Source organism: Triticum urartu, chromosome 2, assembly GCF_003073215.2.
Source record: "Triticum urartu cultivar G1812 chromosome 2, Tu2.1, whole genome shotgun sequence".
NCBI lineage: Eukaryota > Viridiplantae > Streptophyta > Magnoliopsida > Poales > Poaceae > Triticum > Triticum urartu.
The window spans coordinates 739,648,869-739,720,957 of record NC_053023.1 but is presented as its reverse complement, the minus strand read 5'-3'; the positions used below and the strand labels follow the sequence as shown (position 1 = coordinate 739,720,957).

At 46.5% G+C, this 72,089-nt stretch overlaps 4 protein-coding genes and 1 pseudogene across 4 annotated transcripts; all 5 read right to left on the bottom strand.

Annotated features, from left to right (window-relative positions):
• Positions 1-33,866: 33,866 nt before the first annotated feature.
• Positions 33,867-34,754, bottom strand: LOC125540369 (glutathione S-transferase 3-like). Its single transcript, XM_048703983.1, has 2 exons — positions 34,371-34,754; positions 33,867-34,271 (listed from the first exon to the last, which is right to left on the bottom strand). Exons 1-2 carry the CDS (start codon positions 34,701-34,703, stop codon positions 33,936-33,938), a joined length of 669 nt encoding a protein of 222 aa, XP_048559940.1. The 5' UTR covers positions 34,704-34,754; the 3' UTR covers positions 33,867-33,935.
• Positions 34,755-39,050: 4,296 nt separating this feature from the next.
• Positions 39,051-40,125, bottom strand: LOC125540371 (probable glutathione S-transferase). Its single transcript, XM_048703984.1, has 2 exons — positions 39,760-40,125; positions 39,051-39,502 (listed from the first exon to the last, which is right to left on the bottom strand). The coding sequence occupies exons 1-2, from the start codon at positions 40,069-40,071 to the stop codon at positions 39,167-39,169; spliced, it is 648 nt and encodes a 215-aa protein (XP_048559941.1). The 5' UTR covers positions 40,072-40,125; the 3' UTR covers positions 39,051-39,166.
• A 4,940-nt stretch (positions 40,126-45,065) lies between these two features.
• Positions 45,066-47,651, bottom strand: LOC125540367 (glutathione S-transferase U19-like). The gene is made up of 3 exons (XM_048703981.1): positions 47,195-47,651; positions 45,733-46,109; positions 45,066-45,498 (listed from the first exon to the last, which is right to left on the bottom strand). Exons 1-3 carry the CDS (start codon positions 47,622-47,624, stop codon positions 45,160-45,162), a joined length of 1,146 nt encoding a protein of 381 aa, XP_048559938.1. The 5' UTR covers positions 47,625-47,651; the 3' UTR covers positions 45,066-45,159.
• A 3,501-nt stretch (positions 47,652-51,152) lies between these two features.
• LOC125540368 (glutathione S-transferase U19-like) lies at positions 51,153-52,169 on the bottom strand. Its single transcript, XM_048703982.1, has 2 exons — positions 51,757-52,169; positions 51,153-51,674 (listed from the first exon to the last, which is right to left on the bottom strand). The coding sequence occupies exons 1-2, from the start codon at positions 52,105-52,107 to the stop codon at positions 51,351-51,353; spliced, it is 675 nt and encodes a 224-aa protein (XP_048559939.1). The 5' UTR covers positions 52,108-52,169; the 3' UTR covers positions 51,153-51,350.
• Positions 52,170-71,516: 19,347 nt separating this feature from the next.
• Positions 71,517-71,653, bottom strand: LOC125541896 (annotated as a pseudogene).
• Between the last annotated feature and the right edge of the window lie 436 nt (positions 71,654-72,089).

Genomic DNA, 72,089 nt, shown 5'->3' with positions numbered 1-72,089 from the left:
TGTCATAAAAGACAGGATATCTTCTTAACTCCCTAAGGGTAATTGGTACAAACCTCACCGGAGGCGTGCTTACATCCACAAAAACTCTAACTCTCAGGGCACTTGCTGGATTGATCTTTCCTTCATTAACAATCACAGTGCAAGGCGGTTCACCAACCTTGGCCGCGATCTTCTCCGCTAGTTCCTTCTTGGCTGTCAAACCATCCGGCAGCCCCTTGATTCTAGCCCACAGAGGGACTTTGTTCAACTTGTACTCTAAGACATCAATGAAACCATCATACTCTTGGATGATGACAGGAGCATAACAAAAAATCCACGGTCCCCCATCCATGATCCGTTTCCAGTCTCTGAGGCAGTGACACTGGAACAAAAATAAATTTGGGCCCTTCACATTGAAAGTTACTCCTTGTGCAGCCGCCCACGCATTCCTCGTCTGCTTCAACAAAGCTGCGTGGCTGAAGGGCTTCGTGGTGTACACGCGGAACAACCCTAGCCAACGCACGCCCCTTATCAGATCATCAACTTCACCGGACAGATCTAGATCATATTCCTCCTCTCCATGCAATTTCATCCCTGCAAATCTGTCTTCCAGGTCCGGCGCCGGTCCATAATAGTCCCACTCCTCCTCTTCATCCACTTCCACCTCTGCTTCCCTACTTCCACTCCCCGATCCTCCCTCCATGATCCTAGGTTCTTCTCCCTCCAAACTTCCCTCCCCCACCCGCTGTTTCGCCGCCAGATCAGGGTCTACCCTCACCTCTTCCTTCTCGCTCCCTTCTCCACCCAACGCTTTTGTTTGAGTTAAATTTGCCATGCAAGCGGTTCCCAGAGGCGCCGCCGCTGTGGTGACTCCCCGCCGCCGAAGAAACCCCGCCGGCGTGGAGGATTTACGTGGACTCCGACGTCGCCGCCGGAGGATAGGTGGAACCCTAGATCGCCTCTAGCGGAAATATCCGCAACTATGACCCTACGCAGCATATGGCTCGAGGCCTTGAGCGGACCAGGCCCAAGAAGACTAAAACGACACTGAGGCAACATTGGGCCTAAAACTGAAAAATTTCACACCATGCATACACGTATATGGGGCCCCTTGATGTTGGGGGCACTGTGCGAGCGCACAGCTCGCACATGCCCATCAACGACCATGATCGTCCCCTTGAACGAGGCGGGCTCATGAAGGCGATCCTGCCAGGCAGGTCCACCCTCTTGAGCCACCTGCTCGTGGGGATGAGATCCCCGGCGCCCTCAGCTCTGACCAACGCCTTGTCTGGTAAGCTGACAAGTATTAGAGGTGCTTGCAAAATGAACAACCACTGGTCAGTGGCATTAGCTCTTTTGCAAATGCCACTGATCAGTTGCACCAGCACTACAACAAATGACACTCATCAGAGACATTTGCTCAAGAGCAAATGCCACTGATCAGTGCACAAACTCTTTGCCAAATGCCACTTATCAGTGGCACTTGCTCTTGGAAACATCTAAAAATAGCACCCATGTGCACCAATGCACATTTGGCAGCATCCTAAAATGGTTCTATTACATGCACGTATAACAATGTAGAGCATGCAACACAAACCCTAGCTTGAACATGTATGTAGCAACATGAACAGCAACATGAACATGATCTTAGCTTGAACACGAACATGCCATTTGCATAAACACAGATCCTAGCAAGACCCTAGCATGAACACATATCCTAGCAAAGCACACTAGCATTGGGGATTCTAGCATGAACACAGATCCTAGAAAAACACTAGCAGAAGAACATTATCCTATAACACACACTGTAGCAAACAAGAACAGATCGGTCGGATACGATTCGATTGTGATCGCATCGAATCGGATCTACTCGAATCCTATCTAATCTTATCGAATCAACTAAGTACAAGCACATGCCTAAGAAAAAAACCTAATCTACATCTACGAGCAAGCATTGGGGAATCTTTGACTCATCGGAGTTTCCGCAGTCGTAGCGAACCGATGTCGGGGTGAAAACCTCGGCGGGAAGGAGAGAGGTGGCGGAGCAGAGGAGGAGCCGGCCCTAGCGACGGCTGGCGGCATCGGCCCTGTGCTCATGGCCACGTGGAGGTCGAGGAGGACGGCGCGCCGTCAGAAGAAAACCCTTGGACGGGGGTCAAGAAAACCGCCCTGCCCAATGGGGTCCCAAGAAGTGGCGGCTCCGTGGACGGCGCTGACGCCGAGCCCACGACCATGAGGTCCGAAAACGGTGGTGGAGCTGGAACGGCCGACACCGCATTGGCCGGCCCTCGTGGTGGCTGGGAGCAGATGGGGGACGACGCTCACAGCGCCGACGTCAGGTCCATGCCTGAGTTCTGGAGCCCGGCCACCCAACGCTCTTGGATGCGGGCGATGCGCTGGTTGACGGGGGTCAGAGAACGGCGAGGCGGTGGGCGAGGCGGAGCCATCGGAGGAGAGGAGAAGGAGGGGTGGTGAGGCAGAGAGGCGTGCTAGCGGTGGGAACAGTGCTGGGCGGAGACAGGAGAGTGGAGGGAAATTATGAGATGTCCCCTCCGTCTCCCGCGCTGCCCGAGACGTGCAACCTCCTCGCACGCGTGGCCTCACCGAGCCATGCTCGCGAGAAATTGTCGATTTGGCAGTTTCTGTCGGGCCAGGCTCAGGCCTGCTTTAAAGTTCGTGCGGGTCACGAATCGCATGCAGCCTAGCCAATCAAACAGACCACGCACATTTCGCGCGGGTCTGTTTGGCCTGCATGCGAGCAACTAAACACGCCCTAACTACTTGCTAGTATGCAAGGAAATGATTCAAATGGCACAACGGCTCCATGTCTCCGGGGTCCGGGCGGCCATCGTGCGTGCAAGATGCAACGCATCGTCTTCGCGCGTCCAAACATATTGGATTGCAGTGACCACCACTAATTATAGTAAACGTGCATGTCGTCTTGCGATGGAGACGGATGTATGCATGCATGGATGGATGTACATTGCCAGTAGCACAAGAACATAGTACGTACGTACATGGGAAATAAACTTTGGTTTCTGGTTGTATATGTATCCTGTATGTGAATTGTTTTTTATATTTTAATAAAAAGTCAAAATAGATAAGAACTATTTTGACAAAAAACTTGACTTACTTTTGCACTAGTATATAAATTTTCATGAAAAACAATCAAAGTTGACTTCAAAAAAGACAAAATTTATTTGCTACTATTATAGGTCACTATTCACACTGTTTTGGCTAAAAAATTGTTCTTTTTAAGAGAACTCAAAGGGAGATTTTCTTTTTGTGGATTTTTTCTCACGAGTACAATAAAAATCTACCTCCGTACGTACTCCATGGAGTACACTAATTTTGTTTTCATATAGGGTGTAGATGTTCCCGTAGACCAAAAATCTACCTCCGTACGTACTCCATGTAATTTGATGATGCTACATGTATAAGGCTTTGGGTGCACCTACGTCTACGTACGAGCCATAATGCTTGCTTGGAACATACTCCAGTAATTTGACGATGCTATATGTATAATGTATAGTTTGGTCTGTGATCGTCTTGAACTTTGTCGAGTTAAGTTTACATAAGATAATAAAATAACTCCGTAAAAATCTGGCGATGAATGGATTGAGATATACCTGCGTGCGTCCATCCATCCATCACGTCTTGGATATTCATAGCCGTCCCCGTCCGGCATTATCATTGGTCAGACGAGATGGAAGCGATCGGTTGATGCAATCATGCATGCAAACTGACGTAAAGCTAAGCGCCTAAGCCTCCTCTCTTCCTGAGCCGGCCGACCGGAATATTCTCCCATCATCATCATCATCATCATCATTATCAAGGTTAATTAGTCTCTTGCTCTCAGGTAAATCACATGGCTGAATCGGAGAATCAAGCATGTGCGCTACCAGTCAATGATGCATGTTTGACTGGTCCATGTGCGTGCCCGATCGTTACCTAGTTGTGAGTTAACGTGGTTCCCAGATCACACAGACCAATTAACAAGTGGTGTATGCTCCGGCTTAGGGGCACAAATCACATAGTTAGGTTAGCACAAAACAAACATACTCCTGGACTATGTTTACACGTACTACGCGTGGATCAGTTAGCCAATCGCGATAGTTGCAAACCATCGACGCAATGTCGTTCCAGGTCCCAAGGCGCAAGAGACAATAGTGGAGTAGTAGTTTTATTTGCTTGGACGGGAAAACAAAGTGATGAAGTGCCAGACTTGGCTTTGGCTACAACAAGGCTAACTTGATCAAAACACGAGAGAGCAAGAGAGGGAGAGACTGACATTGCATACGTATCATCTAGTAGGTGAAAACCTAGAATCTGACATTTGATGATTGGATGCAGTAACGAAGGCACTTGAGCGTCATTTCTTTCATGAAGGCCTTGCGCTTTGAAGAACAGGGCCGGCCCTGGGGCCCCCACCCATCTACGAAGTAGCCCAAAGATCAGGTCAACACGCCCAGCTAGTGTTGATGTGGGACACACATGCAGATTTGAAGAGAGCCGTGCATGATGCTTGGAATGTTGACAACCACAGTCCAATAGTGACAGAGGTTCGAAGGCAGCTAGCCGATCTTGCACTGAACCTTGGCAGCTGGAGCAAATCAACTTTTGGTAGTGTCCAGGGCGAGATCAAGAAACTAAAGAGAGAATTGGAAAATCTTCGTAATGACCCTCTCCGCGTGGGGCGATCAGAGGCCGAGATCAAGATTAATGACAAATTAATTGAGCTCTATCTCAGAGAAGAGCTAATGTGGCGTCAGCGCTCGAGGGTGGAGTGGCTTTCGTCAGGAGATAAGAACACTCGTTTCTTTCATATTAGAGCATCGATGCGCAGGAAGAAAAACTTAATAAAAGCTTTGCAACGCCCTGATGGTCAACTAACTGAGAACTTGAAAGAGATGTAAGAACTAGCACTGGACTATTATAAAACCCTTTACACTTCAGAAGGGGTGCAGGGGGTAGCGGACGTGCTCGATCATGTACCGGTCAAGGTAACCGATGACATGAATGCAGTGCTCATGGCGCCTTATAAAGATGGAGAGGTGAAGAGTGCACTTTTCCAGATGTTCCCGACGAAGGCCCCGGGGCCAGATGGGTTCCCAGCTCACTTTTTCCAACGACACTGGGATATATGTGGTGAATCAGTGACCAAGGCAGTACTGGGGATTGTTAGAGGAGAAGAAAGTGCAACATGCATTAATGATACTATCTTGGTACTGATCCCAAAGGTTACAAACCCTACTCTCTTGTCTCAGTTTCGACCTATAAGTTTATGTAACGTTTTTTACAAGATAGCATCGAAGGTTATTGCAAACCGGCTGAAGTTGATCCTACCGGATATTATCTCTGAAGAGCAGTCGGCCTTTGTCTCGGGGAGACTTATAACAGACAATATAATTTCAGCATACGAGTGTCTTCACTTTATGAAGAAGAGTCGGTCAAAGAACAACAGTTATGCAGCCCTAAAGCTTGATATGATGAAAGCTTACGATAGGGTAGAGTGGAGTTATCTTCAGGCCATTATGGAGAAGCTGGGTTTTGCATCACCCTGGATTACAATTGTCATGCACTTGGTGAGCTCGGTTTCCTTCTCAGTTCTTTTTAATGGTAACAAACTTGAGGAATTTAAACCTTCACGAGGTATTCGGCAAGGAGATCCAATCTCCCCATACCTGTTTCTGATTGCAGCGGAGGGCTTTTCGTGCCTCTTGAAATCTCAAAATCAGTCATCCCAACTTAGCGGCATTAAGGTGACTCCATCGGCTCCATCGGTGAACCACTTGTTATTCGCGGATGATAGCCTGCTGTTCTTCAGGGCAAGTGTTAATGGGGCAGAGGAAGTATCAAACCTACTGGAGACTTATTGTTCTGCATCAGGATAGAGGATAAACAGGGATAAATCGTCCATATTTTTTAGCAAAGGGTGTCCACAGATTTTGCGAGATGCGGTGAAAGGCCACTTACATGTTCCAAATGAGTCTTTAAATGAGAAGTATCTTGGTATGCCAACTGATGTTGGACACTCAAAGAAAGGGACTTTCAAATACCTGAGCGATCGTATTTGGGAGAAAGTAAAAGGATGGATGGGCAAATTATTATCAGCAGGGGGAAAGAAGTTTTGATCAAAGCTGTGGCCCAAGCCATCCCAGTTTATAGTATGGCATGTTTTAAACTGCCGAGAGGCTTGTGTGAGCATTTGAATTCGATCATTCGGAAATTTTGGTGGGGATGTAAAGAGGGGAAGAGGAAGCCAGCATGGGTATCCTGGGAGGTTATGACAAAACCAAAGTATTTGGGAGGAATGGACTTTAAGGACCTCGAAGTTTTTAATCTCGCTTTGCTGGCCAGACAATCATGGAGGATTCTGCAAGCACCGAACTCACTAAGTGCTAGATTACTAAAGGCGGTGTACTTCCCAGATGGAACGATTATGGATGCTGAACTGGGTACTCGACCCTCGCAGATATGGAGAGCTATTCTAGAAGGGATGGACATAATGAGACAAGGAGTGATTCGGAGAACAGGAAATGGCCAAAGCACAAATATATGGACTGATAATTGGATTCCGAAAACTGCTTACCTGAGGCCAATTCTGTCCCTAGTAAACAACCCGCCAGAAATGGTTTCTGATTTAATGATTCCGGCCATGGCGACTTGGAATGCTGATCTAGTCCGGAGCATTTTCTTACCATCTGATGCTGAGGAGATTTTAAAGATACCAGTGTGCACAAGAAATATTGAGGATTTTTGGGCATGGCATCCAGACAAGAGAGGAATTTTCACTGTCAGCTCAGCTTACAGACTTATGATCAAGACCAAGTTTCAACGGGAAAGTCAGCTGGATGGACGAGGAGGATCGTCAGATACTAGCAGAGAAGAGAGTGCCTGGTCCTCCCTTTGGAAAATGAAGGTGCCATCAAAGGTAAAAATATTTCCGTGCAGGCTTGCGAAGCACTCGCTGCCAACCACTGATGTACTGAAAAGGAGAAACATGTCAGTGTGGCAAATGCATGCCCACTGTGTGGTACAGAGGACTCGTGGAGGCATGCTCTTATTGGATGCACAATGGCTCGCTGCACATGGGCTCTCTCAGATGAGGATTTGGTGGAAATAATGACAGACAATCGACAACCATCTGCAAAAAACTGGATCTTTGATTTGCATGAGGAGCTGAGTCATGGTCAGTTCACAAAGATGATTGTCACCATGTGGGCGATATGGTACGCGAGAAGGAAGGCAGTGCACGAATCAATCTTCCAAAGCCCACAACAAACAAACGCCTTTGTTCTTTCTTACTTGCATGATCTGTCTGCGTGCGAGCCAGCAGCATCTGCAAGACAAGGCGAGAGTGAGCATGGAAATAGGGTGCAGCGATGGCTACCTCCTCCGGTGAACAAGGCTAAGATAAACGCTGACGGAGCAGTCAGCCAAGATGGTCAGCGAGGAGCAGCAACGGTGATTTGCCGCGATCAACAGGGAAAGTACCTGGGTGCCTCAGCCCTGATTGTTCAGGCGAACGATCCAGTTCTACTGGAAACTTATGTGGCGAGGGAGGCTCTTGCGCTTGCTGCTGATCTCAACCTAGAGCATCTACATATTGCATCCAATTGTCAGGTTGTGATCAGCGAGATTCAGCAAAGAAGAGGAGGGAAGAATGCGGCAATCATCAGAGAAATTACAAATATGGTGACTGAATTCCAGTCATGTACCTTCATTTATGAAAGTAGGACTTATAATTTTGAGGCTCACAGTATAGCCAAGTTTGCTTGTAATCTAGCATTAGGACGTCATTTATGGTTGGGTTCCCCCCCGACCAAGTTCTTGTACCTTTAAACGCTGCTGTTAATCAATAAAGGTTACGAGAATTCTCAAAAAAAAAAGCTAGCGTTCAAACAGAATTACTGGGTGTTCAAAAAAAACAGAATTACTGCATGTACGTAAGGTAGCTATGCACGCAAATCGCTCTGCTCAAACGGAATTAGCGCATGACGTAGATAGTCCAGGATTCTAGGGGAATGGAGATAGTTCTTTCCTTCTGGTCGTCTTTTTTAACACAAGATCTTTACAATCCCCAATTCCCTATTTTGCTATTCCAAGTTCCAACAGGCCTATCACTCCGATCTCGTGAATTCATGAATCACGAGCGAGGCCGATGTAGATGAATCCCTCTCCGGCATGTCGCCGCTGAACACACACACGCTCGGGTGGCTAGACTATAACTTCGAGCGCCCACCATGAGAGGCTCCCCTCGCCTAGCGCCGGATCACCGACCGACTGACGCCAATCCAAGGTATACCATATTACAATTATGAAATTCAACAACTTTGAGCTGTACAAAATTGCCTTCGTCCTAAAAAATTCAACCGCATCTATTACAAATAATTTAAGTAGATCAATTTTTTTCAAGCAAAGGGGCCACACGAGCCCCATTTTCATTAAGAAAATGGGGTTTGGGATTAATTCGATCAACGAGATTGGCTTTTAGTTTATAGTAGCAGGGTATATATTCTAAACCCAAATGATGCTTAGATTTGATTGAAATATTCCTATACGAATCATTGCAGGCCTTCTTCTACATTTTATCTTCATTTGAGTTTAGTACTCTTATGGATTGTATTATGTGATCGCATGCACATTCGCTCACATCATTGCAAATTCAAGATCTTTGGATTCCTATGAAATTAATAAAGTTATGATATGTACCATATATTTTCTAATTTTGTCTTTGTGCCTTTTAGGATACATCCTTCCAAAAAAAGACTATATTTTTGAAAATCAATCATGAGTTAAACACGAAGAGGTGATCGTATAGTTACATGCGTGCAAATCATGCACCTCCTACTAGTATTAAGGGCCCCTAAATTTTAGTTCCGCCCCGGCCCCCAAAATCTTGGGACCGGGCCTGTTGAAGAATATCGTTGTCTTTGTGGTGTTAAGAGATGGTTGATGGGGATATGATTGTTATAGTAGTTTGTCGATCGCTTCATGGGCCTTTTTCTTTTATACTTGCTTGGGCACATATTTGGTCTTGTACGACTTTGCTATTTGTCGATGTTTTTGTGTGCATGTGTTGGAGTTGGCTGCATGCTAGATAGGCAGAGGTCGGGGTGTGTGCTCTTTGTGTTTGTATTCTCTTAATGCTTCATTCCGGGTTAATAAAATTTACCATTTGTCTAAGAAAATGTATCATCTGATACACTATGCACTTCCAATGTTAAAGCCCTCCCATTTAATTTAACTGAAGTATTCAATTTTGGATTTGGTTCATGATTTTAATTGGGTCAATGGTTTCTTAAGGAGATCCCTCAGTTAAGGTATTTAATTTTGGATTTAATTCATGATTTTAACTGGTCAATGATTTCTCAAATTAACCGGCATCAACCAGTCTAGAAAACACATCAGTCCCGCGCATCCACTCATCACCTAGAAAAAGAGGTGCCATTATGTGACACTGTAGTACCAATATAATACATGCGCCCACTAGTACAAGAAAATTTACACATAAATACGAGTTTATTGGCATACACAGAATCACACTGCCAAGAAAGCTCATCAAAGCACCATATTAAAAAAAGGAAAAACGTACACCAACTTCCTCACGCACCAACCCAAATAACAAAGAAAAATCATAATATCCAAACAAAACGAACAACGTGGCGAAGCGTGCCTGACCCTTCTAGTGCATGCCAATCGAAAAGAAAAAATAAAGATATTAAACTTTGCAATTTCGGCCTAGCGTATCCAAGCCCAAACCCCAACTAAATTGAGGGTCATCAATTGTAGTCCTGAAATCCTGAAAGTGATTTTCGGTAGATTTTAACAAAGGTTCATCACGCATTTGAAAAATGTTCATGCAGTGTAAAAGAATTGATGATTAAACATACACTATAGTATACATACTTCACATTGTTGTTTTTATAGCATTCTGCACCTATTGATAAGTTTGGTTATGAATAACAATAGCAAAACACTAAGCAGTGGAGCAACCTAAGTGTCCTTTTTAGGTTTGGCTACATCCAAGTGTTCTTTCTACTTTGGGTAGATTGATTTGAATGCATGAACCATGTCATATGAATACGTTGAAGTGACATTCTATCTTAAAATGACTTAAATGTTGATACACATTGGCACATCAAATAGCCTTTAAAATATTTGTTTCAGTAAGATTTTCATGGGCATGACATTTCTTTTTCTGCAAACAAGTTTAAGCTACAAAAATATTAGCATACATTTTGGTTGGATGGCACAACATGTCAAGTCTAACCTGGACCTTTTGACAAACCTATAGACGGACGGAACTACGCCGATGTCCCTCCTCAAGTCAAGCGAAGGCTTTTGCGTAGGGTGAGAATGCTCCAGAGAAGCAAGGAAAAGGACGAGATGTCAAATCTTCGCGACCTGGGCCCAACGCATAACTGGCCCAAAGCCCAACCAAATCAGGGGCCTACTATTGATTACTAGTCGAAGGCACATGCTTTGCACGTGTGCATTCTTAATTAAAAATTTGCATAGAAGAAGAAAAATTTAAATACAAATGAAGCACTTTTTATATGGAGTTTTAACTTCACAACCTCTTGCCGAGTTACAATGTTCATGAACAAATTTGATTTTATTTTCAAAACATGTAAAGAGTAATTTTGGTTAAACAATGACTTGACAAACTTGTTGCTAATACTCTCAAAACGTTAAATCACATCATGGGATCAAAAATATATATTTTTTCAAAAAAACAATCATCTCCATGCATTCTACATCACTTGGACGTAGATGGAATACAATGCATTCTACACCATGCATATTCAATATTTTTGCGAAAAAATGGGTATGTATCAGTCCATACATACATATACATGTAAATGAATGGTAGCATCATAAAATTCATGCAACAACGCGATAACAGCCATTCCGCTTGACCTTTTTTTTTACCTTTCGTTATTTGCAGAAAAATGGGTTTGTATCAGTCAATATATACATATACATGTAAATTATCATCATAAAATTGATGCAAAAACGTGAGAACAGCCATTCCGCTCGACCTTCTGTTTTTTTACTGTTTTTTTTAGAAACACATTTTAATTTTATTTTTCCTCAAAAAAAACCTTTTGATTTTTTTAGGGGAAAAAACCTTTTGATTTTATTTGAGAGGTATCTGCTCGACCTTTTTTTTTTTGAGAAATACCGCTAGTTACGTACTGCCTTACCACCTAGGCTAAAATATGGTTTGGGCTGACAATTGGCTATACGCACACGGGCCTTGAAGCTTGCCACTGGGCCAACTGTATGGAGCCCCACACATCAGATCAGCTCCCTCGCATTGGCTGTCGAGCGAGTTCCTTGAAAAAAAGACAATCGAGCGGAGCGCCACCGCGCTACCGCCCCTTCTCCCGTGTCTCTGCCTCCCACACCCCGAGGCATCCGGCAGGTGCAGTGCACGACCCGGCCATCCCGCAGTTTTAGGCACAGTGCACGACCCAGCCATCCCGCTGCTGGACTGCCATGCCGCCGGCGCTGTGCACGACCTGGCCATCCCGCAGTTGCGCTCGCCTAGCCAGTCGTTATCAGGAAGCACGGCGGCGCCAAAATCCGGCAGCCACGGCCGCACACGCTGGGAGGTGGCACACTCCACACCTCCACGGCTCCGACGCGCTGGCGCAGGAGATACATGTGAAGCCTGGAGCCTACCGTGGGTTGTGGAGTCCTCTAGAAGGGCGACTCGTTTTCAGGTTTGACGGGAACAACTTGGGTGGCGAATCCAAGTGACAGGAGCCGTTCGATTTAATAGAGTTGACGGCTACAAATGAATCTACTCTGGAAGTTACGGGTAAAAGAAGAGAAAAGAAGGTAGATTCAAATATTCAAAAAAATGTGTACTACAGTAGTAGAGAATTGTGCAAAGAACATGCTGACGTGAAAACATCATACTACAAAGAAGGTTCAACATGTAAACAGAAACTCAAACATGGAGGCTCACAGTCAGGGGCGTAGCCAGGAGCCGGGCTGCCCAGGCCATGGCCCTGGTCGTGGAGAAGAAATCCTTTGTTAACTTTAGCTACAGTAAAGGGCTGTAGCTACAGTAAGTGCTGTAGCACCAAGGGTGGCCCGGGGCTTGGCTAGATCCTGCCTACGGCACTGCTCACAGTACTACGATACATTCTCTAACCCTCTCTGTGGGGCGCCACATGTGGCTTGTAAATCCAGCAAATGGCACTGGAATTCCCATACAAATAGCTTATGAATAAAGGGCAGATGATTACCCCGAAAATGTAGCTCGTGGCAAACCTAGCCTATGAAATCAAAAGCATCACATGAGTCCGATTTTGGTTTCTGAGTTTGGATTGGGTGTTGTTTACCACAACACAACCAATTTACAACTACTTATATGGAATAGAATAATGTTGTCCAAATATAAGACATACAACTAAGGCGACAATATGTACAAATGTTCCCGAACAGTAAGAAAGGAGATTTATTAGTGTGATCCAGAAAAATTGCATCTGGCAAATGAAAATTAGATTCGAGCGAACAAATCCAATAACAACAAAAATTGCGAATCAATAACAATATAGCCAAATTAGACGGAGTAGCAAAGAAAGGGGAAATGATTTATTATATAAGAGAGAGAGAGAGAGAGAGAGAGAGAGAGAGAGAGAGCACCAACTGTTGTCTTCTGATTATCAACAGAAGAGGATTCTGACAGCGGATCCGGAAGTGGTACAACTTGTACCAACTCTCTTAAAACAGACTTTTGCTCCGCTTTATGTATAAAGCAACAATCGAAGAAATACAAGGCCAGGCGATACAAGATGGCGAAGCAGCCCTATTACAAAGCCAATCCTGAGATATTCTTTTTTTCTGTGAGAAACTTTCGATCTATTCATCTTTAATCATGGTAGTACAACGGACATTAGAAATAATAAAAGTTACATCCAGACACCTAGCGATGACTACAAGCACTGAAGCAAGCCGAAGGCGCGCCACTGTCATCGCCCCTCTCTCGTCGGAGTCGGGCACAACTCATTTTTGTAGACAGTCAAAAAGTCGTCATGCTAAGGCCGCATAGGACCAACACACCAGACCAACAACCGCCATTGATGAAGAAAAACTTAGATCAGAAGGATCCAACCTTAAGACACATGAACAAAGACGAATAAAGATCAGATCTGAGCAGATCCAGCAAAGACAACCACCTACCGAATCTCGTGAGATCCGCCGGAGACACACCTCCACTCGCTCTCCGACGATGCTAACCGCACCACCGGGACATGGGCTAGGCAGGGAGAACCTTATTCCATCTTAAAGAAGTCACTGCCATCTCGTCTACCTAAGCAGGACACAAACTCTAACAAAACTTGAAAAAGCACCTAAAACGGAGCCCTCCCGCCGGCATACCGACAAAAGGCTTTTGCCCCGCTTTATATATAAAGCAAACCGCCAGAGCATGACAACGAAACAAGGTTCACCCCACGCACACACACAGACACACAGATAAAGTAGTACACGACACAAGTACGGGGGTACTGCTGAGGGCACAGCTCAACAAGCCCTACAAGACACACACATCCAAACCCGACACAGGGTGGGGCAGCCACAGCAGGCTAATCAGGCTCAGGAGGAGGCGGCGGAATCGGTGATGACAGTCGAAGCGCCATCAAGCGGAGGTCGGCGATGATGGTGTTGATGGCATCCCGGTCGGAAGGGTGGCTAAGAGGCCGCCAGAGCTGCAGGAAACCACACATTTTAAAGACAGCGTCCGTTGCACGTTGAAGGGGAACACGCTGGATCACAAGCTTATTGCGGACCGTCCAGAGCGTCCACACGAGCACTCCAACGGAGAGCCACCTAATGTGGCGGGCCGAAAGAAAGATGGACTGAATTTCCGCGAAGAGGTCGGGGGCGTTGGTGTGGCACCAATGACCGCCAACGACTTCGCGAAAACAACTCCAAAGGAATTGAGCTGTGACACACGCAAAGAATATGTGGTTTGAGTCCTCCACCATACCGCAGAGGGGACACATCCCATCCCCAGGGCCATTATGTTTGAGCACCTCCATCCTAGAAGGTACCCGACCCCTAATCCATTGCAATAAGAATATCCTGATCTTGAGCGGCAGCTTGATGGCCCAGACAATGGTGAAAGCCGGCGGGGCCGTCGACGAGGCGATGGACCGGTACAGGGACCTAGTGGAGAAACGCCCCGAGGGCTCCAGGCGCCACCATATGCGATCCGAGACCCTGTCGACGTCAGGGGCGTGGAGAGCGATGCACTCGAGCATCTCATCCCAGGAAGCCACATCTAGGGGGCCGAAGTGGTGTCGGAACGCGAGGCGCCCTAGATCCGAAAGGGCGACCTTGACAGAGATCCTAGGCTCCAACGCGGTGGAGAATAAGTCCGGGAATCGGGCGCAAATGGGACGTCATCCGCCCACCTATCGTACCAGAACAACATAGCAGAACCGGAACCGGTCGAGATGGACGAGCCAATATGGAGGATCGGAAGCAGCTGAATGATAGACTGCCAGAACTGGGACCCTCCGGAGCGCTGGCAAAAGGCGAGCGGCTGACCCCGAAGGTATTTGTTTCTAATGATGTCAAGCCAAAGACCGCCATCACCATTGGCAATCCTCCAGAGCCATCTGGTCAGCAAGGCGATGTTCATGCATTTGGACGGCATGATCCCCAGACAGCCTTGGTCGCGAGGCTTGCAGATGTCGGGCCAGCTGACCATATGGTACTTCTGCTTGTCACCCTCGCCCGCCCAGTAGAATCTAGACTGGTACTTGGCAATCTCGTGGTGTAGGGTCTCATGGAGACTATAAAAGCTCATCAGGAACAAGAGGAGGCTGGACAGCAAGGAGTTGAGGAGCACGGTCCTGGCTACCTTGGACAACCATCTGCCCTGCCACGGCTCGATCCGGTGTTGGAGTTTAGTCACTGTAGGCCGCAACTCCGCGACGGAGAGTCGTGAATCACTAATGGGAACCCCCAGGTAAGTCGTGGGGAAGGATCCTAGCTAGCAGTTGAGGCGGTCCGCAATGAGCTGGGACTCCTTAGGAGAATATCCAAGGATCATAACTTCACTCTTGTCGAAGTTGATTTTAAGCCTAGACATCTGTTGGAAGCATAGAAGGAGGAACTTAAGATTGGCAATGTCACCCTCAGAGCCCTCTACCATGATGATGGTGTCATCAGTGTATTGCAGGAGGGAGACCCCTCCCCCTCCCACCAAATGGGGGACAATCCCACGAATATGGCCGACCGCCTTAGCCTTATCGAGGATGGCGGAAAGGGCGTCAACCACCATGTTGAACAGGAACGGGGAGAAGGGGTCGCCCTGTCTAACCCCACAGAAAGTGGGGAAGTAGGGGCCGATCTCCCCGTTGATGTTAACTGCGGTCCGACCAGACAAGACCATCTGCATAACCCGGGTGACCCACCGGTCATCAAAGCCTTTGCGGAGGAGCACTTCCTGCAAGAAGGCCCTGGCGGTGTCATAAGCCTTGTGGAAGTTGATCTTCAAGAAGACCGCATGATGTCGCTGTTGGGGAACGTAGTAATTTCAAAAAAATTCCTACGCACACGCAAGATCATGGTGATGCATAGCAACGAGAGGGGAGAGTGTGATCTACGTACCCTTGTAGACCGACAGCGGAAGCGTTAGTACAACGCGGTTAATGTACTCGTACGTCTTCACGGCCCAACCGATCAAGCACCGAAACTACGGCACCTCCGAGTTTTAGCACACGTTCAGCTCAATTACGATCCCCGGACTCCGATCCAGCAAAGTGTCGGGGAAGAGTTCCGTCAGCACGACGGCGTGATGACGATCTTGATGTACTACCGTCGCAGGGCTTCGCCTAAGCACCGCTACAATATTATCGATGATTATGGTGGAAGGGGGTACCGCACATGGCTAAGAATATGATCACGTGGATCAACTTGTGTCTTTGGGATGCCCCTTGCCTCAGTATATAAAGGATGGAGGAGGAGGAGGCCGGCCAAGGCTTGGTGCGGCCAGGATGTGGAGTCCTACTAGGATTCCAAGTCCTAGTAGGAGTCCACCAAGAGGGGAGGAAGGGAGAAGGAAGTGGAGGACAAGGAAAGGTGGCCGGCCCCCTTTTCCCTAGTCCAATTCGGACTAGAGGGGAGGGAGGGCGCAGCAGCCCCTTGGCCCTTTCTCCTCTTTCCACTAAAGCCCATCAAGGCCCATTGCTTCTCCCGTAACTACCCGGTACTCCGAAAAATACCCGAATCACTTGGAACCTTTCCGATGTCCGAATATAGTCGTCCAATATATCGATCTTTACGTCTAGACCATTTCGAGACTCCTCATCATGTCCCCGATATCATCCGGGACTCCGAACTCCTTTGGTACATCAAAACTCATAAACTCATAATATAACTGTCATCGAAACCTTAAGCGTGCGGACCCTACGGGTTCGAGAACAATGTAGACATGACCGAGACATGTCTCTGGTCAATAACCAATAGCGGGACCTGGATGCCCATATTGGCTCCTACATATTCTATGAAGATCTTTATCGGTCAGACCGCATAACAACATACGTTGTTCCCTTTGTCATCGGTATGTTACTTGCCCGAGATTCGATCGTCGGTATCCAATACCTAGTTCAATCTCGTTACCGGCAAGTCTCTTTACTCGTTCTGTAATACATCATCACGCAACTAACTCATTAGTTGCATTGCTTGCAAGGCTTAAGTGATGTGCATTACCGAGAGGGCCCAGAGATACCTAAACGACAATCGGAGTGACAAATCCTAATCTCGAAATACGCCAACCCAACATTCACCTTTGGAGACACCTGTAGAGCTCCTTTATAATCACCCAGTTATGTTGTGACGTTTGGTAGCACACAAAGTGTTCCTCCGGTAAATGGGAGTTGCATAATCTCATAGTCATAGGAACATGTATAAGTCATGAAGAAAGCAATAGCAACATACTAAATGATCGAGTGCTAAGCTAACGGAATGGGTCAAGTCAACCACATCATTCTCCTAATGATGTGATCCCGTTAATCAAATAACAACTCTTTGTCTATGGTTAGGAAACATAACCATCTTTGATTAACGAGCTAGTCAAGTAGAGGCATACTAGTGACACTCTGTTTGTCTATGTACTCACACATGTATTATGTTTCCGGTTAATACAATTCTAGCATGAATAATAAACATTTATCATGATATAAGGAAATAAATAATAACTTTATTATTGCCTCTAGGGCATATTTCCTTTAGTCTCCCACTTGCACTAGAGTCAATAATCTAGATCACATCACCATGTGATTAACATCGATAGTTCATATCATCATGTGATTAACACCCATAGTTCACATCGCCATGTGACCAACACCCAAAGGGTTTACTAGATTCAGTAATCTAGTTCATATCGCTATGTGATTAACAACCAAAGAGTATTAAGGTGTGATCATGTTTTGCTTGTGAGAGAATCTTAGTCAACGGGTCTGCCACATTCAGATCCACATGTATTTTGCAAATTTCTATGTCAACAATGCTCTGCATGGAGCTACTCTAGCTAATTGCTCCCACTTTCAATATGTATCTAGACCGAGACTTAGAGTCATCTAGATTAGTGTCAAAACTTGCATCGGCGTAACCCTTTACGACGAACCTTTTTGTCACGTCCATAATCGAGAAACATATCCTTATTTCACTAAGGATAATTCTGACCGCTGTCCAGTGATCTACTCCTAGATCACTATTGTACTCCCTTGCCAAATCAGTGCAGGGTATACAATAGATCTGGTATACAGCATGACATACTTTATAGAACCTATGACCAAGGCATAGGGAATGACTTTCATTCTCTTTCTATCTTCTGCCGTGGTCGGGCTTTGAGTCTTACTCAACTTCTCACCTTGTAATACAGGCAAGAACTCTTTCTTTGACTGCTCCATTTTGAACTACTTTAAAATCTTGTCAAGGTATGTACTCATTCAAAAAACTTATCAAGCGTCTTGATCTATCTCTATAGATCTTAGAGCTCAATATGTAAGCAGCTTCACCGAAGTCTTTCCTTGGAAAACTCCTTTATGCTTTACAGAATAATTCGACATTATTTCCGATCAACGATATGTCATTCACATATACTTATCAGAAATGCTGTAGTGCTCCCACTCACTTTCTTGTAAATACAGGCTTCACCGCAAGTCTGTATAAAACTATATGCTTTGATCAACTAATCAAAGCGTATATTCCAACTCCGAGATGCTTGCACCAGTCCACAGATGGATCGCTGGAGCTTGCACATTTTGTTAGCACCTTTCGGATTGACAAAACCTTCTGGTTGCATCATATAAAACTCTTCTTTAATAAATCTATTAAGGAATGCAGTTTTGTTTATCCATTTGCCAGATTTCATAAAATGCGGCAATTACTAACATGATTCGGACAGACTCAAGCATAGATACGAGTGAGAAGCTCTCATCGTAGTCAACACCTTGAACTTGTCGAAAACCTTTTGCGACAATTCTAGCTTTGTAGATAGTAACACTACTATCAGCGTCCGTCTTCCTCTTGAAGATCCATTTATTCTAAATTACTTGCCGATCATCAGGCAAGTCAACCAAAGTCCACACTTTGTTCTCATACATGGATCCCATCTCAGATTTCATGGCCTCAAACCATTTCGCGGAATCTGGGCTCATCATCGCTTCCTCATAGTTCGTAGGTTCGTCATGGTCAAGTAACATGACCTCCAGAACAGGATTACCATACCACTCTGGTGCGGATCTCACTCTGGTTTACCTACGAGATTCGTTAGTAACTTGATCTGAAGTTACATGATCATCATCATTAGCTTCCTCACTAATTGGTGTAGTAGTCACAAGAACAGATTTTTGTGATGAACTACTTTCCAATAAGGGAGAAGGTACAATTACCTTATCAAGTTTTCTACTTTCCTCCCACTCACTTCTTTCGAGAGAAACTCCTTCTCTGGAAAGGATCCATTCTTAGCAACGAATGTCTTTCCTTTGGATCTGTGATAGAAGGTGTACCCAACAATTTCTTTTTGGTATCCTATGAAGACATATTTCTCCGATTTGGTTTTGAGCTTATCAGGATGAAACTTTTTCACATAAGCATTGCAACCCCAAACTTTGAGAAACGACAACTTTGGTTTCTTTCCAAATCATAGTTCATACGGTGTCGTCTCAACAGATTTAGATGGTGCCCTTTTAACGTGAATGCAGCTGTCTCTAATGCATAACCCCAAAACGATAGTGGTAGATCGGTAAGAGACATCATAGATTGCACTATATCCAATAAAGTACGGTTATGACGTTCGGACACACCATTATGCTGTGGTGTTCCATGTGGCATGAGTTTGTGAAACTATTCCACATTCTTTTAACTGAAGACCAAACTCGTAACTCAAATATTTGTCTCCGCGATCAGATCATAGAAACTTTATTTTCTTGTCACGATGATTTTCCACTTCACTCTGAAATTCTTTGAACTTTTCAAAGGTTTCAGACTTATGTTTCATCAAGTAGATATACCCATATTTGCTCAAATCATTTGTGAAGTTTAGAAAATAACAATACTTGTCGTGAGCCTTAACACTCATCGGACCGCATACATCAGTATGTATTATTTCCAATAAGTCAGTTACTCGCTCCAGAGAACGGAGTCTTAGTCATCTTGCCCATGAGGCATGGTTCGCAAGCATCAAGTGATTCATAATCAAGTGATTCCAAAATCCCATCAGCATGGAGTTTCTTCATGCGCTTTACACCAATATGACCTAAACGGCAGTGCCACAAATAAGTTGCACTATCATTATTAACTTTGCATCTTTTGGTTTCAATATTATGATTATGTGTATCACTACGATCGAGATCCAATGAACTATTTTCATTGGGTGTGTAACCATATAAGGTTTTATTCATGTAAACAGAACAACAATTTATTCTCTTACTTAAATGAATAACTGTATTACAATAAACATGATCAAATCATATTCATGCTCAACGCAAACACCAAATAACACTTATTTAGGTTCAACACTAATCCCGAAAGTATAGGGAGTGTGCGATGATGATCATATCAATTTTGGAAGCACTTCCAACACACATCGTTACTTCACCCTTAACTAGTCTCTGTTTATTCTGCAACTCCCGTTTCGAGTTACTAATCTTAGCAACAGAACTAGTATCAAATACTGAGGGGTTGCTATAAACACTAGTAAAGTACACACCAATAACATGTATATCAAATATACTTATGTTCACTTTGCCATCCTTCTTATCTGCCAATCACTTGGGGTAGTTCCGCTTCCAGTGACCAGTCCCTTTGTAGTAGAAGCACTTAGTCTCAGGCTTAGGATCAGACTTGGACTTCTTCACTTGAGCAGCAACTTGCTTGCTGTTCTTTTTGAAGTTCCCCTTCTTCCCTCTACCCTTTTCTTGAAACTAGTGGTCTTGTCTACCATCAACACTTGATGTTTTTCTCAATTTCTACCTTCATCAATTTCCGCATTACGAAGAGCTTGGGAATCGTTTCCCTTATCCCTTGCATATCATAGTTCATCACGAAGTTCTACTAACTTGGTGATGGTGACTAGAGAATTCTGTCAATCACTATTTTATCTGGAAGATTAACTCCCACTTGATTCAAGTGATTGTAGTACCCAGAAATTCCGAGCACATGCTCACTAGTTGAGCGATTCTCCTCCATCTTTTAGCTATAGAACTTATGGGAGACTTCATATCTCTCAACTTGGGTATTTGCTTGAAATATTAACTTCAACTCCTGGAACATCTCATATGGTCCATGACGTTCAAAACGTCTTTGAAGTCCCGATTCTAAGCCATTAAGCATGGTGCACTAAACTATCAAGTAGTCATCATATTGAGCTAGCCAGATGTTCATAACGTCTGCATCTGCTCCTGCAATAGGTCTGTCACCTAGCGGTGCATCAAGGACATAATTCTTCTGTGCAGCAATGAGGATAAACCTCAGATCACGGATCCAATCCGCATCATTGCTACTAACATCTTTCAATACAATTTTCTCTAGGAACATATCAAAATAAACACATGGAAGCAACAACGCGAGCTATTGATCTAGAACATGATTTAAAAAATACTACCAGGACTAAGTTCATGATAAATTTAAGTTCATTTAATCATATTACTTAAGAACTCCCACTTAGATAAATATCCCTCTAATCCTCTAAGTGATCACGTGATCCAAATCAACTAAACCATGCCCGATCATCACGTGAGATGGAGCAGTTTCATTGGTGAACATCACTATGTTGATCATATCTACTATATGATTCACGCTCGACCTTTCGGTCTCCGTGTTCCGAGGCCATATCTGTATATAATTGGCTCGTCAAGTATAACCTGAGTAATCCGCGTGTGCAACTGTTTTGCACCCGTTGTATTTGAACGTAGAGCCTATCACACCCGATCATCACGTGGTGTCTCAGCACGAAGAACTTTCACAACGGTGCATACTCAGGGAGAACACTTCTTGATAATTAGTGAGAGATCATCTTAAAATGCTACCGTCAAACTAAGCAAAATAAGATGTATAAAAAGATAAACATCATATGCAATCAAAATATGTGACATGATATGGCCATCATCATCTTGCGCCTTTGATCTCCATCTCCAAAGTACTGTCATGATCTCTACCATCACCGGCATGACACCATGATCTCCATCATCTTGATCTATATCAATGTGTCGTCACATGGTTGTCTCACCAACAATTACTCTTGCAACTATTGCTATCACATAGCGATAAAGTAAAGCAATTATTTGGCGCTTGCATCTTATGCAATAGAGAGATAACCATAAGGCTTTTGCCAGTTGCCAATAACTTCAACAAAATATGATCATCTCATACAACAACTTATATCTCATCACGTCTTGACCATATCACATCACAACATGCCCTGCAAAAACAAGTTAGACGTCCTCTACTTTGTTGTTGCAAGTTTTACGTGGCTGCTACGGGCTTAAGCAAGAACCAATCTTATCTACGCATCAAAACCACAACGATAGTTTGTCAAGTTGGTGCTGTTTTAACCTTCGCAAGGACCGGGCGTAGTCACACTCGGTTCAACTAAAGTTGGAGAAACTGTCACCCGCTAGCCACCTTTGTGCAAAGCACGTCGGGAGAACCGGTCTCGCGTAAGCGTACGCGTAATGTCGGCCCGGGCCGCTTCATCCAACAATACCGCCAAACCAAAGTATGACATGCTGGTAAGCAGTATGACTTATATCGCCCACAGCTCACTTGTGTTCTACTCGTGCATATAACATCAACACATAAAACCTAGGCTCGGATGCCACTATTGGGGAACGTAGTAATTTCAACAAAAATTCCTACGCACACGCAAGATCATGGTGATGCATAGCAACAAGAGGGGAGAGTGTGATCTACATACCCTTGTAGTGTTGGGGAACGTTGCAGAAAACAAAAAATTTCCTACGGTTTCACCAAGATCTATCTTGGAGTTCATCTAGCAACGAGTGATTGGATTGCATCTACATACCTTTGTAGATCACGCGCGGAAGCGTTCAAAGAACGGGGATGAGGAAGATGTACTCGACGTGATCCAAATCACCGGAGATCCTAGCGCCGAACGGATGGCACCTCCGCGTTCAACACATGTACGGTTCGCGTAACGTCTCCTTCTTCTTGATCCGGCAAGGGGAAAGGAGAGGTTGATGAAGATCCAGCAGCACGACGGCATGGTGGTGGATGCAGGGCGTCACAGCAGCAGGGCTTCGCCGTATACTACGCGAGAGAGAGAGAGAGGTGTAGCAGGGGAGAGGGAGGTGCCAAGGCTCAAGGGTGGCTGCCCCCTCCCTCCCCCCCTTTATATAGGCTCCCCTAGGGGGGGCGCCGGCCCTAGGAGATGGGATCTCCTAGGGGGGGCGGCGGCCAGGGCTGGAGTGGCCCCCAAGCCAAGGTGGGGCGCCCCCCCACCCCTAGGGTTTCAACCCTAGGCGCATGGGGTGGGCCTAGGGGGGCGCACCAGCCCACTATGGGCTGGTTCCCCTCCCCACTTTGGCCCATGGGGCCCTCCGGAATGGGTGGCCCCACCCGGTGGACCCCCGGGACCCTTCCGATGGTCCCGGTACAATAGCGGTGACCCCGAAACTTGTCCCGATGGCCGAAACAGCACTTCCTATATATAATTCTTTACCTCCGGACCATTCCGAAACTCCTCGTGACGTCCGGGATCTCATCCGGGACTCCGAACAACATTCGGGTTACTGCATATACATATCTTTACAACCCTAGCGTTACCGAACCTTAAGTGTGTAGGCCCTTCGGGTTCGGGAGACATGTAGACATGACCGAGACTGCTCTCCGGTCAATAACCAACAGCGGGATCTGGATACCCATGTTGGCTCCCACATGCTCCACGATGATCTCATCGGATGAACCACGATGTCGAGGATTCACGCAACCCCATATACAATTCCCTTTGTCAATCGGTATGTTACTTGCCCGAGATTCGATCGTCGGTATCCCAATACCTTGTTCAATCTCGTTACCGACAAGTCACTTTACTCGTACCGTAATGCATGATCCCGTGACCAGACACTTGGTCACTTTGAGCTCATAGTGATGATGCATTACCGAGTGGGCCCAGTGATACCTCTCCGTCATACGGAGTGACAAATCCCAGTCTTGATCCGTGTCAACCCAACAGACACTTTCGGAGATACCCGTAGCATACCTTTATAGTCACCCAGTTACATTGTGACATTTGGTACAACCAAAGCACTCCTACGGTATCCGGGAGTTACATGATCTCATGGTCTAAGGAAAGGATACTTGACATTGGAAAAACTCTAGCAAACGAACTATACGATCTTGTGCTATGTTTAGGATTGGGTCTTGTCCATCACATCATTCTCCTAATGATGTGATCTCGTTATCAATGACATCTAATGTCCATAGTCAGGAAACCATGACTATCTGTTGATCAATGAGCTAGTCAACTAGAGGCTTACTAGGGACATGGTGGTGTCTATTATTGACACATGTATTACGATTTCTGGATAACACAATTATAGCATGAATAAAGACAATTATCATGAACAAGGAAATATAATAATAATGCTTTTATTATTGCCTGTAGGGCATATTTCCAACAGTCTCCCACTTGCACTAGAGTCAATAATCTAGTTACATTGTGATGAATCGAACACCCATGGAATTCTGGTGTTGATCATGTTTTGCTCTAGGGAGAGGTTTAGTCAACGGATCTGCTACATTCAGGTCCGTATGTACTTTACAAATCTCTATGTCTCCATCTTGAACATTTTCACGAATGGAGTTGAAGCGACGCTTGATGTGCCTTGTCTTCTTGTGAAACCTGGGCTCCTTGGCAAGTGCAATAGCTCCTGTGTTGTCACAGAAGAGCTTGGTCGGCCCAGACGCATTGGGTATGACTCCTAGGTCGGTGATGAACTCCTTCACCCAAATTGCTTCATGTGCTGCCTCCGAGGCTGCCATGTACTCCGCTTCACATGTAGATCCGGCCACGGCGCTCTGCTTGCAACTGCACCAGCTTACTGCCTCACCATTCAAAATATACACGTATCCGGTTTGTGACTTAGAGTCATCCAGATCTGTGTCGAAGCTAGCGTCGACGTAACCCTTTACGACGAGCTCTTCGTCACCTCCATAAACGAGAAACATTTCCTTAGTCCTTTTCAGGTACTTTAGGATATTCTTGACCGCTGTCCGGTGTTCCTTGCCGGGATTACTTTGGTACCTTCCTACCAAACTTACGGCAAGGTTTACATCAGGTCTGGTACACAGCATGGCATACATAATAGAACCTATGGCTGAGGCATAGGGGATGACACTCATCTCTTCTATATCTTCTGCCGTGGTCGGACATTGAGCTGAGCTCAATTTCACACCTTGTAACACAGGCAAGAACCCCTTCTTAGACAGATCCATATTGAACTTCTTCAATATCTTATCAAGGTATGTGCTTTGTGAAACTCCTTCTCTAGAAAGGATCCATTCTTGCCAACAAAGATCTTGCCTTCGGATCTGAGGTAGAAGGTATACCCAACAGTTTCTTTAGGGTATCCCATGAAGATGCATTTTTCCGACTTGGGTTCGAGCTTTTCAGGTTGAAGTTTCTTGACATAAGCATCGCATCCCCAAACTTTTAGAAACAACCGCTTAGGTTTCTTCCCAAACCATAATTCATACGGTGTCGTCTCAACGGATTTCGACGGAGCCCTATTTAAAGTGAATGCGGCAGTCTCTAAAGCATAGCCCCAAAAAGATAGTGGTAAATTGGTAAGAGACATCATAGATCGCACCATATTTAATAGAGTGCGATTACGACGTTCGGACACACCATTACGCTGAGGTGTTCCAGGCAGTGTGAGTTGTGAAACTATTCCACATTTTCTTAAGTGTGTGCCAAATTCGTGACTCAAGTATTCTCCTCCATGATCTGATCGTAGGAACTTGATTTTCCTGTCACGTTGATTCTCAACCTCACTCTGAAATTCTTTGAACTTTTCAAAGGTCTCAGACTTGTGTTTCATCAAATAGATATACCCATATCTACTCAAGTCATCAGTGAGGGTGAGAACATAACGATAGCCACCGCGAGCCTCAACGCTCATTGGACCGCACACATCAGTATGTATGATTTCCAATAAGTTAGTTGCTCGCTCCATTGTTCCTGAGAACGGAGTCTTGGTCATTTTACCCATGAGGCATGGTTCGCATGTGTCAAATGATTCGTAATCAAGAGACTCTAAAAGTCCATCTGCATGGAGCTTCTTCATGCGTTTGACACCTATGTGACCAAGGCGGTAGTGCCACAAGTATTGAGACTGTCATTATCAACCTTACATCTTTTGGTATTCACACTATGAACATGTGTAGCATTACCCTCGAGATTCATTAAGAATAAACCATTCACCATCGGAGCATGACCATAAAACATATCTCTCATATAAATAGAACAACCATTATTCTCGGATTTAAATGAGTAGCCATCTCGAATTAAACGAGATCCCGATACAATGTTCATGCTCAAAGCTGGCACTAAATAACAATTATTGAGGTTTAAAACTAATCCCGTGGGTAAATGTAGATGTAGCGTGCCGACGGCGATCACATCGACCTTGGAACCATTCCCGACGCGCATCGTCACCTCGTCCTTCGCCAGTCTCCGCTTATTCCGTAGCTCATGCTTTGAGTTACAAATGTGAGCAACTGCACCGGTATCAAATACCCAAGAGCTACTACGAGTACTGGTAAGGTACACATCAATTACATGTATATCACATATACCTTTTGTTTTGCCAGCCTTCTTGTCCGCTAAGTATTTGGGGCAGTTCCGCTTCCAGTGACCACTTCCCTTGCAATAAAAGCACTCAGTCTCGGGCTTGGGTCCATTCTTTGGCTTCTTCCCGGCAGCTTGCTTACCGGGCACGGCAACTTCCTTGCCGTCCTTCTTGAAGTTCTTTTTACCCTTGCCTTTCTTGAACTTAGTGGTTTTATTCACCATCAACACTTGATGTTCCTTCTTGACTTCTACCTCTGCTGATTTCAGCATTGCAAAACTTCAGGAATGGTCTTTTCCATCCCCTGCATATTGAAGTTCATCACAAAGCTCTTGTAGCTTGGTGGAAGCGACTGGAGGATTCTGTCAATGACCGCGTCATCCGGGAGATTAACTCCCAGCTGAGTCAAGCGGTTATGTAACCCAGACATAGTGAGTATGTGCTCACTGATAGAACTATTTTCCTCCATCTTACAGCTGAAGAACTTATCGGAGACTTCATATCTCTCGAACCGGGCATGAGCTTGGAAAACCATTTTCAGCTCTTCGAACATCTCATATGCTCCATGTCTCTCAAAACGCTTTTGGAGCCCCGGCTCTAAGCTGTAAAGCATGCCGCACTGAACGAGGGAGTAGTCATCAGCACGTGTCTGCCAAGCGTTCATAACATCTTGGTTCTGTGGGACAGGCGGGTCACCTAGCGGTGCTTGCAGGACATAACCTTTCTTGGCAGCTATGAGGATGATCCTCAGGTTCCGGACCCAATCCGTGTAGTTGCCGCCATCGTGTTTCAACTTGGTTTTCTTTAGGAACGCGTTGAAGTTGAGGACTACGTTGGCCATTTGATCTACAAGACATATTGTAAAGATTTTAGACTAAGTTCATGATAATTAAGTTCATCTAATCAAATTATTCAATGAACTCCCACTTAGATAGACATCCCTCCAATCATCTAAGTATAACATGATCCGAGTTAACTAGGCCATGTCCGATCATCACGTGAGACGGACTAGTCAACACCGGTGAACATCTTTATGTTGATCGTATCTACTATACGACTCATGCTCGACCTTTCGGTCTTCTGTGTTCTGAGGCCATGTCTGTACATGCTAGGCTCGTCAAGTCAACCTAAGTGTTTGCATGTGTAAATCTGTCTTACACCCGTTGTATGTGAACGTTAGAATCTATCACACCCGATCATCACGTGGTGCTTCGAAACAACGAACTGTCGCAACGGTGCACAGTTAGGGGGACAACATAATTTGCAAAATACTACTAGGACTAAGTTCATGATAAATTTAAGTTCAAATAATCATATTACTTAAGAACTCCCACTTAAGTTCAAATAATCACGTGATCCAAATCAACTAAACCATAACCGATCATCACGTGAGATGGAGTAGTTTTCAATGGTGAACATCGTTATGTTGATCATATCTTCTATATGATTCACGCTCGACCTTTCGGTCTCCGTGTTTCGAGGCCATATCTGTATATGCTTGGCTCGTCAAGTATAACCTGAGTATCCCGCGTGTGCAACTGTTTTGCACCCGTTGTATTTGAACGTAGAGCCTATCACACCCGATCATCACGTTGTGTCTCAGTACGAAGAACTTTCGCAATGGTGCATACTCAGGGAGAACACTTCTTGATAATTAGTGAGAGATCATCTTAAAATGCTACCGTCAAACTAAGCAAAATAAGATGTATAAAAGATAAACATCATATGCAATCAAAAAATATGTGACATGATATGGCCATCATCATCTTGCTTCTTTGATCTCCATCTCCAAAGTACTGTCATGATCTATATCGTTACCGGCATGACACCATGATCTCCATCATCTTGATCTATATCAATGTGTCGTCACGTGGTCGTCTCGCCAACACTTGCTCTTGCAACTATTGCTATCGCATAGCGATAAAGTAGAGCAATTATTGGGCGCTTGCATCTTATGCAATAGACAGACAACCATAAGGCTTTTGCCAGTTGCCGATAAGTTCAAAAAAACATGATCATCTTATATAACAACTTATAACTCATCACGTTTTGACCATATCACATCACAATATGCCCTGCAAAAACAAGTTAGACGTCCTCTACTTTGTTGTTGCAAATTTTACGTGGCTGCTACGGGCTTAAGCAAGAACTAATCTCACCTACGCATCAAAACCACAACGATAGTTTGTCAAATAGACTCCATTTTAACCTTCTCAAGGACCGGGCGTAGCCACACTTGGTTCAACTAAAGTTGGAGAGACAGTCGCCCGCAAGCCATCTATGTGCAAAGCACATCGAGGGAACCGGTCTCGCGTAAGCGTACGCGTAAGGTTGGTCTGGGTCGTCTCATCCAACAATACGGCCGAACCAAAGTATGACATGCTGGTAGGCAGTATGACTTGTATCGCCCACAACTCACTTGTGTTCTACTCGTGCAAATAACATCAAACCATAAAACCTAGACTCTGATACCACTGTTGGGGAACGTAGTAATTTCAAAAAAATTCCTACGCACACGCAAGATCATGGTGATGCATAGCAACGAGGGGAGAGTATGATCTACGTACCCTTGTAGATCGCAACGGAAGCGTTGACACAACATGGAGGAAGTAGTCGTACGTCTTCTTCCCGATCCGACCGATCCAAGCACCGTTACTCCGGCACCTCCGAGTTCTTAGCACACGTTCAGCTCGATGACGATCCTTGGGCTCCGATCCAGCAAAGGGTTGAGGAAGAGTTCCGTCAGCATGACGGCGTGATGACGATCTTGATGTTCCACCGACGCAGGGCTTCGCCTAAGCACTACAACGATATGACCGAGGTGGAATTTGGTGGCAGGGGGCACCGCACACGACTAAGGAACGATCACCAAGGATCAACTTGTGTGTCTAGAGGTGCCCCCTGCCCCCGTATATAAAGGAGCCAAGGGGGAGAGAGGCGCCGGCCAGGGAGAGGGCACAGGAGGAGTCCTACTCCCACCGGGAGTAGGACTCCCCCCTCCAATCCTATTCCAACTAGGATTCCCCAAAGGGGGGGAGAGAGAGAGAGGGTGGCCGGCCCCTGCTCCTAGTCCTAATAGGACTAGGGGGAGGGGGAGGCGCGCAACCCTTGTGGGCAGCCCTTTCACCTTTCCACTAAGGCCCATGAAGGCCCATATGGCTCCCGGGGGGGGGGGGTTCCGGTAACCTCCCGGTAATCCGGTAAAATCCCGATTTTACCCGAAAAACTTCTGATGTCCAAATATAGGCTTCCAATATATCAATCTTTATGTCTCGGCCATTTCGAGACTCCTCCTCATGTCCGTGATCACATCCGGGACTGCGAACAACCTTCGGTACATCAAAATGCATAAACTCATAATAATTGTCATCGTAACGTTAAGCGTGCGGACCCTACGGTTCGAGAACAATGTAGACATGACCGAGACACGTCTCCGGTCAATAACCAATAGCGGGACCTGGATGCCCATATTGTCTCCTACATATTCTACGAAGATCTTTATCGGTCAGACCGCATAACAACATACGTTGTCCCCTTTGTCATCGGTATGTTACTTGCCCGAGATTCGATCGTCGGTATCCAATACCTAGTTCAATCTCGTTACTGGCAAGTCTCTTTACTCATTCCGTAATACATCATCTAACAACTAACATATTAGTTGCAGTGCTTGCAAGGCTTATGTGATGTGCATTACCGAGAGGGCCCAGAGATACCTCTCCGACAATCGGAGTAACAAATCCTAATCTCGAAATACGCCAACCCAACATCTACCTTTGGAGCCACCTGTAGTACTCCTTTATAATCACCCAGTTACGTTGTGACGTTTGGTAGTACCCAAAGTGTTCCTCCGGTAAACGGGAGTTGCATAATCTCATAGTCATAGGAACATGTATAAGTCATGAAGAAAGCAACAGCAACATACTAAACGATCGGGTGCTAAGCTAATGGAATGGGTCATGTCAATCAGATCATTCAACTAATGATGTGACCTTGTTAATCAAATAACAACTCTTTGTTCATGGTTAGGAAACATAACCATCTTTGATTAACGAGCTAGTCTAGCAGAGGCATACTAGTGACACTCTGTTTGTCTATGTATTCACACATGTATTATGTTTCCGGTTAATACAATTCTAGCATGAATAATAAACATTTATCATGATATAAGGAAATAAATAATAACTTTATTATTGCCTCTAGGGCATATTTCCTTCAAGGGCTGGCGCCATGAATTGGACTGCAGGTACGTTTCTCTGCGCTCTGTTTGGTCGGGCGAGCGGCCACGGTCAGCCCCCGACGGTGAGTATCACGAGGGCCACATGGGGGAGCCGCGATCGTCAGAAGAGGGGCATCCTGGCGGTTGTCGAAGCCCGGGGAACGCCGTCCTCCACGGTGGGGGGGGGGAGCGGCAGCTGTCGCAGGGAGGGGAATGAGGAGGCAGACGGCGGGAGAGGGGCGCGACCCGACCAAAGCTGGTGGCGCAGGCCTGCCTCCCGCTAGAGGGCATCGAGAGAGGGGCGCGACGAGCCCCCACGACCATCGAAGGGGCGCTTTGGGCGGGGCGCGTCGTCATCGCGTTCCCGAGCTATCGGGAGGGTCGGGTCGGGGGCAGCCGGGGTGGGCAGATGCGGCGAGGCGGAATCGGGAAGTGGGGAGGACGCAGCTGGTGGCGGGGCGGGGTGGAAAGACTGGTTGACCGAGGTGGGGGGAAACCCCCCGCTCTCACCCTGGGGCAGCCGGGGGAAACAGCGAGGAGGCCAAATCCATGGGCCTCCACAATTCGGGTTCGCCGGTAGGCCTAGTTGGGTAAGCACTAGATGGGCTTCACGAACAGCCTCTTCCAGCGCCCAGCCGGCGGCACAAGCAACGGCCCATCCCGAGCAGGTGGGGAATGCGGCCCCGCGGTGCCCGGCAGCAGCCGAAGAGCGAGCGCCCCTGAGGGGGAGCGGGCCATGGCGGGGCGCGCCGGCGGCGGAGGAGATGAAGGGCCGGAACGGGTGGAGCCTGACGATCGGGGAGGGTGACAGAAGCAGCGGAGCGGAGTTCGGCAGGAAAGGGGGCCCTTGGGGCGGCCGGCAGCACCTCCGGCGACCCCTCACCAGGAAGATGCGGCGGCTCTGCGGTCAGCACGGCCAACGACGCTCCAGCCAGCCGACCTACGGCGACGGCGGCCAGCACGGTGACCTGAGTCATCCACCCTCAACGCCGCAGGGGCGCCCGGGAACTGGGACAGGGGCCGGTCCGCGTCAAGCGGGCGGAGCTCCAACCCCTGGGAGCAGCGCCAGCGCCAGACGGGGAACCGGCCACCCTGCGAGGGTCGGCGGGGGGGCGTGGGGCCGGATCGCGACGGACGACAGGGACGCCAGCTTCAATATCAGCCGCCACCGCGAGGCCAGCCCACATCTCCGCGGGGCGGATCTGGAAGCGGGGGCCGGAGAGGGAGGGACGGCAGCTTCGCAGGCGGCCCCGGCGGCGGCCGCGGCTACCGGAGCAGCCCCGGCAAGGGGGGCAGAACCAGAGGAGCCCGGCGGGGGTTGGCGGCGCGGCCGCCGAGTTGCCAAGGAGGTCGCAGGAGCGGGATTCAAACTCCATCACTCCTCCCGCCGGCATAGACTGGGCATCCATGGCCCCAAGACCACAGAAGATGGGCAAGTCCGATCCTGAGTTATGAGACATACTTAGAGCACACGCTACTATGCTTCCAGCAATGAGCACCGGAAGAACTGAACAACTCTACACTACGACCTAGCACACCAAAGCTCCATGACAAATTGTACCATTTGGATCTCTTGAAAGGCTGAGCTCATCAGTAGCCTGGCCTTCGAACACCCGATGCACAATGCATAGCCAAACAAAGCTGAGAAACTATCCTCCCAAGTCCAGAGTCCATACGCCGGGCGTGCTCCACATTCCAGCTGCGTACGTGAGCAGGCACGACCACACCTTCATGAGTGGTCTTTTTTTAAAAGTTTATGAATGATCTGAAAACTGCTCTTGGAACGACATATATAGTTCACAACAACAAAGTCCAACCCCCGGATCCCATATAGACGACCCAAAATTTCATCTAGGACGCCAAAGACTGGTCCTTCGTGAAACTGCTCATCGCTCATAGACTCAGTAACTGAGAACTTTGATTAATTGAAGGGAAATGATTCAAATGACAGGACGACTCCATGTCCCCGACGGCCGGCCCACACATGCAGCCGCTGGGCCTGCAGCGGCTCGGCCTCATCAGGGGGCGCTGCCCAGTCATCTCCTTCCACCGCGCGGGCGGTTGGGAATGATAGGCCGGCCGCCCTGAGTCCCTGACCACTTCTGTGAAGGGGTGATTTGGTGCAGATCGTGGTTGTACATACCCCCGCCGACTACAACTCCTACTGCGTCTACACCGACTGCGGTGACCTCTCCACTCGAGCCCTTGTGTGCTGTTGTTGGGGAGGGGGTTTCTACACCAACCTCACCCCCTCCGTCAACAGCCATATGAGATATATTTTTATATTATATATACTTGATATCGTAGATCTTTGCGGATATTTCTATATACTTAGTAATTTCTTGGCCCACAGCGGCGGCCACGACGCCGACGGCGCTCCAGGCGTTGTTTCCTTCTTGAAGGCGGCTTCGAGATCTAGCTCCCCCCCCTCGTCCTCCCCCTGCACCCGGGTGAAAACTCACAACTTTGGTTGGGCGGCGGCGGTGCCCGGCTCCGTCACCTTCTTGAAGGCGCCGCTTTGGGTCCGCGGGGAGGTGGGACAGCTGCAGCGCATTCTTGGCATTCCTGATGGCGGTGGTTCCTTCTTTAGTGGTGTCGCTTCGCCATGGCGGTCGGCTGGTCCGACTCTCGTCGTGATTGTGGTGCTCAACTCTTTGTCGTGTCTTCCTGGGGTGCTCCCGTCCCGTTCAGAGAGGCTGGAGGTGGAGTGGCTTCATCTTGCACGGAGCTTCGGTGGAGATGTCAAGTCACGCCTGACCGACAGGTGCTACGCTTTGTCATGCCTGGTCGGCAGGTGCTACGCACGACAGCTCTTCCAAAGACTTCAAGCTGTGTCAGCTGATGCTACTTGGCAGCATGGTGCTGAGGTGTATCAGTGGCGACCGCGACGTGCTCAGCTGTTTGCGCGCAGGGAGGAGGTGCCGTTGGGCGCCGTGGTGGCGTCGACGATAGCTGGACCGAGCAAGGTTGATGCATCAGTACAGTTCTGAAGATGGAGCGGTGGCAGTTGGCGGCGGCGGCCTCTGAGTGCACGCCGGACCGGTGAGACCCATGCCCGGCAGGCGTCCTGGATGGGATCTCGGGTCTTAGATGTTAGGTTTGGCTGCGATATCTATTTCGTATTAGGCCCGGACTATCTGCGCCCCTTCATCAACTGGATAGAGGTGCTTAGACGGCGGCTTTAGTCTTACTGTTGTATTACTTTGTAAGGTCTTGTGAAAATAATTAATAAAGTAGCCGTATGCATCGCCCAGATGCAGAGGCCAGGGTCATCCTCCCTTTCTAAAAATATATTTAGTCAAACAAACTTTACCAAGTTAGACTAAGGAAAATCCTACAACTTGAATTATTTTGGAACAGAGGAAGTACATTCGATTCGACCGAAATTCGGTTCACTCAATGCCGTAAAACTTCTTGTGTAATTCGTACTGGACCTTTCCATCGGGAAGAACCTCGCTTACACTCTCCCTTTCCCTGCACCTCTTCTCCCATCGCGTGAGCTTGGGGCATTCCGCCTCTAAGTCAATCCCTCCATGCTGCTCATACCCGTAAAACATGCTTGAAAATGGGATGAAGACGACATCCAAGAACCCGAATTCATCGCCAGAAAAGAAGCATTTGTCCCCGAGCACCTCCTCTAGACGTTTAAGATGCTCGACCAACTCTTCCTTGGCCGCCTCTTTCTCCTCACCCTTGCTCGTGAAAAACTTCGTCTGGGTGCTGAACACCTAATTTCATTAAGATGATCACGGATAAATGAACACGTCGACGACGAAATGGAATTTACTCCAACAGAAAATTAAAGTAACATCAGTTTGCATATATACCTTGTGGTCAATGAAGTCAGCCCAGAACCTGGAGTCGGCCCTGTCGGCCGGGTCGCCGGGGAGCAAACGGGTTTCCTCGCCCCATACCTCGTCGATGTACTCGACGATGTTGACGGAGCCGCAGACCGGACGGCCATGGTGGATGAGGATGGGGATCGAGCGGTGGACGGGGTTCATGCGCCGCACCAGTTCGCTCCTCTCGCGGACGCGGAGGTCCTCCTCGATGTACTCGAACGGCACGCCTAGCTCACGCAGCGCGATCCGCACCCGCATGCCGAACTCGTTGCACCAGAAGTCGACGCAGGTCACCTGGCTGTCCATGTCTTTCTCCATGCCCTGCCGTGTCTTCAAGGCGGGAAGAAATGGAGCCTTGGATTGGATTGAACTCTGGTCAAGGCAGCATGCAGACAACTGGGATTTATAGGCGAACCAGCTCCACTCGATCGATGGCATCATGGCTGACGCCTATGTCAATGGACCCAGTATAGTTTAAACAATTAGAGAGAAGTAAAACATCACTCAGCGAAGGGTACCCAGTCTAAAGGTTAATATTCTTTGGCACGCATGGGTCAGAGCTGTGCCGTGCAACCGTTCTGTGTTTGTTCACTTGGAAGTTGTCTATGCAAGAAGGCAGCACATCTGAGATTTACAGGAGATCCTGCTCTCTTCCGTTGCATGCATCATGGCTGACACCCACACTAATAATTAAACACTTAATTAGAGCGGTGTTGTTGTATATGCGCGATAGTGGAAAGTTGGTCCCTAACTCCCTATCAGGTGATAGATATGTGTTTTAACTTAGCCTAGGAAAGAGACGAGGGAACCTTCCAAGTTCCAAGTAGCAAACACTTGCGTAGTTGAATTTGTCCGATATGCGGCAGGAAAAACCGTAAAGATAGATGTTGGGAGGTCCCAACAGACCACTCCCCGGCTTCTTTGACTGGTACAATTCGATTGGAACAATTAGTTAATTAGCTGATTTGGACAATAACAACTTGTTTAAACTTCTCATTTCTATCTTGTACCCCCTTCGTATAAAAATATAGCGCGTAATTTTTTATGAATTTCACTACAGCGCGACATAGTAACGCGCAACCCCACATTTGTATTTCAACAGATGTGCTGGTCATATCATTGTAGTTTCATAGCCATGGATGTGTGGCCGCTCGGCAAATAGAAGGATGCACACAGTGTCGTGCTGGAAGAATACATGGAGAAATGTCCGTGCCATAGCCATACAATGTCGGTAATTTTATTATAGTCGAACTTTGCAATGTTGAACAATGCAAGTTCATAGGTATAACATTAAAATTAATAGTACTGAATAAATAAAATATAAAATGATTCACCATGTATGTAATGGCGATATTATTTGGTATTATTGATGCAGATATTTTTCTCTACAAATTTGCTCAAATTTATGAAGCTTGATTTCTTCTATAAAATAAATCTATAAGCACTATATTTGGAATGCACAGAGTATTGGTTAGGGACCTGTGAAATGAGCATTCGTTTTTGTTATTTAACAAGCACTCATTTGTATTCATTTGACTTTCTGTTGTCATATTTTTCTGTTAGAAGTTTAATAGTTGGAGTGTGCTAATTTTGTGTTACCAATAGTACAAATGTGTGTAAATGCACAAAATCCATGTACCACGTATATGAGAGTATACATATAGAGGAGATCATATATTGAGGGCGACATGAGGATCTTGCCAATGGATCTCGATGGAATGAGTTAGACATGGACACCAGAATTACCCAGGTTCAACCCCCCGAGGTGGGTAACAACCCTACTTCTCCATTTATCGATAATCTTAATTATCATCTTCAAAAGAGCTTACAAAGCTATACCCTAGCGGTGTAAACTCTCAAAATCGTTTTTGCTCTCTCAGCGTGATTGTCAATGTAGAATGTTTTGAACCCTCAATATTGATGTGTGTATTCAGAATCATATGTGCTCGCAGAATGTCAGAGTCATGTATTTCACCAAGGGGCTTCGGGTCCTTATATATGCAACATAGCTTGTCCTCTTAGTCAGGTCGAACTGACTTGAACTCCAAGTCAGCTACGATTAAGGAAGGCGGTGTCCTTAATCCACATGATCCTTGACTCTTTCGTGTTTGTATCCCAAATCCGGTCCTCCCTTTCTACCTCCTACGCCTTGAGATAAGGACTTCTAGAATGTCTACAGGCACAGATCATAGATGCAGCTTCATATGTCTTCATGTTTTGTACTTATAATGTATTTATACAAGTACTCCCTCTGTAAACTAATATAAGAGCGTATAGAATACTAAAGTAGTGATTTAAATGTTCTTATATTAGTTTACAGAGAGAGTACATGTATATTTGTGGACAATATGGACTGTTTATTTATTTTATTCCACTATGGGTCTTTAGCTGTTCCAAAATATGAAAAATGCACTGAGTCGTGATATAACCTCATGAATTTTAAAATTTCAAACAATTTCAGTAGATTTGGAATGTACATTGCTTTTATAATTTTTCCTCCCTCGTTTCTTATTTGTGTGTAAACATACACAGTATTGAAAATAAGTAATTACAATTTTTGAGTTTTAAATTTAAACGCATTCACATATACATAAGGCAGAATTTAAAGAAAAATTGTCGACATGCAACATTTAGACAGTTAAACTAATTGAAGTACATGGCATTAGATAGTTAAACTAAACTACATACAAAACGTCTTTGGCTTTGACAGAGGCAACATGGCGTATCTTGTGATGCTGCTTTTGCTTCAACATGGGCAGCGGCCTTGATGCAAGCGACATACACGGCGACGTGGGACAACTCCATGGCCATTTATGCTTTGTGTCCGTTGGCGTAAGAGCGGGCACCATTGGCGTGGCATATGTCATGGTGCCAGCCTCCTCATTGACGGGAAGCTTAGCTCCTCATCGTGGTGTGGCATGGAACTTCGCCTCTAGGGTCTTGAGCACCCCGATAAAGTCTTTCTTGGCCTGGATTGGTTTAGTTTACTCCTAATTAACTGCGGTCAGCAAGGACGAGCGATGGGTTGAGCTGAATTGATGGACTTTTAATACCCTGTTTTTGTGAGAGGGGTTTTAGTACTACAATGTATGAACTTGGAAGTCGATAACACTTCATTGAGCTGTGTATTTTGTTCGTTTAACTACACTAACTAATTTTATTTTTTTGCGTTCTACACTAACTCTACTAGCAGAAGAAATTAAACCTCGCAAGTATAGTTTACAGTATTCTTATACGTAAATAACTCAGCCATTACAGTACCCTTCTGTGCTTGTTCCCTAGCTTTGGGAGTTGCCCATGCAAGAAGGCAGCACATATGAGATTTACAGGAGATCCAGCTCCTATCCGTTGCATCATCGCTGACACTAATTAGACACTTAATTAGAACGGCATTGTTGGGTATGTATCTGTATGCTCGACAGGTGGAATGTTGGCCTTTCCTAAAAGATATACATGTAGTTAGTCTAAACAAAACAAAAGGTTACCTAGTCAGAGAGATTAGGGGAACCATCCAAGTAGCAAAGGCATGTGTTGTTAAATAAACTAGATGTTGGGAATGTTTTGCATTTCAGTGAGGTTTTGGTTATATGGAACATGAATATTTGAAATAATAGTTTGAACAAATATAAGAATTAAATGTAACTAGCATGATAAAATGGAATTATCCATGCACGCATGTTTGCATGTTTAGGTGGCTTTTTATTATAGTTGCATGTTGAGGTGGGCCTTTTCCCATGCATGCTCAATAATGAGGTGGCATGCTTGAGAGAAACGTGTTAGTGGGGGCTAGCTATTTATATATATATATATATAGAAGATACATCCAATATGTCGGGGTAGAAGAACCATAAAGGTGCGGGAGGTCCCAACAGCCCACTCCCTGGCTTTTTTAGTGTTGTAATCCAATTGGATTGATTAACTAATAACGTATTAGCTGATTTTGACAATGACAACTTGCTTAAAAGTTCTCATTTCTACATCGTACTCCCTTCGTCATAAATATAGCACATGTTTTTTAAAATTTCATGTTTCATAAAGTTTGACCAAGTTTATACAGAAAAATGTCAATAATGATAATATAAAATATATATAATATAATCTAAGATATGTTTCACAATGTATCTAATGGTTATACTTATTTGGTATTGTAGATTTGATTCTTTTCTCTAAAAACTTGTTAGACTTTATAAAGCTTGAATTTTGATGAAAAAAAATATATATCTTGAGAACTTCCGGACTGCCCGATATATGAATCTCATTTTTCTTATTTGTCAAGCACTCATTATCTGATTTGGCATTCTTTTGTCATGTCTTTGTTTCACTTAGAAGTTTAATTGTTTGTATAAGAGATAACAATTTATTAGTCTAAACGGAAAAAAGTTAACTTAACATATAAGAGAGATGATGGGAACCTTCCAAGTGGACAACACATGTGTCGTTAAATATGTCCAATATATTGGGGTCGAAGAACCATAAAGGCCCGGAGGTCCCAACTTACGGGTTGTCCACTCATTGGCATGTCCGAGTTTTGTAATCCAATTGGATCGATTAATTAAAAATTAATAAGCTGATTTTGACAATGAAAATTTGCTTATAATTTTAATTTCTACCTCATACCCCTTTCTTTCAATATAGTGTGGGTATTTCTTTCTTTCGAAAGGTACATTTCATAAAGTTTGACCAAGTTGCGTGACAAAGGGAACACACACCTAGGAGATAAAGCCACAGCGGGCATATAACCAGATTACATGCATGCCTACATAGATAACCTAGTACTCTGCTTAGTTGGCACCATACTCCTCCTGGACGATCTCATACACCTTCTCAGGATCAGTAAGTGCCTTGGCCACGCTCTCACGCTCCCTGCACCGGGCGGCCCAGGCCACGATCCTTGGGCAGTGTTCCTCGACGCTGAAGTCACCGTACTTCTCGTAGGTGTAAAACCAGGGGGTCAAGGTCACGAACGCGACATCCACGAAGCCAAACGCCTCGCCACCGAAGTAGTCCTTATCACCGAGGTCGGCCTCCAGGGTCTTGAGAGCCCCGATCATGTCTTTCTTGGCCTGCTCCAAGGCCTCCCCCTTCATCGTTAACAGGCGGGTCTGACAGTCAACGATCTGCAATTTCACATTTGGAATGTTAGTCTTGCATCCTTTCGTCGGAAAAATAGGTCCTGCACCTATGTGTTAAGCTAAGTTTACTTGCTGGATTCATGGAAGCTATATATGGTTCATAAATCAAATGAACTTTTACAAGAATGCTTGTTACTAGGTGTATAGAGAAATTGAACTCAACTTTGAGGTACATAAATGAAGCGGCATGGTTTTGTTCTCTTCTCTGCTGTCTTAATAAAGCGAGGTTCCATTGTATATACCTTGTTGTCGATGTAGTCAGCCCAGAACCGGGCCTGCGCGCGGGCGTAGGGGTCCCGTGGGAGGAGCGGCGCCACCTCCGGCCACGCCTCGTCGATGTAGGTGAGGATGACGAGAGATTCGCAGACAGGCCTGCCGCCATGGAGCAGGACGGGGATCTTCTTGTGGACGGGGTTGGATCTCAGAAGCAGCTCGCTCTTCTGCTCAAGGTTCTGCTCACTGTACTCATAGGCAACGCCCTTCTCTGCCAGCGCGATCCGGCACCGCTGCCCGAATGGGCTCGCCCAGAAGTCCAGAAGCACCACATCGGCCATTGTTAGTAGGAGGGAAGTGTATGTGGCAGCTCGGTTAGTGGGTGATGCTGATTTTGGTGTGCTAGGTTTGAGGTTTCAGAGGGTTTTTATAGGCGATGCCAGAGAGGGGTTTTAGTTTACTCTAAATTAACCATGGTCAGCAGTGACGAAAGATGGGTTAGGCTGAATCGAAGGGGTTTTAGTACTACATAAAGAGCAGTACATGGTACTTCATCGAGCTGTGTATTTTCTTGGTTCAAGCACACTGACTCTACTCGTATAAGAAATTAAACCTTGCAACTTGTTGCGCAGAGGCAGCAGAACACCTAGGAATTATAGGTGATCCAGCTCCACTCGATCGATGTTCGATGGCATTATGCCTGCTGACTCCTACCTCAATGGACAAGTATAGTTTGAAGTATTTTAATACGTAAATAACTCAGCCATGGCAGCACCCTTCTGTGCTTGTTCCCTAGCTTTGGGAGTTGCTCATGCAAGAAGGCAACACATATGAGATTTACAGGAGATCCAACTCCTATCCATTGCATCATCGCTGACACTAATTAGACACTTAATTAGACCGGCATTGTTGTGTATGTATGTGTTTGCCCGACATGTGGAAAGTTCGCCTCTATGACGTGACCTAAAAGATATCCATTTAGTAAGTCTAAATGAACAAAAAGTTAACATATGAGAGAGATGAGGGGAACCTTCCAAGTAGCAAACGCATGCGTCGTTAAATAAGTCTAATATGTCGGGGTCGAAGAACCATAAAGGTACAGGAGGTCCCAACAGCCCACTCCCAGCCTAGTTAGTGTTGCAATCAAACTGGATTTCTTAATTAAGAATTAATTAGCTGATTTCGACAATGACAACTTGCTTAAAATTCCCATTCCTACCTCGTTCTCCCTTTGAAGCAAATATAGTGTGTATTTTTCTATTCGATAGTCACATTTTGTAAAGTTTGACCAAGTTTGATATTTCTCTGTTAACTTGGCTAAACTTTACAAAATCTTTAAACATTATAATTTGAAACAGAGAGAGTATAGCCCAAGAACTTCAGGGCTACCTATGTATGGATGTGTATGCACTTGCAAGTACATGACACCTCACCGAGGTGTGTATTTTATTGGTTCAAGTATGCTAACGAAGTAATTTTGACAATGATAATTAATTTGCTTAAAATTCCCAGCCCTACCTTGTGCTCCCTTCGAAGCAAATATAGTGTGTATATTTCTATTTGATAGTCACATTTCCTAAAGTTTGACCAAGTTTGATATTTCTTTGTTAACTTTTTTTTTCATTTGATTGAAAGCATCATTTATCAGTTGATTGCTATTTCTCTGTTAACTTGGCTAAACTTTACAAAATATTTAAACATTATAATTTAAAACAGAGAGAGTATAGCCCAAAAACTTCAGGACTACCTATGTATGGATGTGTATGCACTTGCAAGTACATGAAACCTCACCGAGATGTGTATTTTATTGGTTCAAGTTGTTAGACAAGTTGTATAGGGATAGGAAAGTAGTTTGAATTGTAATCTCCTTTCTATACCTTCTTCTCTTCTTCTGTTCTATCTCTCTTGTAACAAGTTACGATCGATCTCCTCTTTCTCTCGATCATTTTCTATCTTGTAAGCCACGACATCACCTTGATATAATACAGTGCGGCTCAGACGAAGGGTTCTACGCTTCCCAAAATACTTTTACAAAAGTATGCTAATGAAGTAATTTCTCAGCCGAGATCGCCCGCCTTAACGCCAGGTGACTTGGGGCCACTGATATGTGGGGCCAAAAGTCAGGTGACTTAGGGTCACTGATATGTGGGGCCAAAAGCCATCTGGCCCACATGTTAGTGGCCCTAAGTCACCTAACATAAAGTCAGCAAACATGTGCCAGTAATTTTTGTGTTTATTATTTCTGGTAGAGTAGTAAATATTATTGTTTTTGAAATGTGATAGAGTAGTACTCCCTCCATTCCATAATGTAGTGTGCCCGCGCTTCCAAAAATTTATGTTTGATCATAAATTTAACCAACGAGACCGATTGCAGCGGAAACAAAAATTATACCACTGAATTCGTATCGAAATAGCAAATTCAATGGTATAATTTTTGCTCCCGGCGCAGTCGGTCTCGTTTGTTAAATTTATTATCAAAGTTAGATCTTGGGAAGCGTGGGAGCACTACATTGTGGAACAGAGGAAGTAGTTGGTAAGTTGCTAGCAGCCAAAGGCATGTGTTATCGGACATGGATATAACCCATAGTGTGCCCTTGGAAGTCGTTAAAGAAGACAGTAATGATGAGATTAACAGCAGATCCAGCTCCCCTTCAATTGCATCATGGTTGACGGCCACACGAGTGAGACACATAGATTGGCACTAATTATTTGGTATATATGTATGTGTATGTGCAATGCATGGAATTTTTTTTTGAAATGAAAGCTTAACTTCATGCTTGAGAGAGATCAGGGAACCTTCCAAGTACCAAACGCATGTGACAAACCGTAAATATGTCAGAAGGTCCCAACAACCCACTCCCTGGCTTGTTTGAGTTTTCCCAATTGTATTGAGATTAGTTAACTACTCTCTCCAATTCGAATTAATTGACGCAACTTTAGTACAGTTTTAGTACAAAGTTGTACTAAAGTTGCGTTAATTAATTTGGATCGTAGGGAGTAGCTAATTTGGATTATGACAACTTGCTTAAAAACTCATCTCTACCCTGTATAGTTTAGGGGCTTCTAAACAAGCGCGATATATGGACATCAAATTATTTACCGATTATGATTTTTTGGTCATTTTTTCACACAATACAGAGGCAGACGCTCATATATACGCGCATACACTCATCCCTATGAACACAAGCACACACCCACCCATATGAGCACATACGAGAGACTGAGCCGACATATCATCTTAAGGTTGATGGAGTCACCAAAAACGCCTCATAGTCAACGGGAACATCTCTTTTCACTGAACGCGCATCGCTGGAAATCCTAAAATGAATCCAGAAATAAATGCGAGTACCGGGACTTAAACCTAGTGAGCTGGGGATACCACTGTCCACCTAATCGTCCAACCACCGGTTGGTTCGCTGATTTTTTGCTTGGTCCTTTCTTATTGTGGCATGCCATATAGAAACAAACGTGAGATGATTCAAATCCATTGATAGTGTGTACTAAGATGATATAACATATGACCAACCTACCAACTTAGTATAGATGATATCTCGACAGAGACATGCTCCAAACATTAATGTCACATACTAATATAATGTCATGTACAATAGACCCACCAACATTTTTTCAACCGACACTTCAACTCTGCGTGATCAATACAATGAGGTTCTTGTCAGAAAAAAATTCATGCACGGGGTTGGATTATCATCATTGTTAATGTGGATATGCGACAATTTTGAATTAATAATGATCACACCTAGTTTGGAAGGAAAAAGGTTCTTTTGAGTCACTTCTGTATACAATATACTATTGCTCATGAGCTCCGATGTCTTCACTGTGATGTAATAAAACACACTCTAGTGGCAACCTTTCTAATCCATTAATATTTAAGAAAACATATCATTGTGGTGGTATGACGATTAAGCTAATGAGTGTTGAGGACCGGTTGGACAGAATTCGGTCTTCTCATGAGATTGGAAATATTATGTGGGTGAAGACACATATTAAGATTGATGGTTGTCTAATATGTCAGAAGAATGTGGTGCAGGCCTGCGTAGTCACGTTACCTGGCACAACAAATACATGTGAGCAAGATCATAGAATGGATGAACTCAATAGTGGTGGATACCATTGATAGATTTCAAGCAAAAATAGCTAAAATTAATGCCAATTTTGTTAATAAATAGGTGAACTATCGAAAGCATGCAGTCAAACTTATCTATCTGCAACCATCCAGTCTACATTAATTATTGAGACATGCCAATAGAAAATAATATCACTAACAGGGTTCAAATTGTTTTTCCAATTTGCTACAATGTATTCATATACAAAAATAGTGAGGGTCAAATTTGCATTTTTTTGAGACTTTGTATGTTGCATTTCTAAAACATTAGGTATTAGAGTGGGGGAAATAAATGAGTGGAAGTTGTTTTTGGCTTACATCTCAACAAGGGTAAATTTCTTTTATTAACTTCAGAAGCAATCGAAGATCTTTATAACAATTAAGCACCGGACATATATTATACGAGGTTTCATGTTTTTAGGCATGATTATTATATACAAGTACATATGAAATACATGGGAAAATGAGAATCCTTCTTTGCAAAAAGGAAAAATGAGAATGATTTGGACATCACAAAATAAACACGACACCCTCCCACCGCGCTATTTTCAGAAAAGGTTAAAAGTTGAACATGACTACCATTGAAGCAACTTATTCGTAAATTGTCCGCGACTTCGACTCGCGGACGTAATGAATCGGGAGCTTTCCGATGCCCCGTGAACAAGAACACACATTCGTCCAAGTCATATCAATCACCCCAGCAGAGCATTGAGTACATATGTAAAAGGATCATCTAATATTATTTGTTCAATGATAGATTAATAAAAAGTGTACAAGTTTCCCATTATTTTGTTTGTTTACCTGTAGTTAGGTACACTGACACGTCCCACTGTTTTGGTTACCGGTCGAAATTTCAAGATTTCCCATGGTTACCGCGTATTTCCGTGCCCCTCGGTAAATCGCCATACTGAGCAAAAAATACCAGTTTTTTGAAAATTTTGAATTTAAACACTCGATTTACTGTAAAGTACGTAGGATCTAATTAATGCCATGAGAGTTGGTCCTGGTGTGTTGGTAGCAACCTAGTTCCTATTTTGAGAGGTCTCTGGTTCGAATATTCATTCATTCACTTATTTGAATTCAAAATTCAACTACAAAATTCGCTCGAAATATTCTCGGTATTTCTTGATATTTCTCGGTAACCATGGTAACCACATTTATCAGTCCCCCTCGGTAAAATTGTCTCATTCGGTAACCAAAACCCACGTCCCATAGTGTATTAGCTTTTTTATGTCACACAACAATAGATGGAGTATTATTCAAGTTTACAAGCATGATAGGTTTCGAGCACAATCTATGGCTCACTTCACTCTATGCCGTACCACTTCTTGTGCATCCTGTACACCTCCTCCTCATCTGGAAGAGTACTCTTGACGCTCTCCCTCTCCTTGCACCGCTTCTCCCACCGCATCAGCTTGGGACACTCCACCTCAAGATCAAACTTTCCTTCTTGTTCGTACGCTCGAAACATGCTCGATAACGGGATGACGACGATGTCCAGAAATCCGAACTCATCGCCGGAGAAGAAGTTCTTGTCTCCAAGCACGCTCTCGAGTTGCCTGAGTTGGCGGATTAGCTCCCCCTTTGCTGCTTCTTTCTCATCATCACCTTTGCTCTTGAACAGCCTCATCTCCGTGTTGAACACCTGGGGTAAAATAATTCATCAGAGAAAAGGATGAGTAAACTGAACAAGCAAGTTCATTTCAGCGCAGATATTTTGTGTGTGCATCAAAGTTTGAGAAATTGCATTAGCAAAACGAATTTGTCTGGAAGAAAGAAGTGGTGTATATGATCAAGTAAATATTTGTAGCCAATGCAGCGAGCATGAAATAAACAAGACAAAATTGTTGTCAGGCAAGACGTGCGTTTAGTCGCAGACCTTGTGGTCAACAAAATCGGCCCAGAACCGGGCGGAAGCCCTCTCCAGCGGGTCGGCAGGGAGCAACTGTATTCCACCTGCTTCGGCATGAAGGTGACCCCAGACCTCGTCGATGTACTCGAGGATGTTGATGGAGTTGCAGATGGGACGACCACGGTGGATGAGGATGGGCACCATCCGGTGCACGGGGTTCATGCGCAGCACCAGGCCGCTCCTCTCGCGGAGGCGGAGGTCCTCCTCGATGTACTCAAACGACACGCCCAGCTCACGCAGCGTGATCAGAACCCGCATGCCGAACAGGTTAGCCCAGAAGTCGACGCACACCACCTCGCTCTCTCCGGAGACCATGTTGTCGGCCATGGAGGTAAGTGTTCTACCTGCAAGACAAGGCAGCACATATGAGATTTATAGGAGATCCGGCCAGCTCCCTTCCATGGATGGCATCATGGCTGACGGCCACACTAGTTAGACACTTAGACCGGCGTTGTAGTGCATGTGTATGCCAGCCTGACAGATGGAAAGTTGATGATTTTGACAATGACAGCTTGCTTAACATTCTCATTTCTACCTTCTATAGCCTAGGGACTTCTAGACTCAGGGCGATAAATGAATACCACTTTTTTTTGCGGGTGAAATACCACTTTTGTTATTTAGCAAGCGACAGTTTCTATTGATTTGGATTTTGTTTTGTCATGTTTTTTTGGTTAGAAGTCATAACTTCTTCAGAGTTACTTTCCTTGCTCGACTAGTATGTACACATGAACTTTTTTAATTTAATTTTATTCTTCTAAGAGTCTTTAATTCCAATACACTGTATCAATATTGTTGTTCTACTAGAAGGTTCAAAAGGCCAGATATTACATGCCTAGAGATGAAATATTTTGGTGGAATTGGAAATTATGGTCAAGCTTCTAGACACTAGCTGAAGCAAGCAAGTATGCAACTAGCATACGGAAGTTTTTATTAAAGCAAGTAATAAGTGACTAAAATAAAAGTGCAAGATTAAAGTAAAAATGAGCAACAGAATAATAGAGGTTTTGAAATTAATAACGCTAAGGCGTTCTCAGGGAATAGTATGCATCTATGGTGACATATGCTAATGCGTAGTTCTAGGTCCAGATCTCTAAGCCACTTTATATGTTTTTTACAAGTGGGGGAAACCAAGTATAGATACGTGGATACATGCAGCAGCCACATATGACATAAGTCATCACAGTTGCTCCCCACATTCAGGTTTCGGCAACGATAATTAAGGGTCTTCCCGTGAACGTAGATAAAGACAGTCTCCGGTAATCCCCTATCAAGATGTCAGAGAAGGCGGAAGATAGCTTCTGTCACCCCAATATCTCCTCAAACCCACCATGGCCCCGATAGCAATAACCTTTTGTCCATACAGGAAAATGTTGAGTCCAGTACTATTGTTACTGAATCAGTAAGCGGACAGAGAGGAACGTGCCTTTACCTGCTGTTGATGGACTGGGAGTCGGAACCGGCTGAGACGACATCGTGGTGCAGAGGCCCGTTGTTGTGGGTCGCAGCCTGCTGCCTGGAGCCCCGGTCGCCGTCTTGCCGCTTCGCCCGTCGCTGCCTTCGGCTTGCAGCGAAACAACCGCCGGCCCGCCGAGCACAGCTGTGCCAAGCCGCCGAGCCGCCGCAAGCTTTTCGGATGGGACTGGGAGGGGGAGAAGGAAATGGGGATAGAACGAAGCTAGGTTTCCTTGACGAGTTGGCCTATCGGAGCAAATTTGGGTTGAGATTTGTCTGGCCCCCTGCTTCGGCCCGCTGAAATGAGCCATTCCCGGGAAATTGGAACGACCCCGACCGCTAAGCCATTTAACGCCATCTCGCGCACCGATCGTGGCCATAGCGGTAGATCGCGGAAAAACGGGCATAGCCTCAGGGAAGGCTCTCCAGACAAGCTTCAGTTTCGCCCGCGAATTTAATTTTTGCGCAGATGAGAGGCACCGGACACCGATGATTTATAGGTGATCCAGCTCCGTTCGATCGACGGCATCATGGCTGACACCTACATCAAGGACCCAGTATAGTTTCAACAAGCAGAGAAAAGTAAACATCGATCAGGGAAGGTTACCCAGTCTAACGCTTAATATTCTTTGACATGCACCGGTCAGATCTGCGCGGGCAGTCTTCGAAATACTTGTGCCGTGCAGCACCATTATGTGCTTGTTCCCTTGGAAGTTGTTCATGCAAGAAGGCAGCACCGGCATGTGTATGCCAGCCCGACAGACGTAGATAGTATCTGTTTGGTCTAAAAACAAAACAAAAAAAAATGTTAACTTCACAGTTTCAATTAGCAAATGCATGCGCCGTTCAATATGTTGTATATTCTTGACTTAAAGAAATTTGGCAAGCACAGAACTTCAAATATTTGGAAACGGAGGAATTAGAGACTTGATTAGACCGGTATGGTTATATATGTTCGACAGGTGGAAAGTTGATCCTTGTCAGGTGATCTAATTAAAAGATAATATCCGCTTTAACTTATTAGTCTATGAAAGAGACGAGGGAACCTTTTAAGTAGTCTACACACATGCATCGTTGAATATGTTCAATGTGCGGGTGGAAGAACCGTAAAGATGTCGGGAGGTCCCAATAGCCAACTCCCTGGCTTGTTCGATTAGCTGATTTCGACAATGACAGCTTGTTCTATCTTGTACTCCCTTCTGAAAATATTGTGCGTACAATTTTACATATTCCACTACAGTGTGTGACATAGTATCGCATGACACCGCATCAATAATGTGAAAAATATGGTCAAGACTTTTAGATGCTAGTCGAAGCAAGAAAATACGCCTACTACAATTATACACCCTCCATTTCTGTATATAAGGTCACTTTATTTTTCGTGTCAACTTGGACTTATAATTTTGGTCAACAAAATATGGGTTACATGTCATCAAAAATATATCATCAAAAAGTTCTTTTAAATGTGCATCCAATGACATACTTTTTGTGGTATATAACTCACTTTTTGTTGGTAAAATTAATGGTCAAAGTTAGACATAAAAATATGAAGTGGCCTTGTGTACTGAAATGGAGGGAGTATATTATTTTTGAATTGATAAATGTGAGCGGAAGAGAAAAAAGTAACTAAATATGTGATAATTTAAAAAATGTGCACTAATATTAAAAAATAGAAAAACGGGGGGAGCTCCCTGGCTCCACTTTGATAGAAAGAAGCTTGACCAAACCCGACAATGCTACACTTACGTGCTTTTTCTACAGACTGCGCTTACGGACGCCGTCGTGAAATCACGTGATTAGTGGACATTCAAACGGCTGGTCCCCATGTTCCTCCATCGAGCCACAACTTGATGCCACGTACGTCCGTAGGAGTGTCCCGTAGCAAAATCGTCCGTAAGTAGAGCATTATTCGTCCAGTACAGGTCTCGAAGTTTTTTTAGCGAAAGATTAAAAATAATGGACCCAAACTACGAAAACGAAAAACATTCTCCTGGAGATTTCATCCAATATTACAAGGAAATTCAAGCTATGAATGGCGACGCCAAATATGCAGCTCCAAGGGTTGAGACAGGGCTCTCAGATACCACTCCAATGTGCTTCTTGCATGCTGCATCACCATCGTCACCACCTCCAGGGTCAACTTCCGGGAGATGACCTCCAGCATTAATGCCAGGGTTCATGGTCACCCCCACTCCAGCTACAAAGGAAAACGTATCGTTTGTTGAACATGTTGGCAGAATTGCTCCACCTTGTCCAGTATATGATCTTTGTAGATCAGGCCCCATTTTCTAATCAGCGGTATGAATAGACACCAGATCTGGTTGAGAGATATCCAAGAAACTCCATTAAAAACAATATTGTTCCTGTTTTTCCACAAGGCCCAGAGAACAGCAGCACAGATTGTATTTAAAGCATCTAGACTTTTTCCTGCAACCCAAAGAGAAGCAATAGAAGCAACATTGCTCCCTAAAGGTCTACCAAAGAACTCACTAACTTTACCCCACACTTGCTTTGCTACTATGCAATCAAAAAACATATGTTGAATGGACTCATTACAAGAACAGAAAACACGGTCTTTAGGATTCCTGATTTTTTTTTCTTCTTGAGGTTATCCCTAGTCATGATGAGCTTGTTGTGGAACAAGAGCCACAAGAAGACATGAATTCTGGGTGGGATCAACAGTTTCCAAACAGCAAAAATGTAAAAAGGCACCACCCCTCTAAAACTAATGATTGCATACAGGGCAATAGATGAATACTGCCCGGAGTTTTCATATTGCCACAATAGACAATCAGTAGTCTGTAAAGGAAATGCCCTTGGCTATCTCAGTAAGCTCCAGCCAGGCATTCATCATATTATCATCAAAGTTCCTTCTAAAAGAAAGTTTATGTGTCTGATCATCCCAAATCTGTTGGATAGTGTGGCACTGGTCTCTACAGATGCAATAAAGATCCCGGTATTGCATAGCTAAAGGGGATGATCCAAACCATAGATCCTCCCAGAACCTAATGTTTTTACCATGTCCTACCATCCATCTAGACCCAAATTTGACAGCTTTAGCTACCCAAATAACTCCCTTCCCGAAGTTAGAGGCCCGAAAGAATCACTACAGAAAATGTTTGGGGAGTTAGACATATATTTGGCATCTACAAAATTCCTCCATGTTTTCCCTTATCCATTAATGTATCTTTTAACCCACGACCCTAATAAACAGATATTTAGATCATGCAGGTTCGGGATCCCAAGACCCCCAAACTCTTGTCTCATACACACAAGTTGCCAGTTAGCTAGATGAATTTTCCTGTGCCCCAAGTCATTCCACAAGCAGTTAGTCATTTGAGAATTAATAAGGTCAATAGCCCACTTGGGGAACTTGGAAAAGGAGAGCAAGTAGATGGGGATGCTTGCTAAATGGGATTTAATTAAAATGATCCTGCCCTTATAGGAAAGCACTTTCCCCCTCCATCCAGCTATTCTCTTCAGTATCTTATCTAATAAAGGCTGTAAATCTTCCCTAGACAACTTGTCAAAGTGAAGAGCAATCCCTAGATATTTAATGGGAAAGGACCCAATAGGGCAACCAAAAACATTAGCAAGCTCTACAGTTCCGTGGGGTGATAGATTCAATGGAATGAGCTCACTTTGGTCATAGTTAATCTTCATCACGGACACTTGCTCAAAGCAGGTGAAGACCTATTTCATGTTAACAGCCAGATTAGGATCACTATCTACAAATAAGATAGTGCCGTCTGCACATATTGTAGACTAACAACCCCCCAGGCAAAACATCATGACATGGACCTTTGACCAATCCAAAACATGTAGCTAGCTTCATTAAGCATTCTAGTCAACACATCCACTACAAGATTTAAAAGCAGAGGAGAAAGGGGTCTCCTTGCCTCAACCCTCTACTAGTAGGAAAGAGTCACTCTCACAGCTGTTAAGTATATATTAATATTAATGTCATTGAAAATAAGTATATATGCCGGTGTCTTATTGGTCTGCCAAAACTTATTCACGTTATGTTACACAAGTGCATGCATCGCAGAGCCAAACTCTGTATCTGTATGACAACGATAGCTTTGCTTGCACCATATTATTTCAGCCGTGCGCAGCTACTGAAGTCGGGTTCGCTACTCAATACCGTACAACTGCTTGTGTAATTCGTACATCTTTGTGTCATCCGGAAGAACCGCTCTTACACTCTCCCTTTGTTTGCACCTCTTTGCCCACTGCGTGAGCTTGGGGCACTCCACGTCAAGGTGAAAACGTCCAAGCTGCTCGTACCCATGAAACATGCTTGAAAATGGGATAGTAACGATGTCTAAGAATCCGAATTCGTGGCCAGAAAAGAAGCCCTTGTCCCCGAGTACCTCCTCTAGGCGTTTGAGTTGCTCGACCAACTCATCTTTCTCCTCGCCCTTGCTCTCCAGAAACCTTACTTGGGCGCCGAACACCTAATTTCATTCAGGTCATCATCACATATAAATAAATTAACGCATCGACGAAACAAAATTTACACCAACAAAATTTGCATACCTTGTGGTCAACGAAGTCAGCCCAGAACCTAGCGTCAGCCCTGTCGACTGGGTTGGCGGGGAGCAAACGGGTTTCCTCGCCCCAGACCTCGTCGATGTACTCGACGATGTTGACGGAGCCGCAGACTGGACGGCCTTGGTGGATCAGGATGGGTACCATGCGGAGAACAGGGTTCATGCGCCGCACCAGATCGCTCCTCTCGCGGACGCGGAGGTCCTCCTCCACGTACTCGAACGCCACGCCTAGCTCGCGCAGCGCGATCCGCACCCGCATGCCGAACTCGTTGGCCCAGAAGTCCACGCACGTCACCTCGCTCTGCCGCCCGGCCTCCATCTCCATGGCTTTCTCCATGCCCTGTCCTGTCCTGTCCTCTCTTCAAGGTGGGAAGAATTGCAACTTTGGATTGGGTCGAACTCTGGCCAAGGCAGCATGCATTGCACACAACTGGGATTTATATATAGGGGAACCAACCAGCTCCACTGGATCGATGGCATCATGGCTGACGCCTATGTCATTGGACCCGCTATAGTTTCAACAAGTAGAGAAAAGTAAACATCGATCAGGGAAGGGTACTTAATATTCATTGACACGCACCGGTTAATACTTGTTCACTTGGAAGTTTTCCATGCAAGAAGGCAGCACATGTGAGATTTACAGGAGATCCAGCTGCTTTCCATTGCATTGGCTGACACACACACCAATAATTAAAACACTTAATTAGACCGCTGTTGTTGTATATGCCCGACAGGTGGAAAGTCGGTCCCTATCAGGTGACAGCGATATCTGTACGTTTTAACTTAACCTATGAAAGAGATGAGGGAACCTTCCAAGTTCCAAGTAGCTAACGCATGCGTAGTTGAATATATGTCCAATATGCGGGAGGAAGAACCGTAAAGATAGATGTTGGGAGGTCCCAACAGCCCACTCCCCAGCTTCTTTGAGTGTTCAATTTAATTGCAACTAGAGCCAGCAAGTTTAGTATGACCAATATGAGAAATTTCCAAACCTGCACCATTTGCAACTTGAACTTGATCCTTTCCACCATAGCGCTCGTGCACCGTCAAGCGGTCGAGGTCGCTGGTGAGGTGGTCAGTGGCACCGGTATCGAGGTACCAATTGTTGTCGCAGTGGCCGTATGTAGCCATGTTGCCGTTGCGGTCATTGTAGCGATCGCGACAATCGGTGGCGTAGTGCCCCTCCTCGCGGCATATTTGGCACCTTCGAGGACGACGGTTTCTGCCGCCGCCGCCGTTATGACGGCCACCGTTGTTGCCATGGTTGCCATTGGAACCATAGTGGCCACCATTGCCACCACTCCTGTTTCCATGGCCACCATGGCCACCATTGCTGTTCCGGTTGCCGTCGCGGGAACCGGAGCCATTGCCGTGGCGCACGACGTTGTTGGCTGGTGAAGAGAAGTCGCCGCTGTTCACGGCATGCTGCTCCTGACGCGCCTCGAAGCTGAGAAGGTAGGCATAAAAATCGGAGAGGCTTACTTCTCCTGTGAAGATGGAGAGCGCAGTCATGAGGGGGTCATATTCCTGACCCAGCCCACCGATTATGTGCCCGATGATCTCGTCATCGGACAGTACCTCGCCGATGGTGGCAAGTGCGTCGGCATAGCCTGTCATCTTGTGGAAGAATTCTGCCGCCGACATGTCCTTCTTCTTCGTTTGCGACAGCTGCGTACGGTGTTGGCGCACACTGGCCCGATTCTGGGCAGCGAACATAGCGTCGAGGGCAGTCCAAACGGCCGCCGCAGAGGTCGCTCGCGTCATCTGGGCGAGCACTTCCTCCGTCATGGAGGACAAGGGCGCGTCGAGCACGGCCTGGTCGGTCCTCCTCCATGGCTCGTACTCAGGGTTGGGCACGGAGCGCGCAGCATCGCCGGTGCCCTCGGTGATCGTCTTCGGCGGCGCTGGGACGGAGCCGTCGAGGTAGCCGAGCAGGCCGGCGCCAGTGAGGTTTGGGACAACCTGCGCCTTCCATAGCAGGAAGTTGGCGCGGCCGCATGGGTGAGCCGGACGGTGATGAGGCCGGCGAGCGACGACATGGTAGCGGCGTGGCCGGAGACGAGCGGGCCGGCGATGGTGGTGACGAGTGCGCCTGTTAACTTGTGATTTGGTGGAAACTGGCTCAACGCATCTGGTGCGTGGCCTATCACTTTATATAGGGTATCAAGAGGTACAATACAGGTACAAATACAGTTGTGGTACAATATACAGTCTAACACTCTCCCTCAATCTTAACTGTGGCCTGAGGTACTCAGTAAGTTAAGATTGCGTCTACAGCCTATGAACAAAGGAAGAGACAACGGTTTGGTGAAGATATCAGCAAGTTGATCCTTGGAGGAGATGAACTTGATCTGCAGGAACTTCTGTGCAACACGTTCTCTCACAAAATGATAATCAACTTCGATGTGTTTCGTTCGGGCATGAAATACCGGATTCGATGAGAGGTATGTGGCACCGATGTTGTCACACCAAAGGACAGGAGGCTGACTGTGAGAGATCTTCAGTTCTCGAAGAAGGGACTGGATCCAAATGGCATCAGCAACCGCCTTGTACTCAGCTTCAGTGCTACTCCGAGAAACTGTAGCCTGTTTCCGAGCACTCCAGGCGATCAGATTAGGACCAAAGAATACTGCATATCCCCCCGTGGATCGCCTGTCGTCTAGGTTACCAGCCCAGTCCGCATCACTGAAGGCCGAGAGCACACTAGAAGGCGCCGGTCGGAGATGAAGTCCATAAGAGGCAGTGGAGCGAACGTAACGCAGAATACGTTTGACGGCAGTCAAGTGAGGCTCTCGAGGAGCATGGAGATACTGGCAAACACAGTTAACTGCATATGAAATATCAGGCCGTGTGATGGTGAGGTACTAAAGAGCCCCAACAAGGCTTCTGTACTCGGTAGCACCATCAGCAGAGAGGAGAGTCCCATCAGTAGCAGAAATAATCACAGTGGAGGACATGGGAGTAGTAGCAGCTTTGCACTCCAACATGCCAGCACGCCGCAGGAGATCCTGAGAGTACTTCTGCTGAGAAAGAGCAAGACCATCATGTGGATACGTGACCTCCAGACTAAGAAAGTAATGAAGTTTGCCCAGATCCTTGACAGCAAAATCAGAACTGAGAGCCAAAACCAAACGATCAGTCGCCGCAACAGAGGAGCTGACAAGGATGATATCATCAACATAGACCGGAATGTACATGGTGACTTCCGGTCGCTGAAGAATAAACAGTGAAGTATCAGCAGTGGAGGGCACAAACCCATGAGCATGAAGCGCAGAACCCAGTCGAGCATGCCAAGCACGAGGAGCCTGTTTGAGACCATAGAGCGCTTTCACCAGACGACAGAGATGCTGAGGACGATCAGGGTCAACATACCCAGGGGGCTGACGCATGTAGACCTCCTCCTGAAGAACACCATGAAGGAACGCATTCTGAACATCCAACTGATGAAGGGACCAACCTCGTGTGATAGCAAGTGACAGGAGCAGTCGAATAGTGGTTGACTTAACAACAGGACTGAAGGTATCCTCGTAGTCAAGACCATACTGTTGCTTAAAGCCCTTAGCAACCAGCCGAGCCTTGTACTGCTCAATAGAACCATCTGCATGTCGTTTGACCTTGAAGACCCATTTGGAGTCAATGACGTTGATACCTGAACAGGGAGAGACCAGCTGCCAGGTGCCATTCTGACGAAGAGCCTGAATCTCAAGGTCTATAGCAGCACGCCAGTGAGGAATACTCATCGCTGCTTGATAGTGTCGAGGTTCCGCAGTAGGGTCGGACTGCGCTTGAGCCAAGGAAGCAGCAATCCATGCAACAGTGCCATCAGTGTATTTCTTGGGCCAGTGAATACCACTCCGGCTACGTTATGCGGCCGAAGAACCACAGGAGCTGGAGGCGGATCAGCCGCTACCTCGTCAGGAGAGGCAGGAGACGGGCTCCCGAGCGGCGAGGCCGCAGGCGAGACAGGCACGGGCGAGGCCGGCCCAGGCGAGGAAGCTGACGCGGGCGAGGCGGGCTGAGGCGAGGCCGACCCAGGTGAGGCAGGCGGGGGCGTCGCGAGCGGTGAAGACCGCGCAAGCGAGGCGGGAAGCAGCGGAGGCCCACTGCCAGGCGACCGCGCGGGCGACGGAGCGACTGGGCCAGGCGGAGCCGAGGAGGCGGCCTCGGGGCGCTCGCCCGCTGCATGTCCCATGCAGCGATCGACGTCGCCGTCATCAGAAGCAGGTGCGGGCGACTCCGGTTTGTCAAGGAGCTCGAGGCGAGCGCCACGTCCGGTACCTGCACCATGGTTAGGCAATAACACAGGCGAATATGCAACATCCTCAAGTTGATCAGGCGAAACAAAAGAGCTATTAGTGGATGATGACAACGATGGGGAAGATGGCAGATTCGAAAAAGGAAACAGATTTTCATCGAAGACGACATCACGAGAAATATAGACTCTATTTGTTGGAACATGGAGACATTTGTAGCCTTTGTGAATAGCACTATACCCAAGGAAGACGCACTTTTTAGAGCGAAACTCAAGCTTGCGACTGTTATAGGGCCGAAGGTGTGGCCAACAAGCACAGCCAAAAACCTTGATGAAAGTATAGTTAGGGAGTTCATTAAACAGTAGTTCAAGAGGTGTCTTCATTTTTAATACTCGAGTAGGAGTTCGATTGATCAAGAAGCAAACAGTGGTAAAAGCATCACTGAGAAACCGAAAGGGCACGGAGGCATGAGCAAGAAGTGTAAGACCAGCTTCAACTATGTGACAGTGCTTGCGCTCAACGGCACCGTTCTACTGATGTGTATGTGGGCATGAAACACGATGAGATATCCCAAGCTTATTAAAGAAAAAATTGAGGTTGCGGTATTCGCCCCCCCCCCCAATCTGACTGAACATGAATGATCTTATGCTGAAGGAGTCTCTCAACATGCAATTGAAATTGTAAAAACACATGAAAGACATAAGCTTTGCTTTTTAAGAGATAAAGCCAGGTAAAGCGACTGTAGGCACCAATGAAGCTGACATAATATTTATGACCACTGACAGAGGTTTGGGCAGGGCCCCATACATCCGAAAACACAAGCTCTAACGGAGTAGTAACAACTCGAGATGAAGACACAAACGGTAACTGATGACTCTTTCCTTGTTGACATGCATCACAAAATGCTAAAGCTTTATTACTAGATGACGTAGGGAGCTCATGTTGATGCAAAACATGGCTAACTATGGGAGACGCTGGATGACCAAGCCGGGCATGCCAATGGGACACCAACGTGCGAACAGCGCTGAAGACCTCCGGAAGGGATGGCGCCTCCAACGCATACAGACCCTGATGGATGCGACCTCTAAGCAGAACCTCCCGTGTGGCTCGATCCTTAACCAAGAGATGAAACGGGTGAAATTCACAAAACACATCATTATCATAAGTAAACTTATAAACAGATAGTAATGGACGAGTGACAAGTGGGACGTGAAGGACATTACGAAGGCGAAGGCGACGAGAGGAACTAGACAGAAGGGAGGCCTGACCAACATGAGTAATGGGCATACCTGAACCATCAGTGGTGCGGACCTTGTCACGGCCGCGGTAGGGCTCCAGCGCCTGGAGTCGAGTAGCCTCATTGGTCAAGTGCTTCGTGGCACCCGTGTCGAGGTACCAGGCAGGATCGATCGGATACGACGGTGTGTACCCACCTGCGCCGGGGTGGGTGCCGCCAGGATGGCCGGAGGAACTCTGTTCGGCGATGGCAGCTTGCTTCTCATTGCCGCACCCGTCATTGCCGATGCCAAGAAAATCCCTCTTGAAGCGACGATGGCAGCGAGAGGCATAGTGCCCGTGGATGCCACACAGCTGGCAGTCGACGTTGGGGCGGCCGCGGCGATCGGTGGCCACAGGAGGGCCACGGGACGGCGGTGATGGAGGGGGCTGGCGGCCACCACCTCCCATGGGCTGGCCAGTAGGAGGACGAGGTGGACGATGACCACCAGCACCACGGTAGGCGGCATGGGCCTGAGGGTCATTCAACTGCATCTCGGCATGGCGGGTGTCAATGCGTTGCTTGGTGGAGAGGAGGCGCGCATACAAGTCCCGGGGAGACAGGGGTGTCTCACGACCCCACACCGCCTCAACTAGGTTGTCGTAGTCCTGATCGAGGCCCCGAAGAACGAAGTCAGTGAACTCCGTATCACGAAGCGGCTCCCCGATAGCGGACAGGGTGTCGGCGATCGTCTTGATCTTGTTGTAGTAGACGTGCGCAGAGGAGTCGAGCTTCTTGCACTCGAGGAGTTGTTGGCGAAGAGCCGACGTGCGAGCCGAGGAATTGGCCGAGAAGCTATCCGCCAGCGTCGCCCAGACGTCGAGGGACGTGGCGGCGAACACCACCAGCCCAGCAACTCCTTCCGTCAGGGAGGACTGGAGTGCGGACAGGATGGCCTGGTCCTGTGCGACCCAGGCGCGGTGCGCCGGGTTGTCGCAGTTCGCTCCAGGGTTCTTCCCTCCGCTGCCGTCCTACGCATCGGCGTCGCCGGTGCTGTTTAGCACGGTGCCGCACCCGGCCCCATCGGCGCCCCTGGCCTCGCCGTCCCTCGGCCCCTACTCGGTCGTGCCCGAGGCTGTGCCGCCACCCATCATCTCCACCGCGGCTGACGTCGTCGCCCCTGCTGGATCTCCGGTCACCGACGGCCCGGGCACTGGCCCCTATCAGCTCACACACCTCATCACGGCGCGCCTCACCCAGGAGGTGGTGCCAGCCATGTCGTGGAGAGATAGGATCGAGGCTCTGTTACCACGTTACCATGCGCCGGCGAGGGCACAGCGGTGACGGTGACCCGGGGTGGGGTGGGGGCGATGGCGCCGAGGAGTGTGTAAGGTCCAGTGAGAGGGCGAGGAGCCCTACCGAGAATACGTAGGTGAGGGCGTCGGGGAGGCGGCGAGGAGGCCTAGAGAGAGGGCGCCCGTGAGAAGTGGTGGGCAGTTCGGGAGAGGGAAGTACGAAGGGCGTGGCGGAGCCGCCCGCGAAGGGTGATGCGGCCCGCGGCGACCTGCGTCGAAGGGCGCGGCGGGCGGCGAACAGCGGCGGCTAACGGCTGCGGGAGCAACGGCGAGGCGGCGAACGACGCACGGGAGGAACCGCCCGTGTTGTGCCGTTCGTTGGGAGGAGGAGAGGGCAGTAGGTCGTGCCTCGTGCGGGCGTGCGTTGTTGCCTGAGTTTTGTTTGAACGGCGGGGCAGGGTTTGCGATCGATGGGTTAGAGCATCTCCAACGGCCGCGCGAAATGACGCGCGCGCGGGGGGCGTTTTGCCGCGCTGCAGCGGCGGCGGGAAAACCACGCGCGCGGGAACCGCTTGCGCGCGAGCACGAAAAGGCGCCAGCTCGCGCGCCATTTTTTGCGCACCGCTTCCGGCGCGCCTATAAAGTGCGGCGCGCGCCACACGCCTCTCCATGCCTCCTCTTCTCCTCTTCCCCTCTCTCTCTGCCACGCGCCGCTCCAGCTCCCCGCCACCGACGCGCCTCCGCCCGCCCCAGCGCCCCACCATCGACGCGCTGCCATGCCGCCGCGCCGCCGAGGAGCGTCCGGCTACCGCGGCGTCCGCGTGCGCCCCAACGGCGGCTACTATGCGGAGATACGCTCCGGCGATCTCCGGCTCGGCCTCGGCACGTACGGGACGGCGCGCGAGGCCGTCCGCGCGTACGACGCGGCGGCTTGGCGCCTAGGCCGGCCGCGCGGCCAGATGAACTTCCAGGATGTCTACACGCTCCAGCAAGCGCTCGACCGTGCCCCGCCGCCGCGTCTGAACATGGCACAAGACCGTGCGGAGCACGCCTAGCAGCAGCGCCGCCTCCTCGTCGCCCAAGAGGACGAGCGGGTCATGGTGAAGTGGCGCCACCGCCACCCGGAAGATGTCGCCTACGAGCAGGCCTACTGGGCAAGGCGTCGCGAGGACACATGAAGGCGCCGCGAGGCGCGGTTGGACAGGCGTCGGCGCAAGGCGTTGGCGAACGCGCAGTCTGATCTCATTGTAGCAGGTGGGCAGTCGTTCTTCACGCCGAACGATGATCGGTGGTTGGACATCTGGCTGGATACCTCGGACGACACCGCCGAGGAGGGTAATGGTGATGATAGTGATGATGGCGACTTAGAGTGGTTTTTTTATGCAATCTATCTTGTTTTTTTATCTTTTGTGGTTTTTAATTATTATGCAATCTATGTTTCTGATGTAAAATACCTTTGTATCGTTTTAAAATCTATGCAATTTATTTATTTTCTAATGCCTAGAATGAGCGCGCGCGCTACATTTTAGCGCGCTGCTGGAGCGGCGCGCGCTGCATTTTAGCGCGGCTGCTGGAGCGGACGCAGCGCGCCGCGCCAAACCAGCCGATGCGCGCGCGGCATATGTGTTTTTTGCGCGCGGCGCGACCGGCGCCTGTTGGAGATGCTCTTATCCTCTCCCCTACTACAGTTGAGAGCGGCGAAACGGAGAGTCGTCAAGTTTCCCCTCTTTTCCGCCGGCGAGGGCGCTGATCGTTGCCTCCTCTGGCCGCTCCAGCGGCGGGAGGAGGAGGTGGGGATCGCGTTCCTCTTGCACCGGTGTGTAGATAGGGTAGTGGTAGGCCCTGGCGGTTCCGGCGGAATAAATCCGCAAGTGCTTCTCCCTCTTGCTGGTGTTGCGGTGGCCGGCTTTTGTACGGCGTTCTTCTACCGCTGTTCGGTGGTGGTTCAAGCCTTGCATCCGTTGGTGGCAACGGCGGATGGCGAGTCCATTTTGCTCCTCGTTGATCCTGGGATCAGACGAGTTCCCAACTTTGGCCGGTCGGCAAGGCGACATTAGCGGCTGTGCTTCCCGAGTTATGTTGTCCCCTTCCTCTTCGTCATTACGCCGGTGAGTTTCCCATCGCCGGTGCTGAAGATGGGTTTTGCAGTGCTTGTGGGAGAGGGCGTTTAGATCTGTTGTAGGCCTTGCCGGTGATGGCTTCTTCGTCGGGGTGCTTGTCCTTTGGGCCTAAGTATGATGACTTCCCGTCTACCATGGAGGTTCGCCGGCGAACCTGCGGAGCGGTGACGGTAGCGGCGCGCCATCGACTCATTCCTGCGGATGCGGCTGTGTGGTGGTTTCCTGAGGACTTGGTTGTAATTTTTAATCTTTATGGGGAGCTGCTCGTAACTGGTTGGGCTTATTAATAGATCTGAGGGCTTTCTCGCAAAAAAAAATATGACAACTTGTTTAAAGTTCTCATTTCTATCCTGTACTCCCTTCATTTGAAAATATAGCATGTATAACTTTATCTATTTCACTATAGCGCGACATAGTATCTCGCCACCCCACATCTGTACTTCAGGCGATGTGCTGGTGATATCATTGTAGTGCCACATAGCCATCGATGTGCGTGGACGCTCGGCAAATCGAACGATACACACGGTGTCGTGCTGGAACAATACATGGGGAATTGTTCGGGCCGTACAATTGCGGTAATTTTATTCTAGTAGAACTTTGTAAAGTTCAACCATGCAAGTTTATAGGTAAAACTTCAAAATTAATGGTACCCAATAAATACAATATGAAATGTTTCACCATGTATGTAATGATGATATTATTTGGTATTATTGGTGTAGACCTTTTTCTCTACAAATTTTCACAAACTCTATGAAGCTTGATTCTTTTATAAAATAAATCTATTAGCATTATATTTTGGAATGCAATAAAGGGATAAAGGCTTTATCCCAATATTTTAGTGGCATTGATGCATGAGCAAGAAGGGATAAACATACTTCGACAATATGACGATGTTTATGCTCGGCAGAGCCGTTCTGGTGATGAGCATGAGGACAAGATACAGGATGAGCAATGCCAATATCGCGAAAGAATGAATTGAGTTTTTCATACTCCCCTCCCCAAGTGACTGTAATGATTTTTCTATCAAATTGACGCTCAACAAGCTTCCGAAATTCTTGGAATACGGAGAGAACTTCAGATTTGAACTTAAACAAATATATCCAAGTAAATTTGCTAAAATCATCAATAAAACTAACATAATATTTTTTTCTTTCAAAAGAATCTCTTGCATGACACCATACATCACTAAAAATAAGTTTCAAAGGAGCATGAGACACACTATTTGACATAGAATAAGGAAGTTGGTGACTTTTTGAACATTGACAAGCATCACAAAAGACTCAGTATTTTGACTAGATGACAATGAAAGATTGTCTTTATTCACTACTTGCTTGACTATGATCGAACAAGGATGTCCTAATCTTTGATGCCATCTTGCCAAAGAGGGCTTGACGACGGAGTAAACTTGACGATGACGCTTTCGACTAAATGCTCCGGATGTGATGGGATACAAGCCTCCAATGCATCTACCGTGATGAAGGAGCTCCCTCGTTGCGCGATTCTTAATAAAAATACGCAGGATGAGTTTCAAAGAAGACATTGTTATCGGCAGTCAAACGAGACATAGATGCAAGATTTGTATCGGCTTGTGGAACATGAAGGACATCTTTAAGAACTAGATAACGTTTAAGAGTAAGGGAATTAATAGATACTTGACCAATATGACGTATGTCCATACCTCCACCGCTAGCAGTGTGAATCTAGTCGTTGCCGAAGTATTTCTCCCTCATGGCCAGCTTCTCTAGTTCGTTGGTGACATGGTCAGTAGCTCTCGAGTCTGCATACCAGATTGTGCCATCTCCACCACCTTGCTCCCTCATTGTGGCCGCAACGAGACGTGCACCAGGGACATAGTCCTCATCGTAATGATGCCAGCAATCCATGACTTCATGGCATGCCTTCTTGCATAGCTGACATCGAACGCGGGTGGAGGAGGAAGATCCAGAGGAGGTGTTGTTGTTGGTGTAGCCACCTCCTCCAGAGCACGTGGGAAAGTTGTTGTTGGTGAAGCCGCCCCCACCAGAGCGCATGTTCTGGCTGTTGCCGCGCCCGCGCCCGTGTCCGCCGCCACCGCTGCTGCGGCCCCGCCCTTGCTGGTCGCGCCCACGGCCTGCTCCACGACCATGTTGTTCGGGAACGTAGTAATTTAAAAAATTTCCTACGCACACGCAAGATCATGGTGATGCACAGCAACGAGAGGGGAGAGTGTTGTCTACGTACCCACGCAGACTGACTGCGGAAGCGTTGACACAACGTAGAGGAAGTAGTCATACGTCTTCCCGATCCGACCGATCCAAGCACCGTTACTCCGGCACCTCCGAGTTCTTAGCACACGTACAGCTCGATGACGATCCCCGGGCTCCGATCCAGCAAAGCGTCGGGGAGGAGTTCCGTCAGCACGACGGCGTGGTGACGATCTTGATGTTCTACCGACACAGGGCTTCGCCTAAGCACTACAACGATATGATCGAGGTGGAATATGGTGGCAGGGGGCACCGCACACGGCTAAGGAACGATCTCAATAATCAACTTGTGTGTCTAGAGGTGCCCCCTGCCTCCGTATATAAAGGAGCCAAGGGGGAGGGGGCCGCCGGCCAGGAGGAGGGCGCAGGAGGAGTCCTACTCCTACCGGGAGTAGGACTCCCCCCCCCCCCCCCAATCCTAGTTGGACTAGGATTCCCCAAGGGGGAAAGAGAGAGGTTGGGGGGGCACCTCTCCTAGTCCTAATAGGACTAGGGGAGGGGGGACGCGCGCGGCCACCTTGGGCTGCCCCTTTCTCCTTTCCACTAAAGCCCATTAAGGCTCATATGGCTCCCGGGGGGTTCCGGTAACCTCCCGGTACTCCGGTAAAATCCCGATTTCACCCGAAACACTTCCGATATCCAAATATAGGCTTCCAATATATCAATCTTTATGTCTCGACCATTTAGAGACTCCTCGTCATGTCTGTGATCACATCCGGGACTCCGAACTAACTTCGGTACATCAAAATGCATAAACTCATAATAACTGTCATCGTAACGTTAAGCGTGCGGACCCTACGGTTCGAGAACAATGTAGACATGACTGAGACACATCTCTGGTCAATAACCAATAGCGGGACCTGGATGCCCATATTGGCTCCTACATATTCTACGAAGATCTTTATCGGTCAGACCGCATAACAACATACGTTGTTCCCTTTGTCATCGGTATGTTACTTGCCCGAGATTCGATCGTCGGTATCCAATACCTAGTTCAATCTCGTTACTGTAATACATCATCTCGCAACTAACTCATTAGTCGCAATGCTTGCAAGGCTTATGTGATGTGCATTACCGAGAGGGCCCAGAGATACCTCTCCGACAATCGGAGTGACAAATCCTAATCTCGAAATACGCAAACCCAACATCTACCTTTGGAGACACCTGTAGAGCTCCTTTATAATCACCCAGTTACGTTGTGACGTTTGGTAGCACACAAAGTGTTCCTCCGGTAAACGGGAGTTGCATAATCTCATAGTCATAGGAACATGTATAAGTCATGAAGAAAGCAATAGCAACATACTAAACGATCGGGTGCTAAGCTAATGAAATGGGTCATGTCAATCAGATCATTCAACTAATGATGTGACCTCGTTAATCAAATAACAACACCTTGCTTATGGTTAGGAAACATAAGCATCTTTGATTAACGAGCTAGTCAAGTAGAGGCATACTAGTGACACTAAGTTTGTCTATGTATTCACACATGTATTATGTTTCCGGTTAATACAATTCTAGCATGAATAATAAACATTTGTCATGATATAAGGAATAATAACTTTATTATTGCCTCTAGGGCATATTTCCTTCAGTCTCCCATTTGCACTAGAGTCAATAATCTAGATTACACAGTAATGATTCTAACACCCATGGAGCCTTGTTGCTGATCATGTTTTGCTCGTGGAAGAGGCTTAGTCAATGGGTCTACAACATTCAGATCCGTATGTATCTTGCAAATCTCTATGTCTCCCACCTGGACTAGATCCCCGATGGAATTGAAGCGTCTCTTGATGTGCTTGGTCCTCTTGTGAAATCTGGATTCCTTTGCCAAGGCAATTGCACCAGTATTGTCGCAAAAGATTTTCATTGGACCCAATGCACTAGGTATGACACCTAGATCGGATATGAACTCCTTCATCCAGACTCCTTCGTTCGCTGCTTCCGAAGCAGCTATGTACTCCGGTTCACATGTAGATCGCGCTACGACGCTTTGTTTAGAACTGCACCAACTGATAGTTCCATCGTTTAATATAAACACGTATCCGGTTTGCGATTTAGAATCGTCCGGATCAGTGTCAAAGCTTGCATCAACGTAACCTCTTACGGTGAGCTCTTTGTCACCTCCATATACGAGAAACATATCCTTAGTCCTTTTCAGGTATTTCAGGATGTTCTTGACCGCTGTCCAGTGATCCACTCCTGGATTACTTTGGTACCTCCCTGCTAAACTTATAGCAAGGCACACATCAGGTCTGGTACACAACATTGCATACATGATAGAGCCTATGGCTGAAGCATAGGGAACATCTTTCATTTTCTCTCTATCTTATGCAGTGGTCGGGCATTGAGTCTGACTCAACTTCACACCTTGTAACACAGGCAAGAACCCTTTCTTTGCTTGATCCATTTTGAACTTCTTCAAAATCTTGTCAAGGTATGTGCTTTGTGAAAGTCCAATTAAGCGTCTTGATCTATCTCTATAGATCTTTATGCCTAATATGTAAGCAGCTTCACCGAGGACTTTCATTGAAAAACTCTTATTCAAGTATCCCTTTATGCTATCCAAAAATTATATATCATTTCCAATCAGCAATATGTCATCCACATATAATATCAGAAATGCTACAGAGCTCCCACTCACTTTCTTGTAAATACAGGCTTCTCCGAAAGTCTGTATAAAACCAAATGCTTTAATCACACTATCAAAGCGTTTATTCCAACTCCGAGAGGCTTGCACCAGTCCATAAATGGATCGCTGGAGCTTGCACAGTTTGTTAGCTCCCTTTGGATCGACAAAACCTTCCGGTTGCATCATATACAACTCTTCTTCCAGAAATCCATTCAGGAATGCAGTTTTGACATCCATTTGCCAAATTTCATAATCATAAAACGCGGCAATTGCTAACATGATTCGGACAGACTTAAGCATCGCTACGGGTGAGAAGGTCTCATCGTAGTCAATCCCTTGAACTTGTCGAAAACCTTTTGCGACAAGTCGAGCTTTATAGATAGTAACATTATCGTCAGCGTCAGTCTTTTTCTTGAAGATCCATTTATTCTCAATTGCTTGCCGATCATCGGGCAAGTCAACCAAAGTCCATACTTTGTTCTCATACATGGATACCATCTCAGATTTCATGGCTTCAAGCCACTTTGCGGAATCTAGGCACACCATCGCTTCTTCATAGTTCGTAGGTTCATCATGATCTAGTAGCATGACTTCCAGAACTGGATTACCGTACCACTCTGGCGCGGATCTTACTTTGGTTGATCTACGAGGTTCAGTAGTATCTTGTTCTGAAGTTTCATGATCATTATCATTAACTTCCTCACTTATTGGTGTAGGTGTCGCAGAAACAGTTTTCTGTGATGTACTACATTCCAACAAGGGAGCAGGTACAGTTACCTCGTCAAGTTCTACTTTCCTCCCACTCACTTCTTTCGAGAGAAACTCCTTCTCAAGAAAGTTTCCGAATTTAGTAACAAAAGTCTTGCCTTCGAATCTGTGATAGAAGGTGTATCCAATAGTTTCCTTTGGATATCCTATGAAGACACATTTCTCCGATTTGGGTTCGAGCTTATCAGGTTGAAGCTTTTTCACATAAGCATCGCAGCCCCAAACTTTCAAAAACGACAACTTTGGTTTCTTGCCAAACCATAGTTCATAAGGCGTCGTCTCAACGGATTTTGATGGTGCCCTATTTAACGTGAATGCGGCCGTCTCTAGAGCGTATCCCCAAAACGATAGCGGTAGATCAGTAAGAGACATCATAGATCGCACCATATCTAGTAAAGTACGATTACGACGTTCGGACACACCATTATGCTGTGGTGTTCTAGGTGGCGTGAGTTGCGAAACTATTCCACAATTTTTCAAATGTACACCAAACTCGTAACTCAAATATTCTCCTCCACGATCGGATCGTAGAAACTTTATTTTCTTGTTACGATGATTTTCAACTTCATTCTGAAATTCTTTGAAATTTTCAAACGTTTCAGACATATGTTTCATTAAGTAGATATACCCATATCTGCTTAAGTCATCTGTGAAGGTGAGAAAATAACGATATCCGCCACGAGCCTCTACATTCATCGGTCCACATACATCTGTATGTATGATTTCCAACAAATATGTTGCTCTCTCCATAGTACCGGAGAACGGTGTTTTAGTCATCTTGCCCATGAGGCACGGTTCGCAAGTACCAAGTGATTCATAATCAAGTGGTTCCAAAAGTCCATCAGTATGGAGTTTCTTCATGCGTTTTACACCGATATGACCTAAACGGCAGTGCCACAAATAAGTTGCACTATCATTATCAACTCTGCATCTTTTGGCTTCTACATTATGAATATGTGTATCACTACTATCGAGATTCAACAAGAATAGACCACTCTTCAAGGGTGCATGACCATAAAAGATATTACTCATATAAATAGAACAACCATTATTCTCTGATTTAAATGAATAACCGTCTCGCATCAAACAAGATCCAGATATAATGTTCATGCTCAACGCTGGCACCAAATAACAATTATTTAGGTCTAATACTAATCCCGAAGGTAGATGTAGAGGTAGGGTGCCGACTGCGATCACATCGACTTTGGAACCGTTTCCCACGCGTATCGTCACCTCGTCCTTTGCCAGTGCCCGCTTATTCCGTAGTCCCTGTTTCGATTAGCAACAGAACCAGTATCAAATACCCAGGTGCTACTGCGAGCTCTAGTAAGGTACACATCAATAACATGTATATCACATATACCTTTGTTCACCTTGCCATCCTTCTTATCCGCCAAATACTTGGGGCAGTTCCGCTTCCAGTGACCAGTCTGCTTGCAGTAGAAGCACTCAGTTTCAGGCTTAGGTCCAGACTTGGGTTTCTTCTCCTGAGCAGCAACTTGCTTGCTGTTCTTCTTGAAGTTCCCCTTTTTCTTCCCTTTGCCCTTTGTCTTGAAACTAGTGGTCTTGTATACCATCAACACTTGATGATCCTTCTTGATTTCTACCTCCGTAGCTTTCAGCATTGCGAAGAGCTCGGGAATAGTCTTGTTCATCCCTTGCATATTATAGTTCATCACGAAGCTCTTGTAGCTTGGTGGCAGTGATTGGAGAATTCTGTCAATGACGCAATCATCTGGAAGATTAACTCCCAATTGAATCAAGTGATTATTATACCCAGACATTTTGAGTATATGCTCACTGACAGAACTGTTCTCCTCCATCTTGCAGCTATAGAACTTATTGGAGACTTCATATCTCTCAATCCGGGCATTTGCTTGAAATATTAACTTCAACTCCTGGAACATCTCATATGCTCAATGATGTTCAAAACGTCGTTGAAGTCCCGATTCTAAGCCGTAAAGCATGGCACACTGAACTATCGAGTAGTCATCAGCTTTGCTCTGCCAGACGTTCATAACATCTGGAGTTGCTCCAGCAGCAGGCCTGGCACCCAGCGGTGCTTCCAGGACGTAATTCTTCTGAGCAGCAATGAGGATAATCCTCAAGTTACGGACCCAGTCCGTATAATTGCTACCATCATCCTTCAACTTTGCTTTCTCAAGGAACACATTAGAATTCAACAGAACAACAGCACGAGCCATCTATCTACAATCAACATAAACAAGCAAGATACTATCAGGTACTAAGTTCATGATAAATTTAAGTTCAATTAATCATATTACTAAAGAACTCCCACTAAGATAGACATCCCTCTAATCTTCTAAGTGATTACGTGATCCAATCAACTAAACCATGTCCGATCATCACGTGAGATGGAGTAGTTTCATTGGTGAACATCACTATGTTGATCATATCTACTATAGGATTCACGCTCGATCTTTCGGTCTCCGTGTTCCGAGGCCATATCTGTATATGCTTGGCTCGTCAAGTATAACCTGATTATTCCGCGTGTGCAACTGTTTTGCACCCGTTGTATTTGAACGTAGAGCCTATCACACCCGATTATCATGTGGTGTCTCAGCACGAAGAACTTTCGCAACGGTGGATACTCAGGGAGAACACTTCTTGATAATTTAGTGAGAGATCATCTTATAATGCTACTGTCAACCAAAGCAAGATAAGATGCATAAAAGATAAACATCAGATGCAATCAATATAAGTGATATGATATGGCCATCATCATCTTGTGCCTGTGATCTCCATCTCCGAAGCACCGTCATGATCACCATCGTCACCGGCGCGACACCTTGATCTCCATCGTAGCATCGTTGTCGTCTCGCCAATCTTATGCTTCCATGACTATCCAACCGCTTAGTGATAAAGTAAAGCATTACATCGCGATTGCATTGCATACAATAAAGCGACAACCATATGGCTCCTGCCAGTTGCCGATAACTCGGTTACAAAACATGATCATCTCATACAATAAAATTTAGCATTATGTCTTGACCATATCACATCACAACATGCCCTGCAAAAACAAGTTAGACGTCCTCTACTTTGTTGTTGCAAGTTTTACGTGGCTGCTACGGGCTTAAGCAAGAACCAATCTCACCTACGCATCAAAACCACAACGATAGTTTGTCAAATAGACTCCGTTTTAACCTTCGCAAGGACCGGGCGTAGCCACACTCGGTTCAACTAAAGTTGGAGAGACAGTCGCCCGCAAGCCACCTGTGTGCAAAGCACGTCGGGGGAACCGGTCTCGCGTAAGCGTACGCGTAATGTTGGTCCGGGTCGTCTCGTCCAACAATACCGCCGAACCAAAGTGTGACATGCTGGTAGGCAGTATGACTTATATCGCCCACAACTCACTTGTGTTCTACTTGTGCAAATAACATCAAACCATAAAACCTGGCTCTGATACCACTGTTGGGGAACGTAGTAATTTCAAAATTTTCCTACGCACACGCAAGATCATGGTGATGCACAGCAACGAGAGGGGAGAGTGTTGTCTACGTACCCACGCAGACCGACTACGGAAGCGTTGACACAACGTAGAGGAAGTAGTCATACGTCTTCCCGATCTGACCGATCCAAGCACCGTTACTCCGGCACCTTCGAGTTCTTAGCACACGTACAGCTCGATGACAATCCCCGGGCTCCGATCCAGCAAAGCGTCGGGGAGGAGTTCCGTCAGCACGACGGCGTGGTGACGATCTTGATGTTCTACCGACGCAGGGCTTCGCCTAAGCACTACAACGATATGATCGAGGTGGAATATGGTGGCAGGGGGCACCGCACACGGCTAAGGAACGATCTCAATGATCAACTTGTGTGTCTAGAGGTGCCCCTGCCTTCGTATATAAAGGAGCCAAGGGGGAGGGGGCCGCCGGCCAGGAGGAGGGCGCAGGAGGGGTCCTACTCCTACTGGGAGTAGGACTCCCCCCCCCCCCAATCCTAGTTGGACTAGGATTCCCCGAGGGGGAAAGAGAGAGAGGGGGCCGGCCACCTCTCCTAGTCCTAATAGGACTAGGGGAGGGGGGAGGCACGCGGCCACCTTGGGCTGCCCCTTTCTCCTTTCCACTAAAGCCCATTAAGGCCCATATGGCTCCCGGGGGGTTCCGGTAACCTCCCGGTACTCCGGTAAAGTCCCGATTTCATCCGGAACACTTCCGATATCCAAATATAGGCTTCCAATATATCAATCTTTATGTCTCGACCATTTCGAGACTCCTCGTCATGTCCGTGATCACATCCGGGACTCCGAACTAACTTCAGTACATCAAAATGCATAGACTCATAATAACTGTCATCGTAACGTTAAGCGTGCGGACCCTACGGTTCGAGAACAATGTAGACATGACTGAGACACATCTCTAGTCAATAACCAATAGCGGGACCTGGATGCCCATATTGGCTCCTACATATTCTACGAAGATCTTTATCGGTCAGACCACATAACAACATACGTTGTTCCCTTTGTCACCGGTATGTTACTTGCCCGAGATTCGATCGTTGGTATCCAATACCTAGTTCAATCTCGTTACCGACAAGTCTCTTTACTCGTTCCGTAATACATCATCTCGCAACTAACTCATTAGTCGCAATGCTTGCAAGGCTTATGTGATGTGCATTACCGAGAGGGCCCAGAGATACCTCTCCGACAATCGGAGTGACAAATCCTAATCTCGAAATACGCCAATCCAACATCTACCTTTGGAGACACCTATAGAGCTCCTTTATAATCACCCAGTTATGTTGTGACATTTGGTAGCACACAAAGTGTTCCTCCGGTAAACGGGAGTTGCATAATCTCATAGTCATAGGAACATGTATAAGTCATGAAGAAAGCAATAGCAACATACTAAACGATCGGGTGCTAAGCTAATGAAATGGGTCATGTCAATCAGATCATTCAACTAATGATGTGACCTCGTTAATCAAATAACAACACCTTGTTCATGGTTAGGAAACATAACCATCTTTGATTAACGAGCTAGTCAAGTAGAGGCATACTAGTGACACTAAGTTTGTCTGTGTATTCACACATGAATTATGTTTCCGGTTAATACAATTCTAGCATGAATAATAAACATTTATCATGATATAAGGAAATAAATAATAACTTTATTATTGCCTCTAGGGCATATTTCCTTCAAGTGGCATTGGCAGAGAATTGACGGATGTTCGTCACATGAAGAAGATTGAGGCGGGCATCTAAGCTCAGCAACTGGGTGAAGAGTTCCTGTACAGTCACGGGCTCGACCCGTGCTGCAATAGCTGGCACAACCGGGTTGTAGTCGAGGTCGAGACCGGCCAGGATGTGGGAGATGATCTCAGCACTGCCTAGTGTCGCTCCCGTGCATGCAATCTCATCGGTCAACATCTTAATCTTGGCAAGGTACTCAGTCTTGGTTAGTTTACCTTTTTTAGATTTGTGAGCTCTATTCAAGTGTTGATGGCTTGGGCTTGGTTTTGGGCAGCAAACGTGGCGTGGATCGCTGCCCACACCTCCGCCGGAGTCTCCACAGTGACGACTTGTGCAAGAATCTCGCGAGACAGGGAGCTCGTCAAGAAATCTTGAACCTGCTGATGTTGAGCGTACCAGCGATACATTGTGAAGTTTGCACTCTATTCGTCCTTCCCATCCTTAGTGATGGTGAGAGTTTCCGGCAGCGCCTGGCTTGACGGATGGAGGTAGTGCGCCATCAGGGCGCCCTCGATTTGTAGCAGAACGATGGCTTTCCACATGAGGAAATTGTTCCTCGTGAGCTTCTCCTGCGGTGGTG

Excerpts from the sequence above, each read along its gene's own strand:
- LOC125540367 (XM_048703981.1), bottom strand. The coding sequence starts at position 47,624 with ATGCCCGTTTTTCCGCGATCTACCGCTATGGCCACGATCGGTGCGCGA. Across the intron at positions 46,110-47,194 it reads TCCCAGTCCATCAACAGCAG|GTAGAACACTTACCTCCATG; the intron begins GTAAAGGCACGT and ends CTTGTCTTGCAG. Across the intron at positions 45,499-45,732 it reads CCGATTTTGTTGACCACAAG|GTGTTCAACACGGAGATGAG; the intron begins GTCTGCGACTAA and ends ATTTTACCCCAG.
- LOC125540369 (XM_048703983.1), bottom strand. The coding sequence starts at position 34,703 with ATGGAGAAAGACATGGACAGCCAGGTGACCTGCGTCGACTTCTGGTGC. Across the intron at positions 34,272-34,370 it reads CTGACTTCATTGACCACAAG|GTGTTCAGCACCCAGACGAA; the intron begins GTATATATGCAA and ends TAATGAAATTAG.
- LOC125540368 (XM_048703982.1), bottom strand. The coding sequence starts at position 52,107 with ATGGAGAAAGCCATGGAGATGGAGGCCGGGCGGCAGAGCGAGGTGACG. Across the intron at positions 51,675-51,756 it reads CTGACTTCGTTGACCACAAG|GTGTTCGGCGCCCAAGTAAG; the intron begins GTATGCAAATTT and ends GAATGAAATTAG.
- LOC125540371 (XM_048703984.1), bottom strand. The coding sequence starts at position 40,071 with ATGGCCGATGTGGTGCTTCTGGACTTCTGGGCGAGCCCATTCGGGCAG. Across the intron at positions 39,503-39,759 it reads CTGACTACATCGACAACAAG|ATCGTTGACTGTCAGACCCG; the intron begins GTATATACAATG and ends GTGAAATTGCAG.